The sequence below is a fragment of the Coffea eugenioides genome, chromosome 11 (assembly GCF_003713205.1).
Source record: "Coffea eugenioides isolate CCC68of chromosome 11, Ceug_1.0, whole genome shotgun sequence".
Taxonomy (NCBI): Eukaryota; Viridiplantae; Streptophyta; class Magnoliopsida; order Gentianales; family Rubiaceae; genus Coffea; species Coffea eugenioides.
The window spans coordinates 40,457,694-40,527,177 of record NC_040045.1 but is presented as its reverse complement, the minus strand read 5'-3'; the positions used below and the strand labels follow the sequence as shown (position 1 = coordinate 40,527,177).

Below are 69,484 nucleotides of genomic sequence, written 5' to 3'. Positions count from 1 at the left end.
TTTGCAGAGTACGTCGCATATACTAACTGTTTAATTAAAAAAAAAAAAAATTTTTGATGCAAAACAATTTGTATTTGACCGTAATCAAATTCTTTGGATCGCATTTTATGCCTGAGTCAAAGAAAGTACATATCAAATATGCACCCAATAAGAGTTAAACCAAAGTTGATAATTGAATTGAAATTGCATTTAGCTAATCTGCATTGCCGTGTAAAATGGCACATTGACAAATGCCGGAATGTAACATCAAAATGCCACTTTTATCTGGTTGTGTGGATTCATCATTTCAACAATCTAGATTTCAAAAACCGGAATGTTGAAATATATGCAGGAACAGAAAAAGAATTCTGGAATTTTCTATACTTTGTAGCTACGTAAAATTGATTCATTGGACAGATCGATTCAGTATTGAGAAGTTGTATCAGATGTCCTCAATAGCTCTAAGAATGAAAATAAACGAGGATTGCCAAATAAATGGCAAAGTCATTCGATTACATCAAATGTACTTACCAATTAAGTCAGGTCCAAATGACAGGGGAACCGAACGGTAGTTATCCCATCTGCACAGTTCTTAAAGAGCATCATATGTAGTCAGCGGAAATGTTATTGCTGGAGCAAGTTCTTGATTGTTGGACCAAATAGTACGAAGTTCTTACCTCCCATCCCATAATTCATTTTTATTAAAGCGTTGTCTTTCTTTACACACACACACACACAAATATAAATATATATATTATTAGATTTTTTTTCTTTTTTTTTTTTGGAACAGAAAAGATAGAATATTAGTATTTGACACACAAACTTTTTTTTTTTTTGGGTTCAATGTAATAGATGGAGATTCTTCGTGTTCCTCAGGCTTCCAAGTTAGCCAGCTGAATGTCGATGTGCTCTTCATTTTTAGAAAATTTTCATTCCTACGTAAGAGCTCAAACTACCATTTTGGATCGATAGTTTTGATGAAACAAATAAATTGATGCTAGACAACAGCGTCCCAAGAGAACAATCTTCAATTGTTAATTCGCAAGACAAATTAAATCCCATCTTATTCTTTTCTGCAATCGCAAGACTAAGATATTCTGATTCCAAATATTGATAAGTTCAAGAGGACCAATGTTCTACGATTCGATTCAGAGGTTTTGATCTTCAAGTAGAACAACTAAGATGTTGCAAGCACAGCAAATAGCTTCTCAAGCCAGGTTATGCAATAAGAGTGGATTCTGGGCGTCCGTCGTCAATTTTTTTGAATGGCTAATGCAGCAAATTTGTCCTGGATTTTAACATCTCAAGAAAAACCCATTACCAAAACACAAAATAATGATCTCAGGTACCTTTTTGGTTTTTGATGTAAAAAAGAACGAGCTCATAGCTTGCATAGTCAGTCATTTAGAAACAGTTGTATAGCTTCGATGAAACAAGGCACAAATTTTCAGTCAGAAAGACGATTATCGTCTAATTATGAATCAAAATTTGTTGTAGGATCTGATTACTCTTCGGGTTAGCGTAGAGGTTTCGTTTCTCGTCTCGAATATGGATCTATATATATACATACTAAGATCTTACGACGAGATGTAATTTCTAAATGTAAATGATCGTATGAAGCAACATATATATATATATATATATTGTGATATTGGGCAAGGGCAGAGCCATGACCGCACAGTAAGTGGGGTCAGATTTTAGTACAATAAAACTTATTTTTTGTCAAAAAAATGAAATAAAAACTACTAATATTACTTATAGATTATAATTGTACCCTACGACTACTCATTTTTTTAAAAACATTACAAAATCAATCCATTATCAATTTTGTTGAATATATCTTTTCCAATGTAAGTAATTGAATGTCTTGATTTCTTTTAAATAATTTGCAAACTGCCATCAACTTGATATTCTATGGGTTTCTTTTAAGAAATTTATCTTTACCTTGTTATAAATAAAAATCAGTGTAACTTAATTTCATATTACAAATAAAAAATTTAGCATCCACCTGAAAATGTCTTGTTTTTGGAAACTTTGAAGTTTGAAAAAATTGGTTTTCCCACTCCACTCAAAAAAGTTCATCCCTTATTATTAGAAATTTTGAAAGAATTTATTCTTGGACTAACTTCCATAAATAACTTGAAATAAATTCAAAATTATTATGATGGTAAGAATTATGAATTTCCAATTATTGGGGATCAATGTATACAGAAAAGAGAATTTGATAAAATTTAGTGGAGTCAAATAAGATGCAACATCAAAATTTTCTAAACCTAAAAACATTCTCAAAGTTAAGTGTGGTCAATTGACCCTACTAACTTGCATGTGGCTCCGCCACAATACATGCGGATTGTGAAATTGTGGATCATTTCTTCTCCGACATATAATCGAGTAGTGATACTTTCAATCCAAGCATATATCCATCGGCAGCTTAACTTATTCCTGATCGCTTGTAAATTTGAATGAAATGTTGGATGATTATCAATCATGTTGCCGCTGTTCAGAAAATGGTAACGCTATTTTTACGTACCATATACCATCTTGCAGGTCCTAGTCATCTGTATATATACGTAACAAATTAACGGTTGTTACCTAAAAGTTTAAGGAATCAAACAGAATTGTGATGCATCAGTCTTTTTGTGTTTCTCGTTCTTCAGACCAGAGGTTATTAGTGCTTAAACATTCCTAGAAAAATTTGATTAAAAAAAAGTTTTCGTTGGGATTGTGTTTTTTGAAAATTATTGTAGAAATTTTTTTGAGATGTAATGTACTAGTGTGAGATAAAAATATTGTTTTGATAAAATATATATATATATATATGTCAGGATCACTAGTGTGCATAGCATAACAGTCTTTAAAAATAAAAATAAAAATAAAAATAAAAATTAACAGGGGAGGGAGAAAGGGGGAATTAAATTGAGGATCTCTAATTCTTAAAATCTCAACCATAATGCCAGTCAAAAACCAAATTAACAAATTAAGCTTCTTAGGACTTTTACTAAAAATAAAAGGAAAAGAAAAACTCTTACTAGAAGTTCAGTGATAGATGTGAAACTGAAGTTTCTTACTTTGTAATAAAAGCCCAAACTTCCATCACAAATTTCTCTACCAAACTTGTATCAAGACGTGTAACACATGATTTAGGTAACTTCGGAACATGACGACCCTTTTATTGTTGGAATCGTGAAGTTATGAAAACGTCCAAATGGAGGAAATATTTTCAAATGAGTGAATTTGAATTGAATATAGATTTGAAATGCTTGGAATAAAAATTCCTTGTTTGATTAAGAATTTTCATAAAGTGACAAGAATTTAGAATTAACGAAAAAGAAGTTGGGGTAAAAGAACAAGACATGGAAAGTCTAGGGATTGAGTATCAAATTTCTGGTCTTTGCTTCCTTCTTCTCACATTTGATGCCCCAAAGCTCGACTGCTGCTTATGTTCCCGTCTGTCTCCGGCAACGGCACCAATTATGGTAGCCAACGTTGATTCTCTCTTGTGGACTTGCATTTTTTTTTTTTCCTTTTTAATAAGAATCCTCAAATCGCACTCACCACAACTCTTTATGAGTTCACCTTCACAAACAAGAATCTAATGCACCTAGTTTAGTCTTTTACATGAATCTAAAATCACCGATTTTAAGCTTTAAAATTCCTCTCGTTAGTAACTATATCTCAAATATAAATATCTCCTAATTTACCCAAACAGTACTCGAGGATATGGATTTCAAATCCCTACCCAAATCCACCAACACAAACAGTCCCTAAAATTATTCCTCCAGAAATTTTTTAACATTAAGCACTCCCATAAGATGTGCATGGTAGTAAGAGACATGCTTGCATTTTTTTTTCCCAAATTTTTGGTGACTTCGGGAATTGTCTTGTAGATGTTAGGTATGCACATAAATTAACTATAGGGCAAAATGCTTCAATGATCCTCAAACTATTACAAAATTCAATTTTTGGTCTTCAATTATTGAATCTCTAAGTAATTAAAATGTGTATTCATAACTCATCCGCCAACTTGAGTCATTTTATTCGACACAACAGTGAAGGTGGTGCTTGACACTTTTGTGCTGTTTTTGTTTTTTTTTTTTAAGTAAAATTGTAAAATTTTATTGATAGAGAACCCAAATTTCTATACAACTGTCAAACTCTATCAAAGCATTTACGAGAAATACCCCACTCAACAATCAGCGACCAAATGTCCTGAATCTTTGGCACATCTCTCCATGAGGCTCCAATATATTGGATGGTACCAATGATCTGACCAACTATAGCCACGGTAGATACATTTTCATTTTGGAAATAGTATCCGATTCCTAGCTTTCTGGATGAAGTACAGAAAGACAGCTAGAGCAAACCTTTGAAATTTATCAATAAAGGATGTAGACATCCAATGCCCACAAACCCAAATTAATTCCATTGACCATGGCAAGGGATCTCTTAAAACTGAAACCATTTTTAGAATTTTCTGCCAAACTGCAAAATAGAACATTCATAAAAGATACCACTTAACTTGCCCACTCCCTCATTCTATCCTCGGTATATAGTCTGTTCTTACATAACAACCAAAGAATAAATGACAATCTTGGATTAGACCCCTTATCCCATACAAGTTTATGCCAAGAGACTTTTTGTGAAGTGGGTCTCAGGGTCTTTACAAATCATTCTCGGTGTATAGTCTATTCTTGTGCTATTCTTGTTAGACATGACTCAAATGGATGGAAGGATTATATATATACATTTAAAATAATTTGAGAGATAAAACTGTTCATTTAATAATTAAAGAGCCAAAAGTTAAAGCTAATAATGATTTGAGGGCCACCGAGACATTTTATCCCTATATATATATATATATAGGCCATCGAAATTAAGACTAACCTTTCCCTTCGGCTTTCTTTTGTTGCATTATGGAGTAGCTACGTTCAACCAATTGCTATTTTACAAGCCACGGCGCTATTCATTCACCATCTTAATACTTTTACACAAAAAAAAAAAAAAAAAAAAACTCTTCTAGACTTCTAGTTCACTAGTGGATGTCAAACTCAATAATCGTACATAATAAAAGTCCAAACTTCCATCATCATAAAATTTCTCTACGAAACTTGTGACATTTTTTAGCAAAACGTGCAGCACATGTTTCAGATAACTTAGGAGAGTGGGAAGTCAAAATGTTGCACAAGAAGATTGAAGAAAAACTATCGAGTGAGTGCTGCAGAGTTTAACAAGAAGCCCTCTTTATGGTTGGAATCGTAAAGTTATAGGAAGAAGTTGATCTATGAGAATAAATAACAAAGACCTTAATTTCTACGTAAAATGCCTTTCACGTTGTCAACGTAACGCTTCCTCCACTTTGATGTCAAAATTAAGTTGGGCTTTTTTTGCTTTCACACCCATCTTTGTACGAATTGACTGTGACAATTCATTACTCAATTATCCCACGAAGAAAATGGATGCAAAGAAAGAAGAAAGAAAGAAAAGGTCTGTTTCATTGGCATTTGGCCCCTTCTAATCTCCATGGGACAGTTCCCTCACTTCCCCGCATACAGTTGGCAAAAATGTGAAAGTTGGCTGGGAATCACAGGACAAACTACCTGGTCGGTGCCTCGGCGATCACGTGGTATTCTCGAGGACGGAAAAGTTAGTACTGTTCTAGGATTCAAAGTCCAGAAGTACCAAGAATGGTGGTCTAATTTCGGATGTTGGTTCAATCAGTTCAATTTTTACAAAGCTCATTAATTTTATAGAAGAAAAATGTTTTGGTTTCTCTCTCTCTCTCTCTGTGTTTTTTGTTTTTTTTTTTGTTTGTGTGTGTGGGTGTGGGTGGGGGGGTATTATCAAAATCTGCTGTTACATTTCATTTGTATCGAGTTGTGGTTGATGTTAGCCACTTGTTTTGATTGTTTTTGACCATTAATTTATCAAACTCCTGAATTAATTGGGTAGTCAAAGTAACGAACCAATTAATCAACATTCAAAATTGGCAACAATAGATTGGTCATTTTGAGTGGATTTTATCATTAATGACCGGAAGAGAGAGGTTTTACTACATAATAGTAATTGATAGCAATTGCAACTTAACCAAAAAATAATAATGCTAATAATAATAAGCGGACAGTAACAGCCAGTCCAAAAGTATTTAATGAATTGAAAGGAGTTACAAATTCTTGACATCAACTTGTGCTTATGACAACCTAAAACATACGAATGTTTAGGTTGTGTTTGGATTGCATTTTTCGTCATTTTTCATGAAAAAATTACTGTAGCGATTTGATATATGTGAGGAAAAAAGGTGATAGGAAAATGTGATCACGGAAAACGACAATATTTTACGACGGAAACAAGCAATACAAACAAGGCCTTAGATTCTGGTAAACTGATCGAGGTTTCACACATCTAATCGGCCTCGAATATTGCTTGCAAGTCACAACCAATATTACTAAGAACGATAATTAAAAGGTGTACTAACAAAAAAAAAATTTGTGACTCCAACAAACTTGGTATTTCAGACACAAGTGGGAATAGAATAATAACTATTTTAGTACCCTTTGGTTAACAAATTAGTTGAAAAACAAAACTAGACGTCTTCTCTTTTATTTTTCAGTAGAGATGGATTTGGATTTAAGAAGCAAAAGAGGAAAAGATGATTTGAATCCAGAACCTCTAAATTTTGAGATTTCAATCACTAAACCAAGATTTCATCGATTGAGAGACATCTTCTTAATTATTCTACTTATAAATTTGTATCATTTGTACATAACAAAGTAGTATTTGTTTCCGGTTCAACTTTTATTTTTTCCATTTTCCTTCTCTTTTGAAAGGTTTGGCATTTTCATTGAAACCAAAACAAAGGGAAAAAAAATACTCTCTCCATCCCATACTTTTTTTTTTCTTGGATATTCTGAAATATTCCTATTTGAATTACAATTTTTCTGAAAATTTTGTATAAAATGTACGGTAGGAATTTGATATATGTAAGATAAAAAATTGATTGAAAAATGTGTTCATAAAAAATATAGAAATTTTTTGGTGAAAAATGGCTTTCCAAACAAGCCCAACCAAATTCAAAGTAACGTTTTTTGTGATTTTTTTCTAATATTATCCCCTCCTTTATCTGTATTTCATATTAAATTTAAATTTGAATTTTAAATTTTAGATGATAATTTTAAAAATAAATTCACTAACACCACAATAAAATCACTATTTTTAAAAAAGTTGGGTAGATCCGTAGATGAGTACTAACTAATGAGATATCTAATCAATAAATTACTTCTGCGTCAAAAAGAAGAAAAAAAAAGAAGAAGAAGAAGAAGAAGAAGCTAACCAACCAAAAGACCAAAGCCAACAACCATTAAGATAATCTTGAGTGTTCTTATCTTAAGATATGAATAGGAATATTCCTATTTTACGATGAAACAAATATTTACAGACAAGTGTGAGGTCTTTCCAAAAGACTTAACTATGTGGATTTCCATTTTCCACAAAAATAAGATCAAATATATTTTATAATTCACCGACAACTGGTCCCAGTCCCGAGTTACAGTCGATGATCTGAATCTTCGTACAAATTTATCTATTCATGAGTCTTAACAGACCGCGTCCACACGATCCAACAACCGGGTCGTCAGGCCCAACTGAGTAGGAGCTGACCGAGCAGTTATTTTGAACAGTCAGCAAACTCGTCCTCGAGAATAACGGCGTCAGCGTCCCACCATAAATCGCCGTCAGTCTCCGTCACAGTTTCCAGCGGAGTCTTCACTCTCCGCACGTCACCTACCGTTAAAGCCCCGCTGACGTCATCCCTAACGTAAACCTTATCAACACCGCCGGATTTCAGACCGACCACCTTCGCCGGCGAGCTTGACCGGCCCCATTCCGCGTATAGAGCTGGCTTTTGACCTCCCATTCTCGTGTCATAGGCACCCAGTACGACGCCGTTGCTATTATCACCCGCCTTAGCTGACAAAACCACCGGGCGAGACGGCACCGCCGCCACAAAAGCCTCCGGAGAATCACCCAAGCCACCAAAAGCATCGCTTATCTTCTTCTCTTTATCAAAATCCCACAACGAAACAACGCTGTCGGAATCCGAATAATCATCAAAAGAATCGAAACCTAAGCTTAATCCTAAACTGTCCCACAGCTTAACAACGCCGTTTCCGGCGCCAAAATCTGGCCATGCCAATCCCTCGCAACCACCGGAGCGTTCATTCTGGCGGTGGCGTCGGAGTCTCAAATGACCATTTTGCCCCTGGCTTTTGTAATAATTAGTCGAGCCCTTAAGGCGAAAATCTCTATCGCCTGAGAAAGGATTAAGAAACGACGCCGTAGAAGTCGGGCTGTGGTCGTCATCCTCGCTATCGGATGAGGCCCGCGACGAATCATTGGTGGAATCATCATCGTCGCTGAGGTCCAAATCAATGTCGAGGTGTTGGAGGAGGGATTCCGAAGAGGATTTGATCCTGCGAATGTGAATGACTTTGATTCTTTTAATGATGCTGCTGAAAGTTGCAAAAATGGCTATAATTACTGCACCCCATTTCCAGAAACTGTACACTTGGGTGGTTAAGTTGGAGAGAGAGAAGACTCCAGAAATTAAAGATGGGTTTTGCAGGCAATCCATTCCAGCAGCTCCAAAATCGGTTATTATGCTGATTTCTGGGATTTCCATTTATATTGAACTCCCTTGTTTCTTTCTACGTATGTGTATATATGTGTATAAAAGCGTGAATGGCTGGGTATGAAGAACGTGTTGAAATGGGGAAGATGCTTGGAATGATGCCGAGTAGAGAGAGAAGAAAAGGAGGACGAAGAAGAAGAGGAGGAGGAGGCGTGAAGTGGAAGGAGAGAGAGGTCTGGACGGAGTAGAGAATGGTGTTTATAATGGCGTAGGTGCTTAGTGCTTAGCTTAGGGAGGTGGATACTAAATTGACATTTTCATTTTTTTTTATCTCCCAATAATGAAAAAATATATATATTATTAGAGGAAGAAGACAAAACAATGGTAAAATACTCTTATAAAATGTTAATGGTAGTCCAAAATCCAAATTTTGATAATCGCATTTCTACTATTTATCTACATTTTACTAGTATAATTTTTGCTATTAAAAATAAAATATGGAAGTATCATTTAAGATAAAAAAAAAAAAGGTAACTTGTCATTAACAATCGGTAATTGCGTGCTCTTCTTGGCATGCAACCTAACTCTTTAGGGGACTTTATTGTATATTAATTTACATTTATGTTAACCTTTATTGTAAATGCGTATGTCACTCATTTTTTTTTGTTCCAACGGGATTTTAAGGAGTAAGGTTTGAGAGTCAAATCACGAATTTCATCTTTTGTTTTTTGGTTAATATTTGTATTAACTAAGTTAAGCTCTCGAGAGACCAATAATTTCAAATAACACTAGTAGGAGAAATTTTGGAGAATTGGATTTCGGTTATAGTCTTTGAAATGCTGTCTTGATAAAACACGATTTTTGGGAGGAATTAAGGGTCTGTGGATAAAATAGTGGATACGATTTTCGGTTTGTTCATGATAGTGATGATGTGGAGGATGATGATGGGTCTAGAGGAGGAAACTGTTGGGACAAGTCAGAAAAGAGCAAAGGCGAGTAGCGAAGACAATGGTGGGACGATCTAGTCATGAGATTCCAACGATCACAAAATCCGGGTAGCGTATGACTCAGCACCTGGCGGAGGCATCTCCAATTTTGCGGTGGTTGAAATTTACTGAGAATTCTGACCATTCACACGTTGCCACGCCATTACAGCGCGTTTGCTTCAAGTTTGAACATGACTTGACTCTCGATTTTAATACTCTGACCAGCAGCAGAAATATAAAATATGTTGCTTTTTGATTTTCTATGATGTACTTGTGTGAAATAAATATATTTTTTTAATGTTGGTTGTCTGTGCAGGGCAACAGATGATGTCTATATGTTCTATTGTTTAGAGGTTGTAACGTTTTTTTTAGGCAAAAGAAAAAAAAAAGTTTGCGTGAATTCGATTAATTTCGATTATTATTACGAGTCCTCAGGACTATACATAATAATATAGATCATTTATAAAATTTTTTATAAATGATTCATTAATACAATTATCATATCGATAACAAATGCATGATGTTTTGTACTTTTAAATTTCTTATAAATGATTTATCAATAAAATTTGAATGCATAACGTTTTGTGATAAAATTACTCGTTCTCACTGATTGATTCAATTTTTTATGGCTACACCATAACGTTGGTGTCAATCACTCCAAGCACACGCACTGTTGGTGGAAACGAGGGAATGGACGGCATAAGATTTACCACGTTGGGCAGTTTTTTCGTAAATTAGTACGGTTTTTTTTTGTCAGAAAATTAGTACGGTTTTGACTTTTGGTTGAATCAGTTAATGCTTATCCAAGAAGATGCAAGAACCGCCAAGACGACGAGGCTTATCGGTATTTTCTTCAAAGTTAGGCTGTGGAAAAGCTTATAGAGGTTCAATAATTCTTTTTTTTTTTCCAAACGATAATTATAGAGGTTCAATAATTCACTTGCCATTCTTTTCATTGAAGGATACTAGGATTTACATGACACCACCATTTTGCTTGTTATCCCTTGGACCGTTTTTTCTGAAATATTTTTTTTTATTGAAAGTACTTTCTGTGAATGTTTATTTGAGAACAGTTCCAAAGCTATCTTGCCCTCAAAAAGGTTATAGAAATAGCCTTTTGTTTTGTAATTTGAGCTCTAATGAAGTAGACTTTGCATTTGTTAACGAGGTCACCCAAAACCTTTTTCGATCTTGACCATCCAACAGTAAATACTCTGGAAATCTTTTGTGACCTTTAGTACAACAGAAATCTATTTATTGTAGCCGATGACCAGTCTAGGGCTGTCCTCCCTTGACACGGAGTTCAGATGCTAGGAATATGCTAAAAAATGAAGCACAGACCAAGAAATTAAGATAAGAATTTGGCATATATCTAAATGATCTGAGGTGTAAGTGAAGCTGTCGTGTTCTCTCAAAAAAAAAAAAAACTGTCGTGTTCATTCGCGAAATTAGTTCTATCTATTCTGAGTTCATTGAACAAGCAAAGAAGGATACTACAACTATAAAATATATCCACATTTCTGTGTTTGTAGTTCATGTCAGAAACAACAATTGGAACACGTTTGGATTATTGTTTTCTAAAATTTTTTTTTATAAAAAATGAACTATAGCAATTTGATGTGTTTAAAGTAATAAAGTGATTAATAAAAAATTTTAAAATTTTAAAAAATGGCAATCCAAACAAAGTTTGTCACATTGGTTTTGAAATTCACGAGCAAGATTGAACTAAAATATCATCATCATTTTTGTGGGTGTTTTTTTCCCGGGAGGGGGGGAAGGAGACAGGGGAATGGAACCAAGGAATATGAATATGCAAAGTACACATTTTGGTCCTGGATTCTACTAATTTCCAAAAAGATCAGGCTTGAACATTCAAAGCCTTATTTTTTTATTGTCCAGTTTTAGACCGGAGATAACTCGGATTTGGTCTATTATACCATTATTTTTGTTATCAAAAGTTTACTTTTAACTACTATGAATAAAATAAAAATCAAAGTTATACTTTTAAGTCTTCATATTCAGTCTTACATGGCTCCTTATCTCAGTCAAAATGACCTCTTTCCAGGAATGCCACAGGCGGCTGCTGAATTTGATATAGATAATAAAGGTTTAACATGCAGGATGTTCTACGGAAAAATAGTGCAAATTCATAAGTATCTTCTATGAACAGTTCGCTAAAACTTATATCATCAGTAACTTGAAATTCAATTTGTTCACTTACTTGAGATTGTATATCTTGTGGACTTCTGGTTAGTAGTTACAACAAGAAAATAAAAATATGGTACGTAGGAGGACAGGGCAACCCCTTGTTTCCAGCTTTCTTAACTTATGCTTAAAGTCTATAGTCACTGCAAGCAACATTGGGGAAGATGAGAACCTAAGAGTCCATTTGGATTGCATTTTTTGAATTTTTTTTATTTTAGAAAAAAAGTACAGTAACACTTTTCATAAGATGTAATGCACGTGAGTTAAAAAAGTAATCGAAAAATACGAAAAGAAATATGCTCACAAAGACCAAAAAAATGTCTCAAAAAAAATACAATCTAAACAAGGCCTAAGAGCTTCTCTACAGTCACAATTGCTTTAATTGTTTCCTCATGCTATTATTTCCCATCTAGATGATGGAGGAAATGTGAGGAGGGTTGTCCAAATTTGCCATGGCTCCATACACAAAACTCAAAGCAATTAGCTGTCGAGGATTTCAATCCACGAAATTGAGCTTGTAGCGTGTATATCTTTCTCAGATTTTCTTTAAGCACACTCCAAATATGGAGTCGTTTGAGTGCCGGATGACATTGTTGAAACACATCATCATCTTCTGCACTAAAGAAACATTTCCTATGGCTATTATTTCACATTACATGTGGAAGAGGATGAAATGTTAAAGGTTGCGAGTTTTTTTTTTGTCAACACAGAGGTATCTGGTGTCCATGGACTGGTTACCGTACGACCCAACTATTCCTCTACGGGTCGGGAGAGGCTGCCCAACATCACCGACCGTTGCACCCAAGATTCGAACCTTTGCGGTGGTACTCACCTAACTAGGCTACTACCACCAGCTCTAGCCCTGGGGGGCTTAAAGGTTGCTAGTTTCTACTAACCCATTTTCTCATTTTTACTGTTGATACGTTCGTGGTTTTGTTTGTACTAAATTTAGACAGCTAGCTTCATGTGGTTTTGATAGGTTTTATGTTGTATATTCGTTTTTCTATTGGTTTTTTTTTTAAATCAAGGATTTTAGGATTACCTGGTTAATTTGCCTAGTGAGGTGAGGTGTTGGTGACATGTACTCCACTTTGCTTATCAGTAAAAATATAGAGCTGATATTAAAAAAGAATTATATGCAGGAGATAAAAAGGTGATTGAAAATTGTATTTTTTTATGCTAATTGAAAAATATTCAAATTTTTTGTTTACAAATGATGCTAATCAAAAGGGTCCACTAAGCTAAATGTTGTTTAATTTGTATCCCGGCCACACACAAAAATTCATCCTTAAGTATCCAAGGTTGCACTCTACTGATTTGGGCTTGACATGTTGAGAACTGAATTCAGCTGAGATTACTGGGTGTGTTATTGATTGCTAAGTCCTTTATTGATTGCTAAGTCCTCTATGTCAGCCGTCCTTTGTTTCAAAAGCAACAGGCCGTTGGCCAGCCAGAAAGTCCGCATTAGGACGGGCTGCCCATTGGGCCTTGTTGCTCCTTTTTTGGGAAACAATAAAGTGGAGACTTTTTTTTTTTTTTTTTAACAAGTGGAAAGTCTAGAATCCGCAGTCTCTTACTTGTATTTCTTCTTTCCGTACCATCCAACTTATCTATTTCCCCACAAAGTCGAGACTGTATAATGGGTATTTAGAAATTTTCTACCCAATTCTTTCTATTTTTTTCAACCTGACCCTGCAATGCTAGAAAATTTAGGGAAGAATTACCCATTTCTAGGATAACAAGTGTTAATTTGACTAAATAAAAAAGTCCAAAATACCATTTGTCTATTGCACAGTTAAAATCATGGACGAGTCTAATTTTATCGAGAAATGGTGACGCACAAAAATTTCTCTTTAAATTTTAGGGGCCTTTTGGGAGATTTTATTTTAATGTAGCACTTTTCGAAGATGTAATGTGGGATAAAAATGTGATTTTACAATATATAAATACAATATTCTCAAAAAGTATAAAAAATTTTAGGTGAAAAATACAATCCAAACAACTTTAGTATGTATATAAAATGTCTAAGTATAGCATAAAGTGTTTGTTACTAAAAATCCACGCTCTGCATATGGCAAAGGTTTCGGTGGCACATTATTAAACAAACGTTTCGCCAAAAATGAAAGAAAGTGATTGCAAGAATATTTACGCTCTGGTTATGGAAATCCTCCATAAAGCCACCCACCAATTTGGTAGATTCTGTATCAATTTTCCATATCTAAAATTAACCACAAAACATTCTTTTTAATATTAAAAATGAATTTAACCACAAAACGTTCCTTTTAAGCATTACGTAATATCTTCTCCAATTAAAACAGACAGCTCTTTTCCGTTCCAATCACGACACTCAATACCATGCACTTTCTCCCCAAAACCGAAAGTGCCCAAAGCAGACTCCCTAAATGGAGCCTTGTATTATAGTATCATAACTTCATTCCATTTCATTTCAGCAGAAGTGTGAACAGAAAAACACGCCTGTAGCGTTGTAATCAGCATCAGAAAGAGTTAAAGATTGAATTTTTGTTCACACAGTTTCACACCATTTTTGACATTAAAACGTCTTGGATTCACACACACACTCCCACTGCCAACGGTCGAACACCGTGACAGACCATTATATGTGGCATAGCCCTTTTCAGTGTGGTAATCAAAAGCAGCGGGATGAAGCTCTTTGAAATTCAGATTCTAGTTTTTGTGGCTCTATTGTTTGTGTGTCCCTTGTTTGTTCATGGATGGGGGGTTGATGGGCATCTCACAGTTTGTAGGATTGCTCAGGTTATTTACAACTTTGTTTCCTTCTTTAATCTGCATTTGACTTGCTTGTGTGTTCTGCTTTTAGCTGAGTTGTTTTAATCTGTGTACCACATTGCAGCCGCGATTGAGTGAAGCAGCTGCAAATGCTGTGAAGGATCTGTTGCCAGCGTCTGCGGATGATGATTTAGGGAGTTTGTGTTCTTGGGCGGACAGAGTCAAGTTCCACTATCCCTGGTCATCACCACTTCATTACATTGATACCCCTGATAATCTCTGCACTTATCTGTACTCCAGTGAGCGTTTAATCTTACCCTTCTCTAATTTTGGCTGTAATTACTATTGCTTCATGCAATTGACCATTCATGAATTCAAACTTTTTGATTGAAGATGTGTAAATCAGTCACTGCATCATTGTTATCGTATATATCATATACTCAACGACTGAGAGTATTCAATAGTTTAGAGGAAAACATATCTGTGTTAGGATGTAATCATGTATGGTATCAGGAAATATGTTAAGAATTTTTAGTACATGACAATCTTATGACGTACTTCTCAAAGTTGAGTTATGCAGTCATCTCATATTAGTTAATCTTGCTTGGAATAGGGATTAAGTACCACTTGAAGCATTCCACACGATTTTACTGACTATTCCAGGCTAAACATATACACAGGGGATTGCAAAGATGAAAATGGCACAAAGGACAGGTGTGTAGCAGGGGCAATCAACAATTACACCTCCCAGCTCCTCAGTTATGGAAAAGATGCTGCTTCTCAATGTAGAACTTCTTGATTACTTTTTATTTCTGCTGTTGTACCAATTTTGTGTTGCCTTCCTCTTTTCTCTGCCAAATTAACATCCTTTTAAACTACAGACAATTGAAAAAATGGCTTGATAACCGTCAGTTATCAAACTAACCAAAATCTCTTGATGAATCTAATCATGAACAGATAATCTCACAGAGGCCCTTCCATTCCTAGCCCATTTTGTGGGAGATATTCACCAGGTAAAGTAAGTTCTCTAAATTTAGCACTCAAACCAAGGTGTATGGACAAAAGCATAGACTAAGCTCGCACTAATCTACCTAAATTCATTATTGCCTTGGTGCTTTATTTCCCCTATTCCTTACTGAGTGGGCTTTGTCCATGCAGCCTCTTCATGTAGGATTTACTTCAGACAAGGGAGGCAATACAATTGATGTCCACTGGTACACAAGAAAGACAGTTCTGCATCATGTAAGTACCAGAAAAGGACTACCGTTCGCTTTTGAAGCTTAGAATCTGCAAATAGAAGTCATATTCATGTTCTTACCCTGCAGGTCTGGGATGATAACATCATCGAGACGGCTGAACAAAGATATGACAACTCTGATGTGGATGAGTTGATTGATGCACTCCAAAAGAACATAACAGTAAGCTATTAGCAGCCGGACTTTCAAAGACTTTGCTCAAAATTTTTGATCTTTTACATGCTCTTATTTCATGTGGGCTTCCTACTCGATAGGCTGAATGGGCAGATAAAGTAAAGACATGGGAGACCTGCAGCAGTGGCAAGCCACCCTGCCCAAATGTGTACGTTCTGTGAAAATCTTTACGCATTTGTTCAGCATAACTATAAACAGTATCTGAGATACTCTTCTATGTAACCCCAGTTAGATGTATTCCCAGATGACTACTCCGATGCTTCAAAAACTTACATTTGAAAGCAATTCTCTTCCTGCAGATATGCATCTGAAAGTATTAAAGCAGCCTGTAATTGGGCTTATAAAGGTGTCAGTGAAAATTCAGTACTAGAAGGTAACTTTTCTTCTCTCTCTTCCTTTCTCGTTTAAATCTTCTGTCAGATAGATATCTTTGTTTTAATGATACGTGTTATCCTCACAAAATTAATGTGATTACCAAATTGCAGATGACTATTTCCTGACTAGGTTACCAATAGTCAATTTGCGACTAGCTCAAGGTGGAGTCCGCCTGGCAGCCGCCCTGAACAGTATATTTGGATGATAAAGAATGTAAAACGTCATCACATATTACATAGCACCATATGGACTTTTTGCATATCCTAAGAATTGCTTGCCAATCATTGGGAGCAAAATGCCATAAGCTCTAATGCCACCAAGGGCTTTCTTGGTAATAACTTTCGTCTTTTTCTTGGAACAAATGTGGTCGAGGCCATATTTGATATAAATTACAGTTTGCAGGGAGAAAGGACAAAAGATTGGAATGGCATTGGTCAAGCATGTTGGCATAACTAAATTGGTTTTAACGCCTGGGGATTATTCTGTACCAAATTAAGTCTAATAACTTCCATCCACTGCACACATCATAATAGTCAAATAGATACACAAATGTTCCTAGTTACAGACACAAGAACAAGCAGCATCCCAACTAGAACTTTGAAAGAAAAGGGGTAATATAATGACTGCTGCAATCATATTTGCATCAAAGTTGCTGCTGAGCTTGCCTTCACTCTGGTTTCTTCACAACTAGCACAGGGCACTTGGCGTTAAAAACACAATGGTTGCTCACACTTCCTAGAAATACCCTGCATTGATGATTTTGTCAATGCTTAGCGACACAGCAAATCCGATGAGGACCAGAGTCATGAAACGAATTTAAGTGTAATTATGTTAAACATCCATTCACGAAAAGATCCATTTAAGCAATTACTTAGTAAGAACCACACTTGTCAAATATGCCAATGGATATCACTCACTTCATGTTACAAGCTAAAGCAAAAGGACCTCTTCACGCTTATAAAGATGATCTGAAAGTATAGAACTGCTAGGGTGTATATGATGAATTATCAGGCTTCCATATTGAGTTCAGAAAAGGTGCATCTACAGACTCTCGCAATATCTAATATTATTATCGTCTGTTGTTATTGCAATTAGACAATACAAGTGCATGCATGCTAAAAACCCAGAAAAAAAAAATTTAAGTGCACGCTATAGTTGCCGGGTAAAGTAATTAAACATTCCTTGCTAAAAAGGAAAAACAAGAAAAATTTGTCACTGCTAGATCTGAAAACACCACCAGTGACAGCTTACCTTTTGAGTTTTCCATCTCCATGATCACCTAAAACAAGTAGATCAACGTTTAATTTTTGCACAGCGTCACATATTGCCTTCTTAGCATCTCCAACAGCTAGCAGTGTCTCTGCATTTACCTATACAAGAAAGCAGTTCTCTTCAGTTTCTTCAAGGAATGAGTCCAAAAGTTTGCATATAGGCTAAAAGCAGGCAGTTTTAAGCATGCAAGTGTAGAAAAAAAAATTTTTCTTTTTTTGGGTAAATCCAAGAAACATTAAATTAAACCGAGGGTAGAAAAGATATTGGCCCTAGTGGTCAGCAGTACCGCCCTTTGATGACCACAATACAGGTCACTTTAGTTTACAGAGCTTGTCAAGTTTAAATATCTACATCATAAGAAGAGTTGAAATCATCAAGCCCACCATTTGCAGGAGAAGCAAAAGCATTGAAAAGAGTAAGAAGTCATTTGCTTTGCGACTGTCCCAATTTCTAGATACTTAATATTCTTTTGCAAAATTTGAATGAATTTTGTTGTCTCAACAAAAATTTCTCCACTGTCATACTTGTAGTGGCTCAACAATATAAACTAACTGAATTGATCATAGTCATGCCAGAGGGTTTTAGCCCTACCCCATGGCTGGTGCAGATGCTCTTAGCTTTCTCCAAAATACCACTTGAAATAAGGCGATTTCGCTCCTGGACTGCATTAGCATAGTCTGGAGCTGCCATCAGAAACTTATAAACCAGTGAGATAAATTCTCAGATTGCTCCATATTTTGAAATCTATCCACCGCTAATACAGAACACATGTGAAAACTCCACAGAAGAGAGTTTTTGGGGGTTCAATCTGCCTCCCACAAGCCCAGTGGACGAAATTCCAAAAGGCCAAGAAATAAAGCTCCCACATATCAAGCAAGAAAGATCACACTAACTACTCTTTTACACGAATATGTAAGCTTCAGTGAAACAAGCAGAGGAGGCAGAGGAAAGAGAAGGAGAGTTACTTAACTGGGAGAGACATTGCAGAACATGCGGGCAGAGCCAAGAGAGGCAGCAAAGGTGTTGTTGGAAGGAGGAGGTGGCTGAACCATGAAGAGTATTAGGGGATGTGAGGACTTCAAGATGGATTCTTGAAAATTCTGCAGATACCAGACGAGGGCATGGTAACTTGTCTCGTTTTCATCTATGGCCACCATCACTTTCTTATCGGATGATCCATTCTCAACTGCCATTTCTGCAACTACCACTAGTACTACGAATTAATGGAAAGTTTCGATGTAAGGCTCGCTTCTACTTTTCTATGATCGTACTTGTACTTCTATTTGCACAGCTGAGCATGATACTAGGCTTTGAATGAGTTGACGAATGGGAAAAGGCCTAGCTTTATGGTGTCTAGAGGAGCAAGGAAGAACAGTTAAACAGTTAAAACAGGCGGTGGAGTCGTCGGCGGGGTCACTGTCCATGGATCAGTTTGGACCGTGGTGCTTTGCCCACTTCACAATGTGGATCCCAATTTTCATGGCAAGAATTGGAAAATTGTTGTCAAGGAGGATTGGATCCCTATGTGCTTTTCAAGATTAGACATCTACTGCGCGTACAAAAGTGTCATGCTCGTTGCTACAATAAATCGATCCTATTGCATGGATTCTTACAATTTTAGTAATATGTCAAATGGATCGGCTATAATGTGAATTTGGGTAATATTGTAGGCTATGGCGTCATTTCATATAATACTTATTAAACGAATGGAGTAATACTTATTTGTCCAAATGCAATATGAAACGTAGCGTTGCAAACGAGTCGAATCGAGTCGAGTTTTGATCTAATCGAACTAAATTTTGATTTAATTTTATCGAATTCGAACTCGAACTCGAGTTCGACGAGCTGATAATTTTGAAATTCGAGCTCGAAAAAATAAAAATAATTATTTTATTTTAAAAAAATTAAATAAAATAATTTTTTTCTTAATACATAATAAAATATTAAGGATATTTATGTAATTTTACTATTAAAATAGAAAATAAAAAATATATATTTATTTATATATACTCGACCTCACAAGCCTAACGAGTTTAATATTTTGATCTCGAGTTCGAGCTCAACTTTGACTCTCGACCAATTCGAGCTTGAATCGAGCCGCTCGTGAGCCGCGTTTGCACCCCTAATTAAACGAATGGAATAATATCGTGTAGGATGGTCTAGACACCAAAAACTAAAGGGATAATTACACAAATCTCCCCTAAGGATTTTGACAATTTCACTCAACTCCCCCTTCAGATTTAAGAAATTACACTAACCTTCCTTAGTGTGTTAATATGACTACAATGCCCTTCACTTAATAGATAATTCACAATATGATGCAAAGGTTAAATAAAACCAAGAAAAAGAAACCCTGCCTCTTTTATTCTCCACCAACGGCCATTCCTTCTCTCTCTCTCTCTCTATCTTGTAAGCAATGATTCTTTCTTCCTTTCTCTTACTGTCTCTTTGCCTTTCCTTTCCTTTTACTTTTTCTTTATATCCACATCTCTATTTTTTTTTTTTTTGTCAATCGTCAACCTACTTCTACTCCTACTCTATTCTAATCTAACTACGAGGGAGACCCAACTGGGCCTATGAGGGACCGATAGGGACAGAACCACCACCGGACCAGACGGGTGTACCACCGGACCGATGGAGATTTTTTTTTTAAGAACCGTAATTGTGGCAAATTGGTGGGAGGCAAGGTTCAAACCCTTGCCTCCCATGGTGGCTATCAGCCTAAGGCTAATGGTTTCCACATCTCTATTTATTTTAATGATAACTTACTATACCATAACCATCTCTGTTTACTTGAGAAATATGGCACTATTTTACTTATAGGAACAGATTTTATTGTCAACTAAAGATAAATGAATATGATTGTAGTAATGATAAAGAAATTAATAATGCAATTGATAAGTAAGAGGCAGGGGAATGAGGGATTAGTGGAAAAATTATTGGGTTGATTGTTATCCTAAAAACTTGTGTAAGATGTTAATAATTGCATTTGATTTTCTTTACTTGATTAATATTGTTGGTTTTGGTCTTGTTATAGATGGCTTTACTTTATTTTATGATGTTAATATTTATTTCTGTAGAGGTCAGAGTATTGTTTTACTGGTAGTAGTAGGTTAGATTATTATTTGTTTTGCGACAGTGTTAGATATTGAATTGAAATTTAGAGTGTGAGTTTGGTTGTTGGTTATCAAGGAAGAATTAATTTTTCAAAAACATTTATACTGGGATGATATTACAAGACAGATGTTGGGATTTTTGGAGCTGATGAAATTCTTAAATTGTTCAAACTATTTGCTTAGTAAGTGTGTCATATGTTTGAAAATAATTTGATCTGGCGTTGGAGTTTGAAATATTTGCTTGGTGGTGGTGTTGTCGCAAATTTGGAAGAAAGTGTCGTGGAAATTAGTTTTCTTTTGTTTTTTTTTTACAGAACAAGGGCAATTTAGGGTATTTGAGGGCAAATCTAGCATGATGGGTCTACTTTGTTACCTAAATAGTAAAAGCAAGGGAATTAAGTGTAATTTCTAAAATTTGAGGGGAGCTCTCTGCAATTGTCAGATACTTCAGGGGAGGTTTGTGAAATTATCCCAAAATTAATAAAAACTTACCAGATGTTATAAAACTAATAGAATAAGCTATTATAATATCAAATGAAATATTGGAGAAAGAAGTAGAGAAATGGAGAGTGATATTCTTATATTCCAATAAGATACAAAAGTCCTTCCAAAGGGTGTCAATGTACCTCTATATATAGGTACTACAAGATTAAAGGTACATTAATCCTATTAAACACCCACTACTACAAGAATATGAAGAAACCTATAAAACGGTTTCTCCACTACATGAATAGATACAAAAGTCCTTCCAAAGGGTGTCAATGTACCTCTATATATAGGTACTACAAGATTAAAGGTACATTAATCCTATTAAACACCCACTACTACAAGAATATGAAGAAACCTATGAAACGGTTTCTCCACTACATGAATAGATTTATGGATTGTAACATCTATACATAATATAGCCATAAATCATGAATTAATCCTCTTGGGAATACAAAGGGACATCCATACTTTTAATTGTTTCATAACACTCCCCCTTGGATGTCCATTACACAAAAATATGCCTCGTTAAAACCTTACCAGGGAAAAACCCATCGGGACAAAAACCCTAGTGAAGGAAAAAGAGTACACTATTATTGTGTATTAATTTCTCCCCCTGAAACAAACATCATTTGAGATCTTTTAATCGTCGCATTTCAATATGCTTCACCAATTGCACTGAGATATGGTACTTCAGGACCAAGTATCTCTCCATCTTCCTCTCGCGGTCTAAAAAAATCTTTATTAGGATCTAATGATCTGACGATCATTGGAGTATTTAATATATGTGCCTTATTCATATAAAACCGCTTTAATACCTTCCGGGAATATGCAGTTTGGTGGACAAAAATTTCACTTTTTAAATGCTCAATTTGTAAATCAAGGTAGAATTTTGTTTTTCCAAAATTCTTGATCTCAAAATCTTTCTTCAAATATTCAACATTATTTTGAATCTCTTCAGGAGTTCCAATCAAATTTAGATCATCAATATATATAACAATGATCACAAAATTTGATCCATTTTTCTTGGTAAAAACATATGGACATATTGGATCATTGGTATAACCTTCTTTAGTCAGACATTCATTGAGGCGATTATACCACATACGTCCAGATTGTTTGAGCCCATACAGAGACCTTTGTAATTTAATAGAATAAATATTTTTAGAATTTGATTTGCATGCTTCAGGCATGTTGAATCCTTCGGGATTCTCATATAAATATCATTTTTAAAATTTCCATATAAATCTGTAGTAACGACGTCCATTAGACGCATATCTAATTTTTCATTTATTGCAAAACTCACAAGATATCTAAATGTGATAACATCCACTACAGGTGAATTTCATCATAATCAAATCCAGGCCTTTGTGAAAATCATTGGACTACAAGTCTTGCTTTATACCTCACAATTTCCTTTTTCTCATTTCTCTTTATCACAAATACCCATTTATATTCTATTGATTTTACACCTTCAAGTGTTTGGACTACAGGTCCAAAAACTTTTCTTTTAACCAATAAATCCAATTTAGATTGGATCGTATCTTTCCACTTTGAACAATCATTTCTATACCGACATTCATCAACCGATTTAGATTCATGATCCTCATCAACTTCTATAATATCAAGTGTTACATTTCATTAGGCTCCAATTAAATTTTTTTTTTATGATTTCATTCTCTTCAGGAGTTGGCTCTTCAGGAGCAACCTCTTCAAGAGGTTGAATTTTGTCATGACATTTATTTAATCTCCGGAGTTATTCGAAATCAATTTATACCTTATTTAGGTAGGCCGGCCTTAAATTTATTTATAGCACTTGTGCATGTCCTTCAGGGACATCAATTTTAACCAGAGTATTTCCTGCAGGAATAATTGATTTAATGACTTTTCTGGAGTCGATAAATATAACTTTCTACAAGAAGAATTTCTTGAACTTCTAGTTCACATTATTTTGTATGAGGATCGAGGAAATTCAATTTTTCAGATGATTTCCTTTCGGTTGATTTCTTTCTCCCCCTAATATCGGGAATCTTAGTTTATCAGAATAAATAAACCATTCAATAGATCACCCATCAATATTTTACGATATTTAATCGTAAAAGCTGATTCATACCCGACATAAATTTTAAATTTCTTTTGGAGCCATATATAATATAAAGGGGTATGTATAAATATTTGTTGGCTCTCAAATATTTTCACTTTTGCCAAATCATATATCTATTGGGATCAGTAAACTTCTGGTTTACTGCAGGTGATGATTATAAATTAAATGAGAATGAAGACAACTATATCGATAACCATTTCTCTCTCGAATGATTATTATGATATAATTAACATTTATCTCACTTGATTTCTAAACACGATCTCTATTGTTGTCTCATTTAGTGTCTCAATTTGATATCCATTTCGACGGATATTCAAATTCAATAAATTTTTCGAGACATCGTAAAAAGTAGTGTTTTATTTATGATAAACTTTTCTCCTACAGGGAGAAATATAATAGTGGCTCTTCTGGAGCTTTCAATCACTTAAACACTACCACTGATTGTGTTTGTCTCTCTCATTGGAATATAGTGTATATAGTAGCACTTATTAATGAGACACATATCATTGTCACCATAATTCTTATGAGACAAATATCATCACCATAATCCTTTGATCCCAAATGTTTAACATCCATTTCTTCTTCAGGAAGAAAAATCAATTACTATCATAAATTAAATTAATCATCATACACCTTCAGGGTGTTTAAAGAAATTGGACATGTGAAGATGCAATTATAATTTTGATTCGTCAAATGTACTTCAGGACATTTATCTTTCAGGATTCATACTTTCTTGTCCTTATCATTATTATCCCACTTCAAGTGGTAATTTTTTCTCTTATTATGGTAAAATATATATTTACCAAAATCATAGTCATGGCAGCAACCATAACTAATAAATTGAAATTTAGTCGCATTCACTTCTGGGAATGGACTAGAACTAGTATGCAATAAGTACAAAATACGGCTCAAATTTTCTCTCAATATTGCTACTACAAGAGCATATTTGAGAAATATGTAGAGAATATTATTTTCAACTAAGAAATAATTCTAATCATAACAAAATCGTGTACTTACAGCCATAAGTAAATTTATCATACCAAATTTTGAAATAATGACCATCTTCTGGTGGCCAAATCTTTTTGTTAAAGAATGACCATCTTCAGGTGATCGAATCTTTTTCTTTAAATATTTCAAAGGACAAGTAGATCCTCAAATATAATTGATTTTCTATAATAGCATCTCCAAAATTCATTGCATCAGAATATAAGTATTTATAACAAATAATTTTAAAGATAAATAAGTAGAATTAAAAGGAGAAATATTACCTCAAAGATGTCAACCAGTATATATTTGTGTTTAGTAATTGTTCAGCAATAGGCACTTGTATTTTTCGATCATTCAAATGTTAGCCATAAGAAATTGAAATAAATTTATGTGTCAAAAATTTACCTCAATAAGTAGACAGAAATTGCCAAAAAAAATACGGGCAGAATCTCTTGTTTCACTTTTACTCAAGGTAGAGGCTCCGTTTTCACCTTTTGCTCAAAAGTAGAGACTCGTGCTGATAACGTGTTATAAAACTAATAAAATAAGTTATTATAATATCAAATGAAATATTGGAGAAAGAAGTAGAGAAATGGAGAGTGATATTCTTATATTCCAATAAGATACAAAAGTCCTTCCAAAGGGTGTCAATGTACCTCTATATATAGGTACTACAAGATTAAAGATACATTAATCTTATTAAACACCCACTACTACAATAATATGAAAAAACTTATGAAACGGTTTCTCCACTACATGAATAGATTTATGGATTGTAACATCTATACATAATATAGCCATAAATCATGAATTAATTCTCTTGGGAATACAAAGGGACATCCATACTTTTAATTGTTTCATAACACCAGAGATCTTGATTTGGTTTTTGTTTTTTCAGCAGCAAGAAACATTTATTATAATTGATTTGTCCGACCTTACATGAAATCCCCATCACCCCTCACCTCCCCCCCCCCCCCGCGCCACGCCCCTACACACACACACACCAAAAAAAAAACCCATGATTATGATTAGATTTTGAGGCCATAATTTTGCGTACTATAGCAATTATAGAAAAGTACTCCACATGTTAAAAGACCCATCCTTTTCTTGTTTATCTTGTTTTTGTACTTTAGCAGGTGAACACGTCACGTTCATGGAATGTACTCTTTCAGTATCAAAATGATCCAAAAGAACACTAATGAGAGCGTTTGTTTTTAGCTGGAAGCTAAAAACAGGTAACTAATAAGTCCGCTCTGTACAGTCAACTTAATTATAAAGAATTCTTTTACAAGTCTTGAGCCATATGGGCTGAGAGTTGCATTCCATGATGGAAGATTCTTTTGAACATTGGGGGCTTCCAATATTCATGCGTCATCGATACTTTGATCCCAATTATATTTGTAGAAAAATTTACACTACAGGGTTGAATTTTGAAACTTTACAGCCTTAGACAATTTTCAGCTAAGGAGGCGAAAATCATAAAATCATACATAAATTCATGTACCTAACTTGTAAGGAACTATATAATTTCTGTCCAAATTGGAAAGTTGTTCAATTTGTTCCATGTCTCCACAAAATTTGGATATCAAATTTTTTCAAATAATATTTCACTTGTATTATAAACATATTTTCCAACTCACCTTTTTATATTTTCAACCACCCTTTTATCTCACATACATTGAAAGTGCTATAACAATTATTCCAACTAATATTTCAAATAATACTCTATCCAAACAAACCCAGTAATAAAAAATATTCGCACCTAGCTTCCATGTAAAAAACTATTGAGCTTTGGCTCAATGGTCACCAAAAAGGGATTTAAGTCTTTCTTTGGGCTGTAGGTCAAGGGTTCGAGCCCCCACCTGTAGTCAAAAAAATCCAAAGGAGTTGTCAGAACACTCTTTTGATCTAGTCGAATCCGTAATCTTGCTAGGTTAACTTTACTCACCCATTTATACCCATGTAAAAATAATTATACATTTAAAATCAACTTTTAATAAGTGTTAAGCAAATAAACTTAAAATTTTTAATAATCTAATAACAATAAAATATCGTTATTTCTTATTAAATAACATATAACAATAAAAAATAAGTAGAATTTAAGTGACTCATAAATGGATAATTGAATATATCAATACCCATTTATTAAACGGATATCTATTTATATCCATTTATTTAATTGAATATAAACGAATCGATCCAATTATATCCATTATCCAATTTAACCAACTTCTTCTGTGCTTCAATCTCACATGGTTAACCATTGGGCATTTACACTAGGTTGGGGATTCAAACTCCGCTTAGTGCAGAACAAGTATAATGTGGTGATTCACCCACAACTCCCATATATAAGTATCTTTGATTATTGCACTCATCTAGTTTGGTGGTTCATTTTTCAACTCCTATACGTGCTTCTTCAGGCTTCCCCTCCCCCTCATAATGTGTAGATAGATTATTGTTGCGAGAAAAAACAAGAATTCGTCATATTACACGAAACTACTCTGTCAAGATTTGCTCGATATTCGAACTGATGAAAATGATATTTGGCCATCTCACAATGGCAGCCAGTGTTAGTTTAACACTACTACTGATAAAATCTTTTGTCATTTTCCAAGGAACACCTAATATGTCTGGTGCGGGAATATTAGGTATTGCATTACTTAAGTAGTCGGTGTCAAATTTAAAAAAGAGAATAAGTGGATTTAGTCTGCAATTGAAGTTTGGAACCCTAGAATTTACCAAGCCCTCCAATCTCATTAGCTGAGAGGAAAGCTATTTACCATTAACAGGAGGCCAGCAAGATTAAAGGAAAACCACTTTTACTGGGAATGAGTGGATTTAAGAAAATCGGAACACTTTTTCAAGTTGTATCGAGTAGATTAAGACATCCATTAATAATAATAATAATAAAAAAGAGAACAACCATACACGTGGAAATCAGGACTTATTGAACGGAGAATTTGATCAAGTGATTATGATGATATATTCAGGCAAATCAAAAGTTGCTGTTGCCACAGCATTCAAACTCTACTTGTGAAGGATTGGAGTTACTGGACCAAAAGATTCAGAAGAGAATCACATTTGCAGCTTCTCAGGTTCAAGGCACTACTGAAGCTTGGGTTAGACAAGTGAACCAGACCAAAAATAAAGAACCTACAACAGCTTGCAAAAATCAAAACATTGATACCATTTTTTTTTTTTTGATCTTGGGTGCAATATTTCCCTCTTCATGTACCTACATCAATATGAACTTTAACAGGAAAAACAGCTGCTTTGCCAAAAACAGTTGTAAAATATAGAAAATAAAGTAACAGAAGTGATGGCATTTGTTTTCATTTACTCGAGCCATACATGCGCGTATTCTACAAGACTTGTTATCCTTTATCAACAGAAGCCAGATCTTGTTACACACATCTTTAAAAGATTTTACAAAGGACTTTTATTTCTTCCAAATCATGTACACTAATTACAGGAAAAGCTCTTTCTAAACTTCTGCAAAACTAAACTGCAGCTTTAGTACTATAGCTCAAGGTTTCTCCACCACAAGAACCGGGCATTTCATATTGTGAACGCAGTAATTGCTAACACTCCCAAGAAAAGCCCTGTTGGATTTCCATAGAATGTGTAAGAAACGTGCGGTGAAGGAAGATTGGCATACTTTCAATCTCCCACTTCATTAATTGAGGGAAACTTCTTCTAAAGACAGCACACTTCGGAAAAATCCAAGAACAGGGTATTTTGATCTAATTGAAAAGACCTAATCTTGGTTGAAGGACAGATGCAACACGCAAGAATGATAGATACTAATCAGAGGTAAAAGAAGTATGATGAAGAAAGAATTGCATGTGAAATTCTTCCACGTCATGATCATTTTCTAGCTTAAGGGGCCAAGGCTAGTCTTGGACCACCAATGAGTTGCATATTGAAGTCATGGCTATTTCATGAAGTTAAAATGCCAAACCTCTTCAGAGCACCTCTACCATGGCTGCCTACCATAAGCAGTTGAATATTTAGCCGTTCCACTGCCTCCTCTCGTATTGCATCTTTTGGATCTCCAACGTCTGTAATTGCTTCTGGAGTTATCTGAACAGGGAAAAAGTTTTATCAAGAATAGTTTGAGAAGCTTTTGCGGCACAACTATGACAATTTTCACGCATTTAATTGATCCCATACAGAAATAGGACTAGAGGACAGAACCATCAAGATCAGTCAATTAAACTACTTAATTATCTTCTCCAAATTTTAATCATTCTGATAACCTACGCTAATGAACACCATCTTGTTTACATATACACAAACTTCTCGCTTTTATTTTAAATGAGATGCACATACTCCATAACCTTAACCAGAGATAACAATCTCTTAAGTATCATTAAAATTTCTACCCCATGCCTGATGCAAATCTCCCGGGCATTCTCCAACAAGGAAGCAGCAGTCTTCTTTTGATCCTCTTGAACTTCTCTCCTCACCTCTCGAGCTGCAAAAAGTCCAAAAATAAATAGAATAAAGAGCACTAACAGATTCGTTGAATATACTTTGAAATCCGAACGCTATGCAAAGTGCAAGCAAGGCAATATTAAAGCCAGAAATGGATACTAGCATATACTACTATTGTCCAAAGCAAAAGCCTTAAGCAGATGAAAATTTTCAACCATGTCATAGATGAAACTGGTCGCAGATCAAATGAGTTCTTTATCTAGTTGCTGCAGAAATCCACTGGTTGCATTTCAAGGCTAGTAATGTCAGAGATACACATTCCTTAAACGCTTTCAATTGTTACGACTTGCGACTCCAGCTCCGTTGAAAAAGTCGCAAAGAAATTTGAAGTCATAGTGATATTACTCTTCAAATTTTTTACCAATTAGGAGTTGAAAATTCTTTCTACTGGTGAAATTTAAGTTCAACCTGAGCAAATTTGTAGGAATTTCAGACACGAGTCAACAACTAACGTATTAGTATGATCCTAGGTTCAAATCCTCTCCCTACTCCCTCCCCGCTTCTTAAATCCAAATCTCCCCTACTATTAATTTTTTTTTTTTTTTTAAAAAAAGGAACTAGCATAGCAAGGTGTTACAAATGTAAGTATGAATTTGCTTTACAGCAAGAAACCACTATTGTACTCTTTTTTCGGTATTAGAACTTTAAGCACCCCATTTTCACGTGATTTCCCAAGAACTTAAATGACCACAAGATAGCATTAGACAACAAGAAATTGTAGCACTTACGTTCGACAGCATGGATATAGCTATACTCAGATGAGGGCTGAGCAGTGAAAATCACCAGGTTGGAATTTGATGATTGAGTCGTGCAGATTCTTCAGAGTCCACTCTAATGCATAGAAACTTCCTTCATGCTCATCAACGGCCAACATTACCCTTCTAATATCCTCACGGAACTCAACAGCCCCCCTCGCAGCGCCCGCTTCCATGATTGCTAAGCTATTCGATTTATTATTGCTTCCCCACAGCAGAAATACTGCAACAATTCTCTCTCCTGAAAAGGGGCGGTGCAATTTTTATCCAGAAGAATAGATTCATAAGGAAAAGGAAACGACAATGCAAATCTGGAGTTCGATGGTCAGGGGACAAAATAGTATTAACGGCAGGGGTTTTGGCGGGATATATTTAACTGACGTTAATTTCATGTTACTGCACGTGAAATCTCACGTGCTGTTCCATGCCAGCCCAAAATCAGAAAGGCTAAAGAGTCGATGCGCCAGCTCAGTCTTTGTCATAATAATGGGCTCAATACTTCTAGTTTGTGTTGGGCTGGGAGTGGGTTTATAGCTAGAGCCATAAAAGACTAACACTGTAGACGGTGTTATAGTTGGATAAATAATACATAAATAAAATTTGTATTTTAAATTTGTATATATAGAAGATTAATTCTTATCTTTATTGCATTTAGGAAAGGGAGGATTGAGAAATCATTATGAGGAAACAAGACTTCATTAGAAAAAAAAAACATTAGTGGAAAATATTGACTTATAATATAGCCAAAAAATTAGTTAAGCACTTTAGTCAACCATTATTCATAATTTCATTAATATATATGTTTTTTTTTTGGGAAGCACATTGATGTATGTTCATCTAACACACAAAATTTCTTTAGCATAACTGGGCATGAATGGCACATTGCCACGTTAATGTGTGGTGATTTTAGACAGCCATAATTAAGAGTTTATACAAAGAGGAAAGAAGAAACACAAGTTTTTTTCTTCATTCGCGGAGTTAGAGAATTCGTGGCTATAAATCGATGATTTCACCAATTTGTCAAGCAAGTTCAGCATTTTGAGGTATATACCTTGTAATTTGCAGATTTTGCAAGTTCAGCCATAATTGACACTGAGATAATTACTTGGTGATAGATAATTGATAGTAACGCTGCACGCTATAGCACCACTGCCAAATAGCATACATGGAGCAACTAGTATATTTGTTGTCATCTTCCTTTTAGCGTAGACACTTAAAAGCATAGCAAGGATGAATGAAAATTGCATACAAGTCTTCCTCCATTATTTGGGATATCCATTTCCTGGGACAATTTTTTTTACTGTTCACTGCATCTTCATAGAACTAACACAGGATAACAAACTAGTTTCGCGAAATCTGGGATGTACAACTTTAGGAGTATGCACCCTTCACTGGTTTTTGCAGCAAAATTAAGTTTAACACGATTTACAGCCAGCTCTTTCAATCTTTTTTCCTTACGACAAGAACAGGGGTCTTGGCATTGTGGATGCAGTAGTTGCTGACACTCCCCAGAAAAGCCCTGAAATCCAAGTTGCAAATTAACTTCCATCAGTCCAATAGGCAAACAGGACAATGCCACAAACCAGACGCTCATGTATGTACAATGCTATAAGGTCTATGATCAATGCTCCAGACTCTGAAACTTGAAACTCATACATAGTGAAAGATAGAACCTTGAAAGGTATTCCAGAAACTGCATGTTTTTGTGGATTGCATTTTCATTTCTTAGAGATGGAGCCTCAAATATGTATAAAAGGTGGCCAGACTGACCTCTTTATGGCTCCCCGACCATGGCTGCCCAACACTAGCATGCTGACTTTGAATTTTTCTACTGCTTCACAAATGGCATCTTTAGGATCTCCCACTTCTGTTGCTGTCTGAGCAGTTACCTGAGATTTCAAGAAATTGAGCTTCCAATTAAAGTGCATCCGTGAACTTCAAATCAAATGTGTTACAGTTGCTACACTAATTAGTTAGCTTTACAACCATATAACATGATGCCTTCCTCAGGGGAATTGGATTTTACCCCACACATAACTGAAAAATGAAAAGCGCCTGTTTGGTACTAAAATCTAAGGAAATCACAATTAATAATAACTGTTAGTGATTCCTTACCCCATGTTTGGCACATACATCCTTGGCTTTCTCCAGCAGAGCATCTGCTGCTCTCTTTTGCTGTTCTTGAAAACTCTTAACGAGTTCAGGTGCTGTAATAGAAACTAAATATGTGAAATTAGGCACCTCCAAAAACACCTCCAAAAACTTAATCCGTTTGGATTAGCTGTTTTTGGAGGTGTTTATGAAAAATTTTACCGTAGCAGTGTATATGAAAAATTTTTAATAGTACAAATTTTTTGAATTATTTGATATATTGTATGGATGAAATGTTTTTGAGTTATCGTATTTGAAAAACGTGTTTTTGAAAAAATGGCGAATCCAAATGGAAAAGATTTCTAAGTCCTAAGACAAGAAACCGAAAAAGATTTACGATTAATGACCATAATAAATTAAATCGAGGCCATGTTTTCAGTTCAGAAGCAGTCACTTCTGATAAGCAGCCTCAAATTACAAATATTGCTAAACCTTCTCACTTACATTTGGGGCAAGCTTTAAGTACCTATTAGTATATTGCCAAACAACTCAGGCAGGCTTTCCCAATCCCTTCCACGGCCTTGATGAAGGCCACCTAACACCCAATCACTCTCATTTTTTCCACCACCTTATCAAAAAGTTTGCACCTATTTTCCCTTCCATAATCCATGGGTCATAGAACCAGGGTAATAAATGTAAAAACTAAAACTGAACCTGCCATTAAAGTATAACTTGCATAGCTAGGGAAATTAATTAGTTACTGATATCTCTTAATGATCTGAAACACACACCATCAAAGATTAATGATTAATCAACATTTTCCATTCATCAGACCGAAAACAAATAAAAAAAAAATTCATACACGAGACCAAAAATCGGATATTTCGGAATAATTAAAAAGAGAACCAAGAGGGAAAGAAACTCACGGGTAGCACCCATGGAAGATGCATGGAGATAGCTATAATCAGCTATTGGCTGTGCTGTAAAAATCAACAACTCCGAATTTGCAATGGATTCATGAAGGCTGCTAAGAGTCCATTCCAAGGCGTAGATGCTACAATCACTCTCATCAATCGCCACCATCACCTTCTTTTTCTCACCTGTACTTGAATTCCTCCCCTCCTCCATCTCTCTTTGGTGAGAGACTACTATCACAACAGAATTCTCTCTCTGCTTTTACTAGTCTAAATAAATCTAAGACTTCCCCTCTTTTTCTTTTCTTTTCTTTTCTTTATCAGTAGAATTATTTTATCGGTAAAACGCCCGCAGATGAACTAACGTTTTTACAGTCTTATCCATCTAGATGACATATGGGACAAATTTTAGTATGCAGTTTTATATTAATGGAGATCTGCGTCGGAAGTTCTGGATTCTGTGTGCTCTCTCTGACACAGCTTATTTGTTTTCGTCACAACCACTGGTTTTAGTTGTTTGACCGACTAACATCCAGCTGTGAAGCACGTGAAACTCACGCCCTGTGGTGCAGCATGTGGGAATTATTTTAATGAACCTTTTGCTGACCCTGTCAAAAAATAAGGGAAAATGAAAAGAAAAGAAAAAGAAAGAAAAGACTAGTTGCAGATTAACCGATAGTAACAAGTTTCATACGTTAATCAGTCACGATTTGAATTATCAAAAGATAGATGGAACATCTATCATGAATGACAGTGTTGGAACATTTTATTTAAAAAAAAAAAAAGGAATAGGCGAAACATCAATTATTGGAAGGACAAATTTTGAAATTCTTCGTTGTTAACCCAGTAGCTTAGCCCTAGTTTCCACAACTAGCTAATAATTGGAAACTTGATCAATTTAATAAGAACTGAAATGTGGTGACAATAACCACCAGCCTTTGGACGGCCGGTAATCACCACTAATGCATTAAAATTTTATGGGGTTGGGAGATAATGTTTCAATCCTCTTTACATCAAACCATACCTTCCACCAATTTGTCACATTAAAAGTGGCTCTATTTAAAAAATTCAGGCTAGTATATAATGTATCTATCTGGTTCGATTGTGATTCAGTCTCTTCAAAATTATTCTTGAATCTCTTGAGATCCTCCTCCACCCCTAATGTAGGATAATCTATTGTATTGACAAAAAAAAATATATGTGGTGACAAGAATCTATACACAAAACATTTTCCTAAAGCAAATGTGCATCCTTTTTCCTTTTCTTACAGAAGTAAGAAATTAGACAGATAAACCTAATTCCAAAAGTAACCTTAAAAATCGGTAATTTTTGAGGTCTTCTGGGAACTTAACTATCCAATCCTTAATCCCCCAAGAACGATGTGAGATAGAGACCCCACAGAAAAGCCTGTAAGGCTGCTGCCAAGAGATAAAAGACCCCACAAACCTCGAAACCCCCCGGTAATGTTGTTGCAAACGTACATCCAATAAATAACAAAGTTGGAGACTGATGAGACTCGTCATACCCGTCTCTACCTGTCAATACGTCAGGCTCGGACACGTATTCTTGTTATGATGTTATCCTGATTCCGAGTTCCGACTTAAACAATTGCAAATTGCGTTTCCTTTTCGGAGATGATTTCTAATCGCATTTCTTTCGTCCAACCGTGGACGGAACCAATGAAGATCCAAAGGGAACCCAGCTACCTCCGGGCCAGATAGGTTAGGGTTGGGAACGAATGAAGCTCACACTCGGTTCCATCGAATTCGAGTTGATTAAGTTAAACTATCGAATTCAAATTAATTATAAAGAAAATCAACTCGTTAATTTATGAATTTGTTCGAAATTCCTAATATTTTTATTATTTTTTAAGGAGAAATAATTATTTCTTTATTTTTAAAAATAAAATAAATTATTTTTAATTTTTTTAAACTCAAATAGATTCGAATTCAAATTTTAAATTCGAGTTTTACATTGAAAACTTGTCAAATTTAAATTATATTTCAATTTTATTTAAATTAAAATTCGATTCAACTCGACTCATTTTTAATTCTAAAACAAATACAATTACATCCACTTATAAAAGTTACCGGAAAATCCTAAACTACGAAATACAGGCAGGGTTCGGACCCGCACCCACATCCAAGGCTTATGGACGGTCGTTTTTTTTTTTTCGTTTTTTACCCCTGAAACGATAGGAGAGCCGTTGGACGGTCGAATGGTTGAGTGGCACTTTGAAAGTTGTAATTAAACCTTGGTGGGAGATGCGGATTGCGTCTAAAAGGACATCGTGTCATATGATTGGTCCAGCACCCGGCACCAACAAACAAATGCGCTCAGGAATGATAAAAAGGGCCGTCAGAGTAAATTGTTCATTTTCTTGAAAGATTTTCTAGTCCATTTAGGAAATGAGCATGGTATAGTATAAATGACGTAGTGTGTCTAGTTTTTGTCAAGTTTCCGTCACTTCTATCATCAATTATTGCAATCTTGAAGTTTTCTGACAAAAAAATAAATAAATATCTGCATTCATATATAAGAAGTGTAAAGTGACATTTGTGTTCTAATCTTCTTGTCATCTCATCTTATAAACCAAGCTCTTTCTTTTTTTTTCTTTAAAGTCATAAAAGTACGATTGCCTGCCCTCTAAAACTTGAACAATGTCGCTCTCAAAATTCTCTTTCATAGCTTTGCTCTTCATGCTACTTTGAAATCTAAGTGAAAGTTTGGCACCTAGTCATCGGACGTTATAGATGCAATAATGCTGCCAGACAACAGGCTGTTAAATGTTCTCAATTTTCTAGTGCTGTACAACACAAATCAAACATAGGCACCACCATTGTCTATGTTCATCAACAATATCTTTCAACAATATCATATGCTCGTAAACAAAAACAAAAAAAAAGTGTCAAATTTGATGAGAAATGTATGAATCTGGAGTGCATTGTACTATAAAATTTTAATGCATAATCTTTTCTGATCTTCTTCATTGCAAGTTGCAACCACAAGAGGAGTATATCTGAACTCGGATTCCAAAAAGGGTGTAATGTAGAGAGTAGTGAAAAGCAAAGATGGTATATTTTGAGGGCGGCTAAGCATAAAATAATTTACCAACTTTCCCATAACTATCCAGACAGAGGATGATAAATGAAAACAAATGTGCATATAAAATTAAACTTTTCTTGTTGGGACTCGAGGTGTATATCCTGACACCTGACCAGAAAACCAAAGTTAAATAGTGCTTCCTAGTTTTCATACGCCTGCAAAATTCCATCCTTGTAATCTGTCTGTTCCATTCTAGTATATAATGCCTTGAACCTTGAGAGCTAGGGGGTGAAAATCTCTTTATCAATACTCATATAGTATTTCTTTCCTTCCATTTTCAAAAGCTTTCCTAGGGAACCCTATAGGGAGATTTCCTTCCATAGCCTTTCGGTGCGCAAATTCTTTCACTTTTCCTTGGCAATGTGATCTGTTTTTACTTCTCTCAGAATCATTTGGCATAATGCAAGTTTCACTGTTACCCCACTGTGAAATGAGTCATGTCTCCTGATGACACACTTTATTCTCTCTTCCTCTATTGGAATCTTTTCCACTGCTCTAATCTTAACATGAAAAGCAAAAGCTGGCTCTTATTCCGGTCATATCAATTCTTTCTCTTTTGCACTTTTGACCATAAAATCTAACTACATAACATTCTTGTTCGTCCTCTCGGATCTTGTGCTTTACCAGCCCTATATATGCTCCCTTTCCTATAAGAATTTCTCATCGTAAAAAGAATATTAGGGGTATGGCAGTTGATGTATGCTCAGAAGTTTCAAGTCCTGTTGTAAGTCCAAGAATCTCATTTTCTCATGATCTTAGGGAAACAGATCCAATTCCACGCGAACGCTACCAACATCGATCTGATGCATTACTTTTGGAATCCATTGATTTCAATTTCAGCATCAGTCAAAGCTTCTCACAGGGGCTGCTTTCATCTGCAGATGAGTTGTTTGCAAATGGCAAGATCATTCCTACAGAAGTCAAGAAAATCACAACCATCAAGCCTGGTGAAGAAACAGCCTCTAAAGAAATTTATCGATCTAAGCCAATTTCGTCATGTTATCGAAAAGATACGGCCTTTAACTTCTCAGCTGCAGCTACAAGTTCAGCCACTGACAATGCAGATACAGCCCTGAATTTAGATACAAAGAAAAAGAGTTTGAAGGAGCTATTGTCCATCAACCCTGAAACTGAATCTGATGAAGAAACAGAAGAAGAAAAGAAGCCATCATCCAAACCTTTTTGGCAGTTCCGAAGAAGCAGCAGTTTGAATTTAAATAGCAGTAGAAGTAGCACCTTAATCCGATCCTTACATTTTCTCTCACGGAGCAATTCAACTGGTTCTGCTCCCAATCCAACAGCATCAGGGGTACCAAAGGTTCTGAAGAAGCAGCATTCCCAGAAAGATCGGCCACCATGGAACAAGCGAATAGATTCATCTGTACCATCATCCTCCGGTCATTATTTTTACTCACATCGAGCATACAGAAGTCCTTCAAGAAAGAATTATGAAAGTGGAGTTAGAGTTAGTCCCGTACTCAACATTTCACATGCTTGCATTTCCAAGGGCAGTGGAAGTTTATTTGGTCTTGGTTCTTTGCTCTGCAGCGGGAAGTCCAAAAAGAAGAAAAAGTGCAACCAGTGGATTTAACTAATCATTTTAATGCAGTTCAGATTTCATGCTAGATGCCTTTCTCAAATCACTGCATAATTTCCATTACAACACAATGTATTAACAAACATGACGATTTATACGGAAGAATACGATTTATTTACCTGGTGCACAAATGCAAAGGATCATAATTAAAGGCTAGGCTTGGTCTACTGCACCAATGGCAGTTCTCGTAGATTTCTGTATTCTTAGAATTAGACTAAATTGAGTTAGATAAGTCGCAACGAATATTTTCTGCACTTCACAACTCAGGAAGAAATTGATGAATTGCCAGATTACTGGTTTTATGTGCAGTAGCATCTACTCTCGATTAACAAGAATGATCTAGCATTACATATGTTCACCTGGACCTTATGGTGGTCATTGTTTTCTCTCCAGCACACTCGCAAAATTTTGTCCATCACCTATTTTCTACTTAGCCAGCAACGATTTGTTTCGCACATCTGGAGAGCAGATTGATTCCAACTAAGCATGGAGAACATCAAAGCGAGAGTGGCCGTAAAACCCATGTTAGATATCGGCATAATCTGTAACTTTCTGTTGCCAAACTGATGTACTCCAATCATTCTTAAACCAGTATAAAATCCAAAAAGTCTGGCAATGAATCCGCACAAGGGAAATCCGCAGCTCTATTTAACCCATGGGGGGAAAAAAAAAGGAACACGAGACTCTTAAGAAGTTTTAAATTCCATATCCTTCCTCATCTTTGAGTACATTAAGGAAGCACTTGTCTCGGTGTAACCCAATTCAGATTGCATGGCATTCCAGACTTTACAAGCTATGTCCAAGTATAGTCTGTTATCCTCACATCAGAAAAGGAAGCAAAAAGAATAGGTGGAATAATGTGAAGCTGAGCAAAGCGAAACAGGGGAACCACGACAGTGCAAGGTCTTCAACTAAAATGATCCGTCATAAGATGTTAGATGAGTATTAGTTGGACTCTCCATGGCGAAGAAATAGGTTGAACTTCGATCTGACCTCTGCAGGAATGCGAACAGGACGGTAGCTTTTGTCAAGCCAAACAGCCGTGGCTTTAGCCTCCAATATGGGCTGGAAAAACGAATAGACAAGTTTTAACACGATGAATCCTTGATAAGTACAATTAAAGCTTAAAGACAAAATCTGAACCTCTTCATTTGGCAGCTTGAAGATGAAGTGTTCAAAGAACAACCGAGCAGCTGAAGAGTCAGATACCCTAACCTTCACAACAAACTTGTCTCCACTCTGATCAAATAGACAAAAGCATGAGAACTGGTATCACATCCTAAGCTAGCAATGAGTCTCAGCAGTCCTCCTAAGCTCCGCTAACTGAAGCACAACATAGTGTTAGTCGCTCCTCGTCCACTTCTCTAACTACTTTATTTTAAGCGCAAAACTCATTTACAACTTGAAAAATGTCCAACAAATACATTCATGCTGGTGCTGTAAGGGGTCCCCCTATATCAAAATCTGAGAAATCAACCTTTCCACGTAAATATTTATCTTTTTTTCCTTTTTAATTTCAGCCTTTAAATCACATTAACCAATTCAGACTAATTTGATTACTGTCCAGCAATAAAACAGCACTTCAATATATGGAGTTTAAGAAAAGTCAGTGCACAATTATCTTCACTGATGTGGGCGATCGTGTTTGAGAGATGACTTCAGATTTCGGAATGACAATGGACCCAACAATTACTGATCAATAATAAGAAGCGTGAAATGCTTAGCGAAAAAGATGCAGAATGGAATACCTACACGTAAAGGTGCAAGAAACTTGAGGGTCAGTTCTGACAATGCTAATGAGTCACCAGTGCGTGCAACTGCATCAGCTTTTACACCGATCCTCTCCAGAAGTTCGTGACGGCCTGTTTAAGTTACGAAAGTAAAATAAGAGCTTTTTGGAGAACTATGATGGGAAGTCACCCATTCAAAGCACACAAAAAATTGTCTCTATATATCCTATCCAATCATGGTAACACCATGTAACTCAATCAAGCACTTAGTACTACATTTTCATTTATTTTTTCTGGCCAGTTCAAGGTATTTGGTACAAATGGCAGTTTATTTAGCAGAATGATGGTTCACTGTCTCACTGTAAATGTCATGCCTGAAAAACCATATCCCTGATCAGTTTAATCTATGTGAGAAGGAAAGTCTCATCTTTTCATCTCTATGCTGTTGCAGTCATTTAAACACACTCATCAGGCAGTATGAGTGATCATTAAGAAGGCACGAAAGATTAGTTTTTGTCGGATGATAGTCAGACCATGTCTGAAAAGTATATCAAAATTATTGAGGTGCTATGCAGAGTATATAGCACTTGCATTTGTAAAACCAAAGAAAAGCAGAACTGCAAGTGATATGTGGTTGTAACCACAACTTAGACAACAAAGTTTATACCTCATCGCTAGACATCCACTTCTAAAGCTTGAACTTCATTTATCTAAATTTCAAAACAGGTTGAGAATGACAAGACTTTCTTCTTGCTTATGGTCCTAATTCCTAAATAATCTACTAGCAATGGATAAGTTAACATACTAAAAACTTTTAGCTACTTTAACGAGTGTGTATCATCAAAATGCTAAAACTTTTACAAGAGGAAGCAGCGCAACACAGATAAGGAAGCGCTTGAAGCAAAGAAGAGGAACCAAATGCATCTAGTGGTAGATATAGCAATCTGTAATAAGATTTCCCGCTAGAGCTTTTGCTTCTGGTAATCAAAATTTACGGATATCAACATTTGCTCTAACCCCTCAACAAAAAAGGTAAAGTTTGCTGGCATGTCCTAGAAAGATGTTCTCAGCCGAACTTACGAACAACAAAAGTTGAAAAGCCAATTCTTTAAGTTCAGATAATTTGCATTCATGACGAAAATCGTAGGCTACAAGACAATCAAGCTAATCATGAAGTCGTGAAAAAAGTCTCACCATGCTGGCAATAACTTGCATAAACGGCATTATTGACAACACCATACTGATCCAACTCATAATCTCTGACTTTGAGCTCAACTTCATGGAACCCACCCATTCTGCCAAGATATAAACATACTGCTGGTTAACATAAGCAAAAGGTGTTTTGTCCACAATCACACGACAGCTACAATAAAATCTAAATCCTAAACCACATGCTGTAGACAACCACAATAGCATTGCATCTTCTTAGGAAGTGAGTACACAATTTATCAAGAGTGGTCCATTTCCAAAAAGGCTAAATCTGAACCGTTGAATTACGCTCTGCATTTTCCAACCCATATAGAGAGATGTTCACTACCCAGTCTAATATTCATCAGATAAACACTAGCACGGCATAAAACAAACAAATAAGCAAAAAGATGAATCCTTTTTCACAAACAACAAAGTCCACCAAATTCAACCTTCCTAAAGAGTTTCAATAAACTTGTAAAACAAAAGAAACTTTCCCTTCCTAAGTTTCAAAAAATCGCAAGCAAGAACAAAGCGAAAGAAAAAGATTAAGAATACCAATCCACCTCGTACATTAGTCACCATTCTGATAGCTAAAAAATTTGGCAGCATAAAAAAAAATTGGATTTTCAAATCCCATTTTTTCTTATTATTAAAAATGAAAAAGAGTCCAAATTGGTATCCTATTTCAGAAAGAGTTTAATAGAAAGCACCCTCATGGCCTCACTTCACTCAAAGGAGGTTAAAAAATTTTAAGTACCCTTTGCCACCTTTGAAGTCCAAGATTGCAACAGATTTTGAGACCCTTTTAGCCAGAATGGGAGTTGACTTTAGTGGTGGAAGCCGGAGATGCCGCCGGAAGCTGAACGGAGAATTGGGTGATCGCCGGTGAACATTGCACCATGGAGCCAGAGCACGTGAGGAGGTGGGAAAGGTCGAATGTGACATTTTCGTGTTTGTCCGTGATTGTGGCCTTTTGGACTTTGGATATTTTGAGAATCAATTTTGGTGGGCTTTCCTTCCATTTTCTTCTTGTGTATTTTTGGGCGTTACGATATAGCTGCCAGCTCCCAAGTTCCAACACCTTTGCCGCCGTATTCATGTCACGTGCACGATACGTGTTCACCAAATGTCCATTTTTTTTTAATTAACATTCATCGCGAGGACCTTTGAATCTTAAAAATTACACTTCTGGCACAAGTACTTATTACAAAAGTACTTTTAAACTAGCATCTTGACCCGTGATATGCATGGATTTATATTTTAATTCAAAACAATATTTATTTATTACAGTATAGGATAAAGTATATGAAAAAGGTAAAAAAGTTTAAAGAAGTGTTTGCGTAACATGTTAAAAAAATATTTATTCCGTAAGTACAAAATGGATTTTCTTAATTTTAATATCTTAAATAAGTTGAAACCAAATTTTGTTAGCCTATTATCTGTCAATATATGATAACAATTTGAATAAAATAATTTAATTTATAACGATTTACATGATAGTGTAATTGTAAACTTATTTATCAATATATCATGCTATACCTATATATAAAAAATTTTAACATTAAAAATATAAAGTATAACTAATTCATTTTCCTCAATTTTATAAAATTTTTCTCTTCATCTTGTAATCCTAAAATTGTTGAGTGTTTATAGAATAATGTTCTTCATAAATTTTAATATAGATTTAAAATAATATTTGTAAGATGTGTTTTTAAAATTTTCAAATGTATTAAAAACTATCACCTTTTCCATGATCTCTTACTTGCTAATTGGTTATCCGTTGCCTTCTATGACTTTTAAATATCTTACTATGGTGTCATCCTTCCTGTCATATCCTTACAATCCATTTTTTTTTCTCCCCTCTCTTTGTCCAATCTTGTAGTAGTTTACCTTTCTTATTCGACTTTTTCCACTACTCTTTAATTCCTTGCTATTCTCTTTCTCTCGCCTATAGCTAACCTGTAACTTTCTGTTTTTGCCACCCAATTTCCTATTCTTTTCCCTTGACCATTCTCCTAAACACTTTAAATTTATAATTTGTTTTTCTAGGCTAGTAGTACTTTTTTTTCTATTTAGTGATTTCATAATCTAGGATTTACAAATGGTACCATTATTGATATTTTAAATCCATGACCAATGAATATTATTTTCTTTTTGTTTTCTATATAATTTGCTATTTTAGTTAGGATTACTAAGTTGAAGAGTAAAATATTGTTATTTACTTTTTTACTTTTAGTAGGGTTAGTGATTTTCCTATTTATGTACCCTTACATTTATAGATTTCAAATCAAATTCCAATATAAGTGGACCACTTCCTACTTTTAAATTCAAAAAACATGAAATGATATATAACAATTAAAAAAATTTAAATTTCTATATAAAAAAAAAAGAATGAAGAGTTATAAGTATTCTGATTTAACCATCCTAAAAATAGAATAAGGAGTTATAAGTATTTTGATAAAACCCTCCTTACAACACATATAGATATAGAATGAGGAGTTATACAAATAGAACGAGGAGTTATAAGTATTCTGATAAAACCCTCCCTACAACACATATAAATTGTCAAACGGGAAATTAGTTGTTAAACATTAAGAAGTACTTTTAGCATTTAAATTACAGGAAATTAATTACCAAGCACCCCAAAAAGTATTTTTAATGGTTAAAAGTGTTTTTTCGTAAAAGCAACGCAGCCCCCAAATGGGGTCTAAAGCTAAGAAGTATGATCAAGAATAGGCATGATTGTTCCTTTTTTGTCATGCAGCATTTTTTGTTGGTCAGACGAGAGAAGTGTTCATTTACAATTCTTTTTTTATACCATCAGGTTTAAATCATATGCTACATAACGTGAATTCAAATTTGAATTCGAATCATGCACGTGTATCATACATTCATTGCTATTAGTGTAAAAAAAAAACCATTACATTATCATTGCAAAAAATGTTAATTCATATTTCAAATATATCAAAAAAAAAAAAGAGTTGAACTCTATAAGGGTTGCTTAAATTTGGATCTAAATGAAGCATAAAATTGGGATAACCAATAGCGCATACATACTCACGTAACATTTCACAATCCAAAATGTACTCAGCTAGTTAGCTGTGAAATTTTCTATTTAGGTAACATGCATGGTTGGCTTTGTGATATCCAAAAGTTTTTTTTTTTGTGTTATCAAAGAGTTGAATACACACGTATCTCCGCCATCGCCATAGCTAATTAACAAGAAGTTGGAAGTTGCCCGCTTCCACATTTTTTTTTGGTCATTGTTAGTCAACAACACCATGAAGTTGTACAGCAATTCGTTTTGGAGTTTTATGCTTCCAATTATTAATGAAATAATAATCAATATCTTATTGCAACAATGGAGGTTTGAAAAGTCCATAACCAATGGTGGATGCTACTATTACTGTCCCCATTGTCCAGCACGTGTCCTCTCTCTCACGGCCCAGCCTAGAATAGATTATTGGAATTTGGAAGCTCCGTTAAAAGTCCTTGCCGCGCATTAAATTGCAAGGCTCACGGCTCTTCTCAGCTAAAGTCTGCCATGGTGTTCTCTCTCAACCTTCATTCTCCCATTTGGCATTTGCCCGCCAATTCCCCGCTCTATCCCCTTCCACTCCTTTTCATGACAACTATTCATAAAACAGTCACGATCCCTTTCTTAACATGCTTTTTTCGGATAGAAACAGTAGAAAGACTGATTAATTGCCGACAAAATAACACATTGTCTTAGGGGTAACAATCAACTTTAATCACTTGAATTGGTTCAATAGTCAAACTAGAAAAAAAAAAAATTTTACTGTCAACTTCAGAGTTCGGGTGGGAAGAGTGTAGGGAGGGATGGAAGGTAAAAGAAAAAAGAAAAAAAAAAATTTAGCATTTTTTATTTTCTCATGCGTTTGACGGGTATTTTTTTTGTGCATCTGTATGAAAAATCTGCTGCAACAACGGTATCATTGAAGCTCCTTCAATCTGCTTATACAGCAGTTGATGATCGTCTTGTTCTACTAGTCGATTTATCTGCGGATTTTAACACAGAACAGGAACGGGGATGAAGAACTTGTAATTTTGCTTCTATGACCAATTATATATTCCTGGTGTTATTGATCAATTGGGCCAATCGGCACTGCTTCCATTCGATACATCACATCATATAAAAGATGGAATGTACCTTTCCGAAACACTAACGATCAATAGTTCATCTTCCATAATTAAGTGATCACTCTGGCTCTACATAGGGATCAATTGTGCAGATGTCATTTTCTCTAATCTAATAATGGAAGATTCATTACAACAACGGATATCACCTATTCATGATAACTCGCTCTCCCTGGATTTGAAAAGGATTTTGCTTCTAAGCAAACTGTCTGGATCAATTGGTACGACATAGAACATTAAGGTTATCACAAGTTTTGTCAAGCTGTCAGGTCTCAGGTGACCCTAGTCTTTGGACAAATCGTGTCTTTTAGATTCTGTGGTCAGCAGTTTAATGATCAAAACTACCCTAATTGACTATAAACAGTGCAAGAAAAAAAAATAACTCCAGGGCTAGATTATAAAGCTTCGTATCATATAGCTGTGCTGCAGATTCATACATGGATGTTCCCCAGCTGATTTTACACACAATTTGGTGGTAAAAATATGAAGAAAACAAACAAAGGTGAAACACTACATTCGATAGTTAAAGCATTATTGTATGGGGTTTTCAATCACTACAAGTATAAGGATTGGGGGTCACAATAAGTGTGGAATCAGGGAAAAAAGATCACTCGGTAACAACGATCTACAGGATCAAACACTACAAAGATACATTATTTCATTGCAAGTTAATTAAGTCAAAGAGGCCAAGAGGTATGAAACTGAGGAAGTTCACCATATCCTTCTCCCACCATTTTCTCTAGTCCTTGCGCTTCACACCCAGGAGGTCCCTAAAGAACAAGCCATTCCTCATCAATGGCATGAAAATGAAACTCACTGACAAACAAATGTTATCTAGTTTAAAATAAGCTCCTTTCACAAGTAGCAATTGAGTAGAGTATAGCTCTTTTCTCCTTTTTTCCTTTCTCTTTATTATTATTTTTTTAAAGACAACTACACATAATAACCAGGCCTGCCGGAAATTTTGAGAGCAAAAGTATCAGAAGATTCAATTGAAAATTGACAAAGACTCAACGTACTGGGAAATTAGCACATGCTTGGGTTGGAGGTACGGCATCCATGTCCAACGAGTTGAAGTCATAAAATAGACTTGCTGCAGACAGTTTCATGGAGAGAAACTGAGAGAAAGACAAGAATAGATCAACAAAGAAGCGAGTAATGAGGTTTAAAAAAACAAAGTACAGTATGTTGGTTTTCTTTAAAGGAAACAACATACATCAATCTGATTTTGCAAAGAGCGGACATAATTGATTATTACATCCAACATGACTGCCATTCCCATAGACTGCAACCATTGATGAATGATATCAGTTAAAAGAAAAACAGAAGAAAAGGTGGAGTTCATAACTGAAGAGAGGAGAATAAGGGACTCAATGAAGATTAGGCTAGATTATACTACTTTGCAACCTTATAAAGGGATGCATCAAAATGAATTAAATACAGAAAATTTGAGGAGAATTATTAGCTTGCAATTGAGGAACTGCAAAATAAATATGTCGAACGTACTTACCTTGTAACATCCTGGTACTAGATCTTGCAAACATCTGAGCTTCTGGTTTATTTTCTCTCTTCGCATCTATAGAGCAGATGGAAAAAAACCCCATTATTAACTTGATTCTCTACCCCTTTTTTTTATGATAGGGTTAATGAACTCATCAAAACGTTTTGGGATAGATCATAATCTAGTACAACATCTGAGATATATTACCTGTTGCAAAGAATAAATAAATATTCTTTGTGTTTCCAGATTGATGTAGAATGAAGCAAACCAATAATCATACATATGAGATACTATTACAGTACTAACCCTTTCGGCCAGGCTGTGACTATCAGTTGCTTGGCCTCTCTTTGCTCGTACATGAACAACTTCTTTTGGCTTCTCCGTTTCCTTACCATTACTTCTTTTTCGCTTTTTTTCCCCATAGTTCTATCAATAACCGCAACGCAAAAAATTTAATTTGCAGAAAAAATCATCTTAAGATGAAGAAAGATCAAGTAAATTTAAAGTTAGCACAAGAAACATTACTTGGAAAGAAGCCGTCTAAGAAATAAGAATTACGTACATAAGTTCCTTTAGGCTTGTTTACAGGAATTCCGGCACTTGCAGAACCACGAGAAGACGAATTAGCCAGATAGTCTGGTTCAGACAATGAGTTACTATCGTTGCATCCATGGCTGATTGGAACACCCCCTTGAGGAAAGAATTGAGCTGCTGACTCAAAATCTAGTGGAACTTGAAGATGGTGATGATGGTTGGCATTAGGATTATGGGATGTATCATTACTGAAACTAAATGGGATTTGAGATTGTTGACGATTATGATCAGAAAATCCCACATGGGTAGTCAAAGACAGCAATTCTTGAACATTTGGGTTGAAACTATCGATTTCAGTAAGGCTGTTAACCACGTCCATGTTGGAGTTCATCATGGCGGCTGAGATAGAAGATTTAAGATTGTTCTCCTTGATCTACAGTGGATTTTATCCTGAAAATGGACATATATACTGGATAACAGTTCTCGGTTGGTATGCTAGATTACGTAAGAGTCGTACTAATGTTGTCAAGTGTAAACTCTGGTTGTAATACAGGAATTAATGAACTGGATAGCTGGCTCAGCTACGATACTGGGTTCGATAGTCAAGACGCGTAATAATTTAATTTGTACTTTTTACATTATTCATAATATATACTTTCCAACACGAGCCGTAATACTAATATTTCGTATAAAGAAATTAATTGGGTAGAAATTAAATGAATTTGTTTTAATCATGCATACAAAATTTGTACTACTTGCTTCAATATAATGTACCGTATAACAGCAAAGTATTTGTATAACAACATTTGTTTCATATGCGTTGAGGCGATACATTTTCAAAGAAAAGAATGTATGTTCAGTTCAATACATACATGAGTTGTGTGGATCAGAATCGTTTTTTATGCTTTTTTCTTAAATTATAACTATTTCATGTATTGTATATAGAGCTCGTTTTAAACTGAATTCTTGAATTTGCTTTTAGTTTCTCATCCTAAGTTATATGTGGTTCTTAACTATTTTATCATTCAACTGTTGGCTTTTTACAAATCTTAATTAAAAAGTTAAATTAGAATCAATCAAGAACAGACCGTAATGATACAAGTCTCGTATGTTGTATAAATTAACTCTCCTATTGTATTCTCTATCAAAAGCTAAATTACTTTATAAACGTTATTATTTTGTCGTCTTCCTATTAAATTTAGTGCTGTGAACTTTTTCTTTTCTTTTCTTTTTTTTTTTTGAATGCAATAGTTTGTTGTCTTTTAAGTAATGATTCGGATTCTTCCAAAAAAAAAAAAAAAAAAACTTTGCGGGTCCACATTCACTTTTCAAATTTAGTAAGTCGGACCACAAAACACCTTTGATCATGTACTCTACAAATTGAGGTTGCAAGTAACTCATTTCACACTTAGGCGTTGAGTTTCAAGGAAATGAGCAATGGCCGGGGGTGTGATTTCTTGATGAAATTTGCTATCATTCAAATCAAAGCTTACTCAACATTGGACTCTCGAACTTTTGGGATGACATATCTTTGGGAAGAGATATGAGACTTTTACTTGAAACGTAGACTAATGATGTCATGAGTGCATGATAATTTTGTTAGGTATTCATGAACCATTTGTCATGGGGTGAAAATCAATCACATCCAGGGGTCATGAACTAATCAAATCCAGCAATAAACGATAACTAAACAGTAAGAGCTATGGTTGGTTTCTATTGTCATTTGCAGAAGTCAGTACTATTCAAGACTTGAAGATCATGCGAGCACAAGATCGAAAAAGGAAAATTAGAGACCTAAATGGAAATGGCTTTCTGTCCTTGCATCTTTTCCATAACCTGTCATATACAACTTCACAAGGATATAATCGTGCAGTAGAAGGAAGAATCTTGATCTCTTCTTACTTAGCATCAGCGGATTGCTTGGCTGCATATGGTTAAATAACATTAAGTTCAATTCAGAAGTTGAGTGCTTATTAGTCCAACATAGATAAGTTTCTTTGTCTTTATACTTGGGGGAAAAGATCGATGATATTATGTACCACCCTTACAAACCGAGCCTTGTATTTATACTACAAAAACTCGTGCAGACAATTCATGTTGTTTAAAATTTTCTGGTGAGTAAAGAAACTAATTTTTCAAAAGAAATTTACATGAACTACTAGATGTTCAGCAATACTTGGTTTCCAAATGTCATTGCAGCGACAAGGGGGAATGTGCTTAACGTGCTAAATCTAAAAGGCTCCATAACTTTTACGTTCAGAAATATACTTGACATGTAGAAGATGTTTTTGGAAAAATTAATAACATGAGTAATTATAAATCACAGTTCGAAATTCAGCTACTTTAGAACTAGTATATTAATACCACCTAAGACCAAAGTCTAAACTAATCAAAAAGATTATCATGAAGCAGATTGTCATCATTTTAGCTACTTTTTGTCAATGAATATGCAAGTATTTATGTATGTCATATCACTTCCTGAAGGTCTTCATTAGTTTGACTTGTTCAGTTGGAAAGAAATATGCATTAGTGGTAAAACTAGCATATGATCATTTTTGTGCATGAGAATCTCCACTCTGTACTGGCGGAGAACTCCCAACCACCAATGATGAGATCGATTGTCAAAAGGTTATCTTTTTCCCCCATGAATAAAAATCAGTGAACTTTGCCAGAAAAATCAATGAACAAGCCATCCATAGTACCCCAAATGACAATCAAACAATCACACTTAAATAAGTTTCTGCATTGAACCGAATCCAACTTCCAATGATCAGCTTAAATTCTTGTTGTTTCAGTACATTTGGAACTTACGAACTGATTGATTTGATAATGCTCTACCGATATTCATACACTAAAGAATGGTGCACCATACTTCAAGTAGGACTATCACAGACGCGCAAAAGATTGTGATCAAGACCTTGGAACATAGCGATGTACTACTTATCTTCTATCAAAGTTGGAAGATTTAAATCACAATAATTCAATCACTACACTAAAAACACTGCATATTGGTGAAGTGTTGTGTCACGAGTTTATCTACCATTCGTCTTTGCCTAAGATTTTGAGCTGCTTTTTCCATCGAACTTTAAGAATAGCCTATAAACGGTTGCCACACTGAACAATTTGTAAATTGGTGGGTTAAACATGGCCACGTAGCCCTCAAACAAAATTCTTTTGTTTTACAAAAAAACATAACGGGGAACATTGCTTTACATGGTCTGGTTTGGACCACGAATCAAGTTTGCAGCATAATAATTGTCCGAGCCCCTAAATCAGATATTTATGATTTGAAGTTCAAATTGTACTATTACTTGGTCATCATACTAGGTCCATTTGGATGGTCACAATCTCTAAAATTTTGTTTTCGATCATTAGCTAAACTTATTTTTCTTGCTAAACTTTTATGTTTTCAATCACTTTTGCTCTTATATAAATCACATCCTAAGCAATGCTATAACATTCTTTTAAATGCACGCTGACCGGATCACGATTGCAACACTTATGCAAGATGAGGAATAGATAATGCATGAGCGAATGACATGACATTTCATGTAATGTTCTAATTCAGCACATAAACAAATAACACAAAGAAAGAAAAAAGCTACTTAATTGAATGCAGTAAACTCCAAGCCTTAGAAGTTTCAGAATGTACAACTTTCATAATCTTATGCAGCGTATTACAATTGCATAAACTTGAAACCAAAGGGTCCAAAACTACTTCTTAGAGAATATACAACTTTCATAATCTTAGATTGTTACTGTACACTCGAGTCTTTGATCACAATGTCGGAAAAAATAATCACAACTAGAGAAACTAGATTATGGTTTTGACGTGAATACATTCGCTTTGCTTAAGGTAACATGCCTCCACTATATTATTACTAGCTTTGTGACAATTCCCTCTAGAAATTATAAAGTCAAACTAGAGTTCCTGACAGCAATATAAAGAAGCTCTCACTATAACAATTTAAAAAATTTGTATTTGGATTTGAGTAGAAGAAGAATAAAAAGTAAAAATTATGTTTTTGGATGTCTGAATCCTCTTATTTATAATGTATAGACACACTTAAACAAATTAGTATGTTTTTAGAAAACACCCTTAAATGAATAGGTACATCTTTCAAATGAATGGACACTTTTTAAAAGTAACACTGCTTTATTTTAGACATAAATCTAAATATTCAACTTACATAACTGTTAATTGAAACAAAATATTAAAAACTAAAATTAATTAAAATTAATTTTGGATCATTAAGTATATACTAACCCAATAGTCAAACAAGAAAAATGTTAAGTGAAATTTTGGAGTTTCCCTTCAAAATTTCCCACCATCTAAATTTATTTGAATTGATCCGTAAACTTCTATAAGCTTTCCACAGATTTTTCAACGTTGGGTCATCACTTACCATGTCCAACATACCAACTTGACCAGAATTTTGATTTAGGCATCCAATAATCCTCCAGTTGAGTGCAATTTCTACTTATTTTTCACATATATCATGGGTACAATTTCACCTTATTTTTTTTCACATACATCACAATACTCTAGTTCCATTTTGGGTCCGCCTACCTTCATGCAGGCTACGTACTTAAATCCATGCACGTAGTTGTTGTAGACCTGCATTTCACTTTTTCTTATGCTACCCATTCCAAGCAAAAAGCCAAGTTTAGCTTCCCTTAAATGGCCTCATGCAAAAGCAAAGTATTGATTTTTTTTCACACACTTTCATGTTTTGGGTGTGTACAACCTTGAAAGAAACTGTTACTCATGGTGCCATTTTGGAGCTAAAATTTCCTTCACGGGATTATTTAATACTGATATTCATATCTACATAAGGTCCTGCGTCGGCATTTTGGGCTAGAAAGTACCATAGGTTTAGAATTGAGTGAAATCTGTGATCATTTATGAAGAAATCTTGAGCACAAAGAATAAAGTTGGTATGCTTTTGCCGGCTATTCCCTCCATCCAACATCTATCGAGATGTCTAAATGTAAGCCATATTTTCCATGCCTACCCTAAACTGAAAGTCCTCTTTTTCTATGGCGAACGACCCTATAGGGATGGGTTTATATCCTTCAGTCATATCTTGGCGTATGTAGCTCACTTTTCAATTGACATGGGGTTTAGGAAAAGCGAGAAGTGTTATGCCAATGTCATTAATCAATAATCACAAGATATTAATAAACTTATATAGGAAACTACCAGCTGCGTCGCAATTGAAGTTATATACTATGCTGTCCAAACATACAAGTTTAATTGAAACCAATGAAAGATAATTAAGGATCCGGATCTCTTGGTTACTTTCCTCCATTTATTTACAATGAATGCATAATTAAGACTGAAACCTAATCCAAACATTCCATTGTTTTATCTCAATTAATAAGCTATAACATAGTAGATAATTTATTGGATAAGATATTACCGTTTGATTTCTATGAAATGCCTGGCGGCGCACAAGTACTTAAAGTTCAACATTATATATGTGGAATTGCTCAGTCGAATGCCAAAACATTCTTATCTATTTCGTTTGAGTTTTGGCATGCAATTAAGTTATATTAATCATGAAGAGTGTTATGAATAATTTTGATTTTAAGTGGAACATTCCTTGTTTGGATTGTGATTTTTTGCAGAAAAATGATTAAACTTTGTATGAACACCTTTTCTAATTATCTTTTTATTTCATATATATCAAATCATTACAGTACATTCTTCTATAAAAACTCTTAAAAATAGCAATTCAAATGGGCTATGATTCTAATGTGATACTGACCATCAGTACATCATGAGTTTTGAGAATATATATAGTTACCTGAAAATTCTTCTGTTTGAAAAATAAAATGTGTAGAAATCAATAGAGTGTTTGAGTAATACCTAGTCGTGTGATTGGAAAAAGAGCAAAAAGGAAAAAAAAAAGAAAAGAAAAAAGAAACAGGCCCATGACTATAAGTAAAAAGTGCATTCAGATTTGTCGTTATTCGATTTGGACTGATTCGGGCCCACTTCTCCAACTGGCCTAATCTAAGACCTAGATGCCAACTCAGTGATATACCCACTCTAACAAACCCTAGGCCAGACTATAAATTCTTTGCCTACTTCTCTTTTTGCAACTCTCCTACTTTCCTCCCAAATTAAATCTCTTTTCTCAACCAACTTCAGTTTTGAGAAGCAAAAATATGATACGACAGTTTAAGAAAACATTCAGAGGCTCAAAACAAAAACAAAAAAAAAGAAGAAGAAAACATTCAGGAATTCATGAAATGAGCCTGTAAATTGGGCCTTATGAACACATATTTTATTTGTTAGGAAAATTTACTGCAAAATATTTTATATAAGGGTTTGGCTAACTGACAACCATTTCACTCTCAATAGATGTTCGTTAAAAGAGGTTTCAAATGTTAATTTTGTTACAAAGGTGTTTTTTTTTTCAAAATTTTTCATCTACCCACTCCTTTTCGCACTCTTTCCTCTCTCGAGTGTCAGCCACAGGATTCGAACCCTGAACCTAATAAATGAGGGAGAACTCTAAATTGAGAATGTATCTAAATGCAATAAATGTGAGTGTAAGTATTCATATGATGAATGAAGTATAATTTAGATGTATTAAATCAAACAAAAAGGGAGAGGGTTGAGTTAGGTAATAAGGGGGAAGGGATTATAAGTAGAAGGTTTCGAGTTCAAGACCTTTCATTTATCAAAACAAAGAATTTTTTTTTTAAAATTAAGCAAAGGGGACCGAAAGAATAGAAACAGCCATCAATCAGTCTGTCCTCAAGTTACGTTAGTTTACTTTCAAATCTAATGGCTTTTAAATGGGACTACTTTCGGCCCACTTGTTTGACGAGCCAACTCCCAAAGGCTAGAACTGACAGGCTCAGAATAACTGGGGGCCCAAAGATGCCAGCGAGCCTCACTAAGTTTTTGTGCCAGCAAGAATTTTTTGTTAGAACTTTTTCGTTTTTAAGGTCTTTGTTTCTATAATTATTAATTATTGAGACAAAAAATTCTTCTCCCCTGTCACTTGAGTTACAAGCAAATGACCTGTAATCTAAAATTCTGAATTTACAAGAATCTTATACTCAATTCCATTCATCCTACCTATACAAACGGTAAAATTGGAGGAGAAAACAAAGTTTTGGGCAAGAGAATTACAGTACACTGGAGTTTTTTTTTTTTTTTTGAGTGTAAAGAAAAATTAAGTGCAGCACAGGATGGCTAATTTAATTTTTAGAGGGCAAAGGAGCACAGCAGTCAAGAATAACAAGAAGAAGAGGCATTTTATTCACTACATACTCTTCTTAATTACCATACGTCCAAGTAATTAATTATCTCTCAAGCAAAACATTTGATACTTTTTTTTTAGTACTACTTCGTATAAGGTACATTTGAACGATAAATTTAAGAAAGAATCATTTATCTTCTGCAATATTTAACAAAGAATTCGTTGTCCCGCAGTTTACACCTATAGCAGGACGGCATTCAGGTCCAGAAAATACAAACAAAATACTTTAAGGACAAACAGAGGATTGAAGGATTAGGCAGTGTACCTGTTGTTGTTCAGAGCCTGTACCACTGAGTCAACGTCGAACCCTTCAGTTGGATGAAAACTCTTTATTATATAACATGTTGTTTATGACGATCCAAATACTGCTGCTTCTTCTTCTTCTTCTTCTTCTTCTTCTTGAGCCGTATAACCAGAGAGAGAGAGGAAGGGGAAGCAGTTGATATTCGAATAACTCAGGAGTAAAATGCTACATCAGGATGCAAGACAATTCAGTCGAGATAGAGACCTTACTTTTCATTTAACAAATTAAAATTTAATTCTAGTGAAATTAAATCCTCAGGGAAAGTAACAAATCCTCAGCCCATCAATGGAAAACGAAGATGATGTGATGCATAAGCAAGTACTACTACATAGGATATGGGGAATGCAACCAAAAGGTTACCTCCTAAGGGAATGATTTTTGAATTCCTAAGGGAATCATGTGCAAGACAGTCCAGTACAAAGTTACAAGTTAAATCAATCTTTTCCAATTCTCATTATCCAAATAAGAGAGCCATCAGCCTCGTGCCCAGAAGATGCCATCATCACCTTCCAAGAATTTAATTGCCATCAATCGTGTCCATTTCTATCCAATGCTCATGACCTGATTGATGGTACGAGTGTAGTACATCATTCACATGGTTTTAATCAAGATTAAATGCAGTTTGATTGATTCGGTATCATTTAGAAGAGGCAGTTTTTGTAACTGACATCAGGGATTTGTAGTTTTTTTTAGTCGTTTTAAGTTTTCTTCATGACTAAAGAAACGTTTGCATTAACTATATAGGGGTAAAAGTAAAGAACTCATTCATTTTCTAATGCTATTTCCCTCTTTTGAGATGGATGGAATGGACGCAAGTAATTCACTAATTTGTCTATGGAAGCTGGCCTTGGTTTACAAGTGTAGAAAATATGCCTAGCTAATGGAGACTCCCTTTTTTTTTTGGTAACTTTAAGCTTTTTATGAAGAAGTTTTAAAAATTTGTATCGGACCAATTATCTGATAAATTCGATCCCTAATAAATCGAAGGACTCTGATCTCAATTAACTTAACCATGGACCAAAATGATCAGACGAAAACAGTAACAAGATCAGATAGAATCCAGCATTCTTGTGTTCCCATCTTTTTCTTCCGCAGCCCCCACCAAAACTTCTACGTTACTTATCTAACTAGAGATTGGTCACCAGACAGCTCCGCTGTCTGTCCAAATTTATGAACAGACGTATTTCCTGGCAATTGTTATCTCTTTTTCTTCATTCCCCCTCAGGAATGTGATAAAAATATTGTGAGTTTGGTATAGGACAAGTTGGACCTTTGTACTACGTAGAAACTACAATGTGAAATCGCTGAATACAAGAGCCATGAAGATGTACAGCTGATTGGCTAATTATCATGCATTCATCGAACTCTATATAGGCAAACAGCTATCCATAGACGCATGCTCAATCAATATTGCCAGCTGCAGCAAAATAGCTACTTCATTCATGACGCCATTGAAAGAGCACATCTCAGTTTAGTCAATTCAATTATTGAAGGCAAGCGTCTCATGAATAAGAACCACACGAAGATGTCTAATCTTCTTGCATCCAAAAATAGAAAGGTGGCCAAGCATCTATCTCTTCTTGTCCTCACTAGTCTGCTCAAAATAGAAAGATGTTCTTTTTACTCAGAATAAACCCTCTTCACAGTTTTCATAAACTCCAATAATTGATTCTCATTCAGTCCCCTTTAGCTGAGTCTACATCACATCCGCTCCTTTAATTCATCTAAGAAAAGGAGCTAGGGCTATTGCGTTAGGGACCTAGTGAAGTGTAGGACTGCTTTCATATCTTCATCAACTCAATGCATCACGGCCTACCTTAGTTAACTGCTTGTTTACTTTCTAAACCTCCTTTCACTGGCAGCATTAGATCAGGTGGGATTAGCGATATGTTAAGAAATTTGCAGCCCACATTTTTAAAAAAAAAAAAAAAAATTCATTATTTAAAATCCAAACCGCAGCAAAATGTGTGCTATCTTACTTTGGGCTAAAGCGCTTATGGCACCTTAGGCATTAGCAAAATCCAGCCCAATTTTTCCGCTTCTCCCTTGAAATTTTCCCTCATTGCTTCATAAATCAATTGTATCAAGACACCTCAGGCTGGGGAGTGGGGTAGTACAAGGACTAGCAAGATAGGAAAAGGTAAATAGCAGACAACGAGGTAAGGTGTGGAAGGAGACATCATTTGCAGTCCCTTTGGGACAGAAATTTCGCGAAAATTGATGAAGTCCAGAAATTCGACACGCCATGTCCTTTGCAACAGTGCCGCCTATTGATCAAACCAGTTAATCCCACGTTTACCATAGAGGCATAGACTTCATAGAAATATCATGTACAGTCTAGTCAGGCACGTTTCCTGCAATTAGAATCAATTGAACTCGGAGAAATGAGTAATCATTCCCCATGAAAGATTACCGATTTCATTTTCAAGACATCTTGCTTTTCTTTACTCTCTTTTCTCTAGGTGTTGCTTTGTTCTGTTCTTCTAGCAATCTGTATCAAAGCATTCATAGTAAATGCTACCCGGTTTATTTTAATTTGTGCGGAGCTTTGTCACTATCATCTGTCTGTCTGTCTGTCTTAGCGCATTATCTGAACACTTGAAGCATATGTAAGCACATGTACCTATTTGCCAACAAGACTTGATAGACTTCCACTGATCCCTCTTCCTTAATTTGTTTTCCTCCTTTCTAGTTTCATTTAGTAAAGGGGGATCGTAACGCAAATCCGAATTTTGTACCTAAGTATAAACGGTACTGAGCATTGATAATGCGTCCAAATTTTGTTATCACTTGCGATGTTCACGAGATTGTTGTTCTTTATGCTAAATTCTGCTAACATGCGAGTATTCTTGTTTTCTTTTTGATCTCAAAGTCTTTTATCATGTGCCCTTTATGTGGCTAGTTTATTTGTCAACTTGTGTGCGAGCCCAAGATTGTGGTAAGGGGGATAAAAGGCACATTGAAGTCTTAAAGAATGAATGGGTCCATTCACATGTAGGATGCGCAGACTTAGATGCTCATTCAAAGAGTATTACTACTGTTTCCCCGCACTAAACAGTGTATCACAGCAGACCTGAGAATAGCATGACCACCCACCCCCCCCCCCCCCACCAAAAAACAGCCCCCTCGGGTGCAACCCCAGCCCTCCTTTCCCATGAAGGCAAATTCCATCACAACTTTGATAAATTTAAAAGGCAATATCGTGTAGGGAAACTCCTACTAATAGGGACCTACTTTCCCTAGTTCTTTTGGCCCTCTGTTGATTCTAGTTTGCAGCTACCTATATATCTCTGCGAGGTGTTAGCTTTACATTCTCATCCATTCTTCGCCTTACGCATTTAATCTACTTATATAAACCCCCTCAAACCAGTACTATTTCCCTTGTCTAAAACTTGCTAGTGTATAATGAGCAAAGGAAGGATTACTACTAAAAGCACAAGCAATCCAAATGAAGAAGAAGGATCATCAATTGACCTAAGAAGAGGGCCATGGACTCTGGAGGAGGATAACCTTCTTATCCATTACATAACATGCAATGGTGAAGGTCGATGGAATTCACTAGCTAAATGTGCAGGTAAAATGTTATTCCCAAAATTAAGGGGGAAACAAAAAGAGAAGAAAGTCCTCGAATATTGCATTCCCTTTTATTGGATCCTTACACTGTTGCTGCCACCTCTTACCTTGTTTGTTTTTCTTTTCAATAAACTTCCATAGGGTTGAAAAGAACAGGGAAAAGTTGCAGATTGAGGTGGTTAAATTACTTAAAACCAGACATTAAGCGTGGAAATCTCACCCCGCAGGAACAACTTCTGATACTAGAACTCCATTCCAAGTGGGGAAACAGGTCAAAATCTTGACTTGCAATTCCTATTAAGCTTAAGCATTATTTTCTTGAATTACTGTTCCTGTTGTGCTTAAGCATTATTTTTAGTACTTCGCTAGTGCTTTTTCCAGGTGCATGTGCTTAAAAATTTGTGCATTTTTGCTCTCCAGGTGGTCAAAAATTGCACAGCACCTGCCGGGAAGAACAGATAATGAAATCAAGAACTATTGGAGAACAAGGGTGCAGAAGCAGGCACGACAACTAAACGTTGACTCTAACAGCAAGAAATTTCTGGAAGCGATCAAGTGTTTTTGGATGCCAAGATTGCTTGAAAAGATGGAGCAGAGTTCATCACTCTCCTCCTCATCATCCATTTCTTCCATTTCTACCCTAGACAATCATAATTCCGCCTCTCCTTCTTTAGCAACTAATAAAACCCCTTTGGCATCATCATCTCCATTGGCGGACTCGAAAAAATGTTCATCAGATTCTGTGAGAATAATGCTGCTGCAGCAGCCAGCTGCTCAGAGTCAGGAAAATCCCAATAGCAGTCCTGTTCAAACCTATGGCAAGAACAACTCTGCATGCAACAATTCAATTGAGGAGGATAGTTGTTACCATGTGGACATGACTAGCTATCCTGATGGAGAGGTTTTCAGCCATCACCAACCTCCTGAGATGTCAGCCGAAGCAATGGAATCTCCGGACATGAATTTCTCAGAATGTCAGATTTCAGAAGCTGATAATTGGTTTAATGATGACATGTCAGCAGGTGCTTTTTGGAACACGGATGAACTGTGGCATTTCAGAAAGCCGGAGGTGGGCATCTAGATAATTACTAGATTACAGATTCTAGAGTTTTGAGTGGCATTATTGTTCATTAGCTGCTCTAGTTAGCCTGGCCAAAAAAAAAAAAACTGCTCTAGTTAGAGGGCCAAACTACTGTTCATTTATGTTCAAGATCAGGGACTTAATCTGTATTGGCCTGACTTTTTGTCCATATGTTATCATCCAAATATACAAGGAAAGCTTTCTAGGTAGCTAATTAAAGGTCTAAAAGTTCCAATTTATCTTTCTTTCTAGCCAGCGAGACCTTAGGAAAAAGTGTTCAGCTACTGTGGTTAGGGTTGGCCTAGTCTTCAATTTCAGTCTATCATATTAAATGGGATTCATTATTGTCTGCTAACTGAATTCTCTATAACAGAGAAAAATCAATGGTATGGTCAATTCAATGAACTAGATATCTATCCAAAAAGTATGAAAGTGACATGAAAACATATCCTGGTAATCAATTGTCCACACTCCACTCATCTGTGCCCAAAGGACAAAGCTTTAACGATTCCTCGTCACATAAAAAGATCAGAACAGAGAACTACAAATGCAGGGCCCTCCTCAATTGTCCTTATTGCTCAGTAAGGTGGTGAGTTGATCACCACAATTAATTTTTTAAACATTATCAAGAAAGCTTGGAATGAGCAGAAACAAAGTTGGATCATTATTACTATCTGCAATTTATGATCATTCCACATTGAGCAATTAGCACCGCGTGTTTTCCATTACTTTAATTCATCTATTACACTTTCTTGATTCTTTTTCGTACCGGGAACCTGCATCTTTTAAAAGCTGCAAGCTCATGATATCAAGACTTGCAAATCACCGTGTTGGGTAATTCAATCACGTGAGAGTTCAATTGTACAAGTAATTGTGCTGCTAATACTTGAAGATGGTACAGATCCCCAACTAAAATGGAAGGATGCATTTGACTGTAGATGACTAGAGGAAATATGATAAGCCTTCTCCTTTCCTCTCCTTTTCATGATAGGGATTTGCAACATCTAAACCATTAACACCTCAACTGGGGTAGTCATATCCAATTAACATTCTCAAAAGTGGGGACTTCCCTTTCTGAGGAAACTGTACAGGACCTCGGGAAGTCTTTCATTTTATCTTAACTCTGATTCGTAAACACAAATCTCTCTTTTGGCCTTGTTCGTTTCTCATAGCTAAAATCACCTTTTCTGTAGTACCTTGGAGATAAAAAGGGTATGGATCTTTAAATTATTAGAGGCAGACGAAAACCCTGTGGGGGTAATTTAGTGTTTCTTATGTGTACTTTCCACCTATAATATGAAGGTTGCCCTTCTCGATTTTGTAAAAGTTGCCTTGCTTGAATTGTCATTTTTCTTAAAAAAAATTTTCTTTTTTTCTTTTTTCTTTCTCAAACACTTTTTTATCTTATGTACATCAAATTGTTACAAAAAATATATATTTTTTTTAATAAAAATTTCAGAAAATCACAATCCAAACATGCTCAACTTTGTAATTGGCCCAATAATTGAGTCAAACAGCACAGACACAGCATGAAGTTTTTTTACGTTATTGCTCTCCTTGCTTGATTACTTTGTATGTGTTTATCATAATTGTTACTTAAGATTGAATCGGTTTTGTTAACTTAACAACTAATAAAGCAATCTTTTGATTAGTCATTTCAATCTTGACTTGATATTTAAAGTATCTTAATTTATTTAGTTATTTTAGTCCTGATGGCCATCCGCTCAGTACTTGGGGATGGGCTTATTGCGATTACCTTGGAAGATTTTTAAATTTGGCTAATAATTTTAAAATAACACACTATAACACCTACAAGGAGTTTCCTTTAAAGAGATAAGAAGAGCCCATACATATCATCCCTAAGTCAATTCATCACAATCTTGAGAAAGAATTTCACTAATGGCTTGATTTACGGGGCAATGTTCAAGGTGCCACAAGAAATGATGCGATCTTTTGCAGGAAAAGAACGGAATTTGTTAAAAGCTTTACATGAGTGTGAATGGGGTGACCCGAACAACACGAGTCATGCTATCGATAGTGACTAAGTGGTGAAGTTTGATTGATTTTTTTTTTTTTAAAAAAAAATCAGCAACTAGATCTGTAAACGAGCCGAATCGAACCGAGTATCTCATATTTGAACTCTATTTATTAAGCGATTCGAACAACGTTCGTGTTCGTTCGTTAATTTTCGAACTCCAAATCTATGTTCGTGTTCGGCTCATTAAACAAAGTTCATATTCGAATTCGAGTTTGTGTTCGGCTTGTTTAACATAAACGAGCCGTTGGCGAACATGCTCGAAATGCTCGAATCCAAATTATTTTAAACCTTAAATATGACATACAAATCATTAATCGTTCTCAAAAACAATTAAAGTACTAAGTGACTAAATTCTATTATTCATTAACTATATAACTAACATTAACATAAAAATAACAAATAAAACAAAGCAATTTGCCCTCCAAATATAAAAGTCCAGCCATAAAATTAACCCTAAAATTTGTCAAATGATAATTATGTTCATGTTCGCGAACGTTCGTTAAAACTCACGAATATGCTCGTGTTCGTGAAAGTTCATTAAAACTTGCGAACATGCTCGTATTTGTTCGATTATTAATCGAACAAAAAAATCGTTTGAACTCGGTTCGTTTAAAATTTCGAACGAACCTTTCACAAACACGAATGAGAACTGAGCTACCGAACACTCGATTCATTTAACAGCTCTATCAGCAACATATAAACTACTCTTAAGCTAAATATATATTGGGGATTTAAGTAAATTTGTGTTACGGAAAGGTCCAAATGAGTCAAGAGGGATTAGAAGGATTCGAACCCGTAATCTGTCACCAAGACTGCATCTTATACATTGACTAGTCGACGACTCTCGCAGAGCAGATCTGTTAGTCTGATCGGATGTTTAGCTTCGTTGAAATTGCACCAAATTTTATTTGACTCAACCAGCATCACAAACGAGAGATTTACTGTATCTTTCCTTATTCATCACGCCTTATTTGTCTTCAACTTCGCCGCCCATTTAATAAAAGTTTTGTGACCATTATTCGTGTGCTGATGAAACTCCTGATAAGGACATAGGTACGCACCATCACTTTTGGTTGCTCGTGCAAGGCCTCATTTTCACTGATGGGGTTCACCTTCATGGAAAAAACGAGTGGTGGTTGGAGGTTGAAGGGGTGCTGTTGGTCCAAGACCGATCAGCTAAGCAAAGAAACATCCAAATTTTCTTCAAGTCTGAGAGAAAATTATTTGCATTTAGCTAGTTAAGTTAAGGATCATTCATTACATTCAACAAAAAGTTGTGATAAGAGAGACTGTAGGTTGTTCTATCCTCTTATAAGGAGAATTGCTATTACCCGATCCCTTATGTTTTTTGGTAAGTAGGCTTCCTTATCTAGTAATGTCTTCTGATTTAGTCTCTAATCTTCATAACAAAAGACCAAATGTGCCAACTTTTTGTTGCAAAACCGAGTTTTGGTGTGGACTGTGGATATTGACGTGGAAATCACAGCAGAACAGCCACAGCTATTGAAGAATTTAATTGGAGTTAGACATTTAAGGGGTTTCTACCCCAAGACTGGTTCCAATTTAAAGATGGCCTTTGGAGGACGGATTAGTCACATGAACTGCAGGTAGGTAAACCGTTGTTCAAACTATTGAAAATTTGGCTAATTTGTCACTTTATCTCAAAAGTTTTAAAGATTTGATACCATAGTTATCGAGGCAGGATAATTTAGTTGCTTAACTTATAAAGATTGGGCCAATGTAGTCCTTTTGCTGAAAAATTAAGAATTGCTGGTGAAATTGAGAGAGCTTTTGACAAATTTCATGCTATGGGTTTGGACGAAGAATACTACAAAATTTTTCATTAAATCCTGAATACTACTTTATAAATATCCTTAAGCTCGCCTCAAACAATCTTAATGAAGAATAGTAATTTTGTGTTTGCAAGAAAAAAAAAATTCAAGCATTTTGCTCATTTTTAGTTAAAACATTGTGAAAAAAAAGGATCAAACGAGCTCGAAAAATTCTCGACTTTGCAAAAAAATTTCAAACAAAAATCATAGAATGAGTTTAGGCATTTCAAACATACTCCCAGCTTGTTCATCAAAAAAAGGAGAAAAACAAGTATTGATTTTAAATTTTGGGTTCATTTGAAGAGTTCTATAAATTAATTTGGCTCTTTAACATTTCCATTTTTTTCCTAAATAGTTGGCACAAAAATTAAGGCAGCTTTTTTGGTGTAATTTCATCTTGAGATCGTATTAATATTAACTTGTTTGACTAGTTTATGATTCGACGCATGCAATAATTTAGTGTAGTGCATAAAAAAAAGATTCTGATTTTACTCGGGTGCAACTGACATGAGGCTAAAATTTTAAAAATTTTATTTACGTTACGAACAAAAAAAAAAGTTACAATAATTATAATTACGGGAAAAGCACAAAAGAATAACAAAATTGGCAAACTAATACATTCCGGATGCAACTCAACCTGAATAAAGACATCAAAAATTGTCTGCCATGTTAACAAGGGGACCACATTGGTAAAGAGTTTAAGATAAAAGAATCAAATTGATCAATTTCTCAATAACTTACTAAACTTAAACACTATGCACGTGCAAGTGTGACTACTCCATTGACTTCCCTCGACATTCTCTTAAAACTTTTATAACTTGACAAATAAAGGTCATTTTTTAGGATAATTTTTTATACATGGTCAGCGTATATACGAGCGAGCGTAGATGTATGTTACGTAATTCAATTTCAAATTTAAAATTTATTTTTTATATAGGTCGCATATATCTACCCCTGTTAGTATAAAAAATTTACTACACTGAAAGTGAACAAAAACATCCGTTGGCGTTTAATAATAGATAAGCTGCTCAATTGGCCAAATCCTCAAGAATAAAGGACCAGCATGGTACATCCTTACTAGAATTACAAAGGCAAAGGCTAGTATAAATGGTAAAGTCATACCTTATTCTTTTTCATTTTACTACATCACAAGCATTAATCTTTTCTACAATATATTATACTAGCAGTGTGAATACAAAATACGTGCAAAATTTGAATTTAACTTGAAATCATGCACATGTAGCATATATCTAGCCCGCTAATGCTATTGTACAAAAATTTTACCACACTATATAAGTAGTCATACCTTCTATAGATAAAATTTTGATCAATGAGATTACGGTATCATCGTCATAAGTTATTTTAACGTGATTTTTGAGCTTGGTCGTAGTAGTCACATCAACCTCAACTATCACTATGCGCTTATGAAAGTCTGATCTTCTACTATGTGACCAACGACGCTAAGATTTCATGTGGAGATGAAATTCTAAAAAGTTAAAGCGAAGCTTACCTTCAGATACTTCCCCCATTTACGGATTTTGATCAATAATGCATCCTTTTCGCTGCCATGAGATGTCACACTCGCACATTAACGTGAGATGACTAAACTCTCAACCACAATAATGTATACAATTCCACACAAGGGGGATTGTATCCTTACTGGCGACTCTCTTTACTTTCCTTGTGCCACCGCGGCTCCTATCATCTTCTCTCCTACTCGTGTTTGTCATGAGATACTTGTAGATAAACGTTATATGAACTCCGTAACCTTTTCGTGGTGGTCGGTCCCTTGAAATGAAACAACCTTAACCCCCCACAAAGAGGTTGAGATTAGATCAGCTTATTCCAGTATGCCGGGGGTTTTTCTCTACTTGATCATTATTTGCTATTAGGGGCAGGGAACGAGGCTATTTAGACGGGACTCGGGGCACGGACGGTTCCTGCCAATTTTGGTCATTATCAACTGCGCGTAACTTTCTTTGTACATCGTGTAACTTTTTTTTTACAGGATGTATTTTCACAACAGATAGTGATAGGTCCCACACTTGATGCGGAAATCGAGTTAGATGGTGTAATCTTAGCCGCACAAAATTTTGAGGGCAAATCTTGGCCCTTAACCGTACAGGGACTGTCATACTGATGACAGTCCCTGCCCCAAATCCATTTAGACGGGGGCCATAGTCTATATCATGTTGCCGTGGTGCAGGTGGATCCACTCTTCTAACTTTATAGGAGGCATGCACACAGACGCATAATATGCAGGGCATAATTTGCTAGAATTGGCGTATGTATTTTTTGTTTTTTCGTTTTTTTTTTCCCACACCTTTAGATGGCACTAACAGGTCCTTCGCCGCTTCATTTTAGAGAAAGACCATTGGAAGTAAGATCTAAGGACATCTTTCATGTCATCCTAGTACCAAGCACCAATAAATAAAAATAGCCTCGTGCTATTGAAGCAGGTTTGGTGAGTCAACTTCAGGTCTTCAACCTTCATAAACCGTAACCAAAAAGCCCGCATGGAACATGTACCAGACATCTACCAGTTAATAGCAATACTTAAAATGAACTTCAACCTTCATCGACCGTAACCAAAAAGCCCGCATGGAAACATGTACCAGACATTTACCAGTTAATAGCAATACTTAAAATGAACTACTAGAAGACGAACAATTGGTATCTGGTTATCATTAAAACAAGAAGCACGTTTCTTCACTCTCTAAGAAGATTTTGGCCCATGCGATAAGATGCCAAAATTTAGACATTCAAGATTGCATGTCCTTTGAAAATTTATTGTCCTTCTTGCTAAGGCTACAGAATGTACAAGATCGTCTGGAGTTACGCCTTAGTGAACAAAATGACGCACTCTTTTTCACATACTACAGCATATCCATAAATATGGGGAGCACATCAAGCGACAATCCATGCAGCCACCTACTTCCCCCCCTTACTATAGCTATCTCGCAACGTGACCGTCCGATTAAATATGATCTTTTCAGAAGTAGAGTCCTGATCAACCACGAAGTAGCCTGGAAAAATACATTAAACAAAAAATATTAAACTCTATCAAATTTAAAGACACAGAAAAGAGGAAGGTGCTATTAGTGACTTGATACATCAAACAAGTTATGGTACGCCTCCTGAAAACTTAAAAAACGACTCAGCAAACAGAAACATAAATCCTAAGCAAGCTCTTTAATGCCAACTGAATTACAACAAAATATTTAGCTGCTTAATAGTCCTCCAAAACCCCACTGTTTAAATCTACCTTTCTAAAATCCCTTCTGTGGATGAATAACATTTGTGTTTCATGTGCTTTGGATAAACTATCATTGAACACTATCGGTATAAAAATAACAGTAAACCCTATAATTAATATTATATGGAGTTTGACTTTTCCTCATCATGGTCTTCAAAATGTTGTATTTCTTTTAGGGGAGAGTTTGACTTTTCCTCATCAAATGTTGTATTTCTTTTAGGGGAGAACTGATCACAGGATTATCCCCAACAATCATGCATGCTGATGTCCAGTCAACACCAATCAAACTGGTAGTAGGCACAATAATCCATCCACTCTCTCCAGCACCATCAAGTATTCCTCTTCCCACCCTCTAAACCCAAAACTTAAGACCCATCCATCACAAACAACTTTCACTGTGCTTCTCCCTAGCCCCAGATCAATCCCAAAATCTTAGCCGGACCAAGTAAAGCAACAGAAATACCACGGTAACAAATCCATCAAAACGTATAATGGAGCTAACAGAGGTGGTATTCCTAACAATAACAGTGCATTCAATTAGATGATAAACAATTGAAAGGGCATGATATTAGCTTATGAAAATGAGATGTTGAGGTAGTTTGGCTAAATCCCCACACCTACTGGTAATAGATCATCTGTTAATCATAATCATGGCTACTATTGAAAAGGCCACTGCATACCAACTGCAAAAAAGCATGCATGCAAGAACTGGAACTCACCAAGCCGTTCAAACTGAAATTTATCCCCAACAGCAGCATTTTGGAGTGCACTTACAGCATATGCATCTGGTATCACTATTCTAGACTGAGGGTTCAAATCACCAAGCCAATCATCCAGTTCAGCAGGATTCTAACAGCATCAACAATAGCGCTCATTGTCATTATAGCAAGAACAAAATCACGAGAAGACCACCATAATTAGACAAAATAGAGAGTACCTCAGATAGAAATAGTTTATCAAACAATCTGACTTCCACCTTGAGTGGGTCAACTCCTGGTGTAGATTCTGCTACCCAGTGAAGAACCCCCTGCAGAGCAGGAACTTAAAATGTCAGATAAATAGGTTTTGTTATATAGACAAAAACAACAATTGGTCACACAAATGTCCTCAAGAACACCTTTGGCTTGGTCTTTTTGCTAGGATCATATTCAGCCCGGATCTCAAGAACTGACTCCTTGTCATCAACAAGTATTACTTCAGTACACTTAATAGGAAATGCATACCTGCAGGAAAATAGTAAAAAATCAATAAACTTCTACATGCTGAATGTCCGCTTCACACGAACATTAATCAAAAACATCAGTCAGAAACCCAGCAAAAAACAAAGAACCTTAGTAGGACAGATTTGCCAGGAGCCAGCCCATAATAATCTTTGGAATCTTTCATACGAAAATCTGAACGTTCAATATATACAACTTTGGAGAAAGGAACCTGCAAGCAGAGTAAAAAAGTATTTAAAAAAAAAGCAACAATTCGATCTGGAATTGGCAAGTGATACAGATATCAAAAAATAGCAGTCAGGAAGAACCCCATTAATTCAGTTAAAAATCAAAACAATAGCAGTCACGAAGAACCCCAGTCATTCAGGCAAACTGAAAATGATTACGTACCTTATACATTGAAGATGCATCATCCGCATCTGGCCACTTCTTTGCATCAAGATCCATCACTGAACCAGCTTCCAAGTTTGTAATGACAACCTTGAATATAAGAAATCTCAAACCAAATATTAGCACAAACTTTCAATTATGCACCAACTGATATGTCAAGTGGTTGTCACTATTCAGTGACTAAAAGCGGAATGGAATACATGAAAGGTACCTTAAGTGGATTTAGCACCACCATGGCCCGTGCTGCTGTTTTATTTAATTCTTCCCGTATATGGTACTCAAGGCGGTCCAAACGTATGAGACTAGAGTCACTGAAAGACGGTATGAATATAGTTAGTCCAACTGCTTGAATGCAAAAAGAAAATGACGTGTCAACTCAGTGCCTGCATAAAGTAACAAGTGCAACTCGACCTTCGAGTAATACCAATCCCTCGAACAAAAGCATTAATAGCCGTTGGAGTGACCCCTCTACGCCGTAAACCAGCTAGCGTCATCAGCCGAGGATCATCCCAACCATCAACCCATTTGTCTGTCACAAGACGATTTAACTGCAAGAGCGCACAATGATCAAGAATGCAAACTAGCATGCACCTCTTTTTGAGGTTCAAATTACCAAGCCTGGTTAATTTTCTGGCTTGTTAAAGAGGAGACCACGAAAAACTGCAGTAATCTATGCCAGAATAGGAACCTTAAGCTCACCTTGCGTTTAGACATAACTGTGTTGGTCAAATTCAGCCGTGAATACTCCCAGACATAAGGGAGGTAAAGACCCAGTGCATCAAGCAACCAATAGTATGATGCACGGCGTGTCTCAAATTCAAGTGAGCAAAGCTGCAGAAGATAGCACATCACATTCTCTAAATTTGACATGCATAAAGGGGAATATGCAAGAGTTTGAGCTATCACAGCATAAAGATAGAATTCCACGCAATTTGCGGCAAAAAATAGGAAAGCAGTACCAGTGAGGAATGTCTATCTCAATATCACCTTCCTTTTAATTACAAGTCAAATGTAAATTCCACAAACGAGAGTATATCTTCGTATCTTCCAGCATGAAGAAGCGGAAGGGGAGGGGAAAGGAGGAGGAGGAGGAGACAGAGAGAGTGTGGCAACTTTGCTTATCCAAAAAGTATTAGAAGATAGTACAGAATCATAAAGGCATATGTGTCTGAAGAAAAGACCATTTGCACTAGGTTTAAAAGACATGACCATTTTGCAATAGGTGACCTTCACAAGTTGTATGAGACTCGAATTTCAAGAGAACATACTTGACTAATGTAGTATCCATCACATTAAACTTGTTCACAGCAGTTCAATTTTAGATGCATAACCGTACTATTTTCCAGATAGCTGGATTGCAAGCTGTTCATATGATGTTCTGAACTTGTGAAATTGACAAATCTCATTAGATGAAAGTAGTTAAAATGAAAGCAAAAGCAATTTAAGTATTTCTTTATGCTTCAACAAACGGAAAAAAAAAATGAAGGACCAACAGTCAAGGCAATCTGAATCACTATCCTCTTAAATTAATCCAACCCCAAAACTAAGTGAACAGAAATTTTAAATACATCATTATAAGAAACTGTGGAGAGATGTGACTACAATAAGCAGTAGTCCTTCAAGGCCAATGAGTAGAAGCTTGTATGAGTCAGAGCAAAACACAAAAAGAGATAAACAGTAAAGGTAAGTGTCTCACCGAGTGAGTAATATTTTCAAGAGAATCTACAATGCAATGTGCATAATCATAGCTAGGGTAAATGCACCACTTGTCTCCGGCATGCGGATGAGGAGTGAACTGGAAAAGAGAAAGTAAAACCAGTTACAACAAAATGGCTTGTTACACTCCCAAATAGCAAGAAACATCCAAAGTTCAATTAGCAGCTCAGGACTATCCCAAAAGGAAAACAAACTTAACTTTCCAACTTCAGGAAACCAGCACAAGCAGAGACACTTGCCTTGATACGATAAGCAATGAGATCATACATATTGAAGTTATCACTCTGCATATCCTGTTTCATTCTTAATGTAGCTTTGCCTTCCTCGATCATCCCTCTCTTCATTTCATCAAACAATCTGAGTGATTCTTCAATAGGTCTATCTCTCCAAGGGCTGTTCATCTTCTTCTC

General features: G+C 35.5%; 10 protein-coding genes across 10 annotated transcripts in view; 3 read left to right on the top strand and 7 right to left on the bottom strand.

Annotated features, from left to right (window-relative positions):
- Window positions 1-7,333: 7,333 nt before the first annotated feature.
- LOC113753088 lies at window positions 7,334-8,830 on the bottom strand. The gene has a single exon (XM_027297175.1). The coding sequence runs from the start codon at window positions 8,651-8,653 to the stop codon at window positions 7,640-7,642; it is 1,014 nt and encodes a 337-aa protein (XP_027152976.1). The 5' UTR covers window positions 8,654-8,830; the 3' UTR covers window positions 7,334-7,639.
- Window positions 8,831-14,454: 5,624 nt separating this feature from the next.
- LOC113753627 (endonuclease 2) lies at window positions 14,455-16,750 on the top strand. The gene is made up of 9 exons (XM_027297827.1): window positions 14,455-14,568; window positions 14,666-14,840; window positions 15,222-15,326; window positions 15,499-15,554; window positions 15,700-15,783; window positions 15,867-15,959; window positions 16,052-16,119; window positions 16,271-16,344; window positions 16,457-16,750. Exons 1-9 carry the CDS (start codon window positions 14,455-14,457, stop codon window positions 16,549-16,551), a joined length of 864 nt encoding a protein of 287 aa, XP_027153628.1. The 3' UTR covers window positions 16,552-16,750.
- A 73-nt stretch (window positions 16,751-16,823) lies between these two features.
- LOC113753628 (universal stress protein A-like protein) lies at window positions 16,824-18,998 on the bottom strand. Its single transcript, XM_027297828.1, has 4 exons — window positions 18,589-18,998; window positions 18,210-18,301; window positions 17,598-17,716; window positions 16,824-17,092 (listed from the first exon to the last, which is right to left on the bottom strand). Exons 1-4 carry the CDS (start codon window positions 18,809-18,811, stop codon window positions 17,014-17,016), a joined length of 513 nt encoding a protein of 170 aa, XP_027153629.1. The 5' UTR covers window positions 18,812-18,998; the 3' UTR covers window positions 16,824-17,013.
- Window positions 18,999-27,837: 8,839 nt separating this feature from the next.
- LOC113752583 (universal stress protein A-like protein) lies at window positions 27,838-29,739 on the bottom strand. Its single transcript, XM_027296688.1, has 4 exons — window positions 29,592-29,739; window positions 28,697-28,788; window positions 28,273-28,394; window positions 27,838-27,913 (listed from the first exon to the last, which is right to left on the bottom strand). Exons 1-4 carry the CDS (start codon window positions 29,737-29,739, stop codon window positions 27,838-27,840), a joined length of 438 nt encoding a protein of 145 aa, XP_027152489.1.
- A 1,041-nt stretch (window positions 29,740-30,780) lies between these two features.
- Window positions 30,781-32,998, bottom strand: LOC113753629 (universal stress protein A-like protein). The gene is made up of 4 exons (XM_027297829.1): window positions 32,581-32,998; window positions 31,679-31,770; window positions 31,334-31,452; window positions 30,781-31,082 (listed from the first exon to the last, which is right to left on the bottom strand). The coding sequence occupies exons 1-4, from the start codon at window positions 32,780-32,782 to the stop codon at window positions 31,004-31,006; spliced, it is 492 nt and encodes a 163-aa protein (XP_027153630.1). The 5' UTR covers window positions 32,783-32,998; the 3' UTR covers window positions 30,781-31,003.
- A 2,662-nt stretch (window positions 32,999-35,660) lies between these two features.
- LOC113751209 (probable membrane-associated kinase regulator 1) lies at window positions 35,661-37,578 on the top strand. Its single transcript, XM_027295135.1, has one exon. It carries the CDS (start codon window positions 36,359-36,361, stop codon window positions 37,262-37,264), a length of 906 nt encoding a protein of 301 aa, XP_027150936.1. The 5' UTR covers window positions 35,661-36,358; the 3' UTR covers window positions 37,265-37,578.
- Window positions 37,579-37,956: 378 nt separating this feature from the next.
- On the bottom strand, window positions 37,957-41,193 carry LOC113751210 (acyl-acyl carrier protein thioesterase ATL3, chloroplastic-like). Its single transcript, XM_027295136.1, has 5 exons — window positions 40,949-41,193; window positions 40,195-40,295; window positions 39,023-39,132; window positions 38,414-38,509; window positions 37,957-38,335 (listed from the first exon to the last, which is right to left on the bottom strand). The coding sequence occupies exons 1-5, from the start codon at window positions 41,134-41,136 to the stop codon at window positions 38,216-38,218; spliced, it is 615 nt and encodes a 204-aa protein (XP_027150937.1). The 5' UTR covers window positions 41,137-41,193; the 3' UTR covers window positions 37,957-38,215.
- Window positions 41,194-44,815: 3,622 nt separating this feature from the next.
- On the bottom strand, window positions 44,816-46,763 carry LOC113752582 (transcription factor bHLH75). Its single transcript, XM_027296687.1, has 6 exons — window positions 46,413-46,763; window positions 46,157-46,276; window positions 45,860-45,925; window positions 45,566-45,634; window positions 45,369-45,467; window positions 44,816-45,119 (listed from the first exon to the last, which is right to left on the bottom strand). The coding sequence occupies exons 1-6, from the start codon at window positions 46,761-46,763 to the stop codon at window positions 45,027-45,029; spliced, it is 798 nt and encodes a 265-aa protein (XP_027152488.1). The 3' UTR covers window positions 44,816-45,026.
- A 10,506-nt stretch (window positions 46,764-57,269) lies between these two features.
- LOC113753995 (transcription factor MYB62) lies at window positions 57,270-58,836 on the top strand. The gene is made up of 3 exons (XM_027298293.1): window positions 57,270-57,542; window positions 57,683-57,812; window positions 57,962-58,836. Exons 1-3 carry the CDS (start codon window positions 57,374-57,376, stop codon window positions 58,620-58,622), a joined length of 960 nt encoding a protein of 319 aa, XP_027154094.1. The 5' UTR covers window positions 57,270-57,373; the 3' UTR covers window positions 58,623-58,836.
- Window positions 58,837-65,121: 6,285 nt separating this feature from the next.
- Window positions 65,122-69,484, bottom strand: part of LOC113753124 (glutamine--tRNA ligase-like) — a 10,625-nt gene continuing 6,262 nt past the window's right edge. The window contains exons 13-23 of the mRNA XM_027297221.1: window positions 69,314-69,484; window positions 69,055-69,153; window positions 68,058-68,189; window positions 67,770-67,906; window positions 67,570-67,669; window positions 67,359-67,448; window positions 67,079-67,179; window positions 66,866-66,971; window positions 66,686-66,775; window positions 66,468-66,597; window positions 65,122-65,518 (exon numbers count right to left, since the gene is read on the bottom strand). The exon at window positions 69,314-69,484 is cut by the window's right edge and continues 27 nt beyond it. Coding sequence (XP_027153022.1) covers window positions 65,424-65,518; window positions 66,468-66,597; window positions 66,686-66,775; window positions 66,866-66,971; window positions 67,079-67,179; window positions 67,359-67,448; window positions 67,570-67,669; window positions 67,770-67,906; window positions 68,058-68,189; window positions 69,055-69,153; window positions 69,314-69,484 — 1,251 coding nt within the window. The 3' untranslated portion in view covers window positions 65,122-65,423. The remainder of the gene's footprint in view (window positions 65,519-66,467; window positions 66,598-66,685; window positions 66,776-66,865; window positions 66,972-67,078; window positions 67,180-67,358; window positions 67,449-67,569; window positions 67,670-67,769; window positions 67,907-68,057; window positions 68,190-69,054; window positions 69,154-69,313) is intronic.

Excerpts from the sequence above, each read along its gene's own strand:
- LOC113753088 (XM_027297175.1), bottom strand. The coding sequence starts at position 8,653 with ATGGAAATCCCAGAAATCAGCATAATAACCGATTTTGGAGCTGCTGGA.
- LOC113753627 (XM_027297827.1), top strand. The coding sequence starts at position 14,455 with ATGAAGCTCTTTGAAATTCAGATTCTAGTTTTTGTGGCTCTATTGTTT. Across the intron at positions 14,841-15,221 it reads CTGCACTTATCTGTACTCCA|GGGATTGCAAAGATGAAAAT; the intron begins GTGAGCGTTTAA and ends ACATATACACAG. Across the intron at positions 15,784-15,866 it reads GAAAGACAGTTCTGCATCAT|GTCTGGGATGATAACATCAT; the intron begins GTAAGTACCAGA and ends CTTACCCTGCAG.
- LOC113753628 (XM_027297828.1), bottom strand. The coding sequence starts at position 18,811 with ATGGCAGTTGAGAATGGATCATCCGATAAGAAAGTGATGGTGGCCATA. Across the intron at positions 18,302-18,588 it reads GTTCTGCAATGTCTCTCCCA|CTCCAGACTATGCTAATGCA; the intron begins GTTAAGTAACTC and ends TTCTGATGGCAG. Across the intron at positions 17,093-17,597 it reads GGAGATGGAAAACTCAAAAG|GGTATTTCTAGGAAGTGTGA; the intron begins GTAAGCTGTCAC and ends TCATCAATGCAG.
- LOC113752583 (XM_027296688.1), bottom strand. The coding sequence starts at position 29,739 with ATGGAAGCGGGCGCTGCGAGGGGGGCTGTTGAGTTCCGTGAGGATATT. Across the intron at positions 28,789-29,591 it reads AATCATCAAATTCCAACCTG|CTCGAGAGGTGAGGAGAGAA; the intron begins GTGATTTTCACT and ends GACTTTTTGCAG. Across the intron at positions 27,914-28,272 it reads GGTAGAGGTGCTCTGAAGAG|GGCTTTTCTTGGGAGTGTTA; the intron begins GTTTGGCATTTT and ends GAAATCCAACAG.
- LOC113753629 (XM_027297829.1), bottom strand. The coding sequence starts at position 32,782 with ATGGAGGAGGGGAGGAATTCAAGTACAGGTGAGAAAAAGAAGGTGATG. Across the intron at positions 31,453-31,678 it reads ATGTATGTGCCAAACATGGG|GTAACTGCTCAGACAGCAAC; the intron begins GTAAGGAATCAC and ends TTGAAATCTCAG. Across the intron at positions 31,083-31,333 it reads GGTCGGGGAGCCATAAAGAG|GGCTTTTCTGGGGAGTGTCA; the intron begins GTCAGTCTGGCC and ends CTTGGATTTCAG.
- LOC113751209 (XM_027295135.1), top strand. The coding sequence starts at position 36,359 with ATGGCAGTTGATGTATGCTCAGAAGTTTCAAGTCCTGTTGTAAGTCCA.
- LOC113751210 (XM_027295136.1), bottom strand. The coding sequence starts at position 41,136 with ATGTCACATTCGACCTTTCCCACCTCCTCACGTGCTCTGGCTCCATGG. Across the intron at positions 40,296-40,948 it reads GACTTCAAAGGTGGCAAAGG|AATGGGTGGGTTCCATGAAG; the intron begins GTACTTAAAATT and ends ATATCTTGGCAG. Across the intron at positions 38,336-38,413 it reads TCAAGCTGCCAAATGAAGAG|CCCATATTGGAGGCTAAAGC; the intron begins GTTCAGATTTTG and ends TCGTTTTTCCAG.
- LOC113752582 (XM_027296687.1), bottom strand. The coding sequence starts at position 46,763 with ATGGACGTGGTTAACAGCCTTACTGAAATCGATAGTTTCAACCCAAAT. Across the intron at positions 45,926-46,156 it reads GTCACAGCCTGGCCGAAAGG|ATGCGAAGAGAGAAAATAAA; the intron begins GTTAGTACTGTA and ends TCTGCTCTATAG. Across the intron at positions 45,468-45,565 it reads CTTTGCAAAATCAGATTGAT|TTTCTCTCCATGAAACTGTC; the intron begins GTATGTTGTTTC and ends TCTTTCTCTCAG.
- LOC113753995 (XM_027298293.1), top strand. The coding sequence starts at position 57,374 with ATGAGCAAAGGAAGGATTACTACTAAAAGCACAAGCAATCCAAATGAA. Across the intron at positions 57,543-57,682 it reads TTCACTAGCTAAATGTGCAG|GGTTGAAAAGAACAGGGAAA; the intron begins GTAAAATGTTAT and ends AAACTTCCATAG. Across the intron at positions 57,813-57,961 it reads CATTCCAAGTGGGGAAACAG|GTGGTCAAAAATTGCACAGC; the intron begins GTCAAAATCTTG and ends TTTGCTCTCCAG.